This window comes from Gymnogyps californianus, chromosome 4 (genome assembly GCF_018139145.2).
Source record: "Gymnogyps californianus isolate 813 chromosome 4, ASM1813914v2, whole genome shotgun sequence".
Classification (NCBI taxonomy): Eukaryota; Metazoa; Chordata; class Aves; order Accipitriformes; family Cathartidae; genus Gymnogyps; species Gymnogyps californianus.
Genome location: NC_059474.1, coordinates 22,589,580 through 22,661,668, shown reverse-complemented (window position 1 = coordinate 22,661,668; position 72,089 = coordinate 22,589,580).

Here is a 72,089-nt window from a genome sequence, read left to right as displayed (position 1 = left end):
AGCTCAGTTTAATAATCACAGAAAATGGCTGTGCTAATGCAGGTGTTTTGTCCTTTCTTTTTTGGTGCATGTGATCAAGGTAACTGCTTCAGTATCAATTGCTGTCTCATAATTATTAATAATTTGTGCAATTTAAAGGTAGTATTCTTTGATTTGCCTAACATTTTTAGGGACAATTCTTTCAGTTTTTTTGGAGGGAAAAGCTTTATTCTTTGTCATGCCTTTTGTAAATAAAATAGTTCTGTGTCAGTCTGCATTAGAATTTTTAGGATTCTAATCACAGACCCCACAGAGCCATCCAGAATATTAACTCAGGAAGTGTCCTCTGTAGATGTGGGACTTCTCTAATGTTTTGATTATAAAATTCATTGCCTGCCCTAAGGTGTAGTAAGTCTTGGTGTATAACACTGCAAAATAAAATGACTAGGTAACCGGTCTCTTTCTGCTTCTGTGCTACTTTTGCTCTGTAGCACTTCAAAGAACTCCACTGAGGTGCTCTTTTAAACAAATTGGTATAAATGGAGTGTACCCAGAAGTCATGCAATTATGCTATTCCTTGGCTACTTTTGCAAATGTATAACTTCCTTCTCTGACTCACGTAATTCTATATCACACAGAGTTCTCAAAGTAGCAAAAACACCCAAAAGGAAAATCACCAGATATCTCCAGTTGTTCCATATCAGTCAGCTATAAGCAACAATAGAACTATTTGTGTTTTGAAGGCTGCCATCTTGACTAATACACTTGATACCAGGATCTTCAGTGTTAAAACATTGCATTAGTTTAGTTGAGCTCTCTGAATTCTTAAACTGAGTCTTTAGGTGAAGCAGAAAGCTAAATTAATTTCAAATTTTTTTTGAGTAATAGCTATTGAAAAATGGCTATTAATGGTAGCCCACAGAGACTGGTTAGGATCCATGTACATACCTCTGCGGTAAACTACATAGTATTTGTTCCATGTTTTATAATCTAAATAAAATCAGATGTAATGAAAGACACAAATTTAAAATATGGGATGGAGTATAACAATGACAGTGCTAAGAATAGGATCATGAAAGCTAGCACTTTTCATACTTATAAAATACTTTTTTTTTTCCTAAATTAAGAAAATAAAAAGTGAAAAGCCTCTTGTGTCCATTCTGCAAACTCTGCAGTAAGACAAATTCCTGAGGCTCATCTGGTGGTTCTTCATTCATAAGGAGACTGAAATACTCTTTCATTCTTCTACAGCAAATTGTGGGGGAACGCATCTGTCATTCTGGGTACCAGAGGACTGCTAGTTCTAGTATTTGATCAACATAACCTGTATCATCACTGCAAAGGGCTTGTCCACTGTCCCAAAGGAAAGCTTCACATATACCTGAACTTACAACATCATCTGAGTAAGCAACTTCATTCTGAAAGTATCACTCCGTTTCTTCTGCTACCTTTCAAAGTGATCAGCCTTGCAAAAACATCAGCCGGTCCTCTCAGCACCCTTGGATGCAGCCTGTTGGGTCCCAGAGCAGGCTTATATCATATGTATTTATCATATTACATTACTATTACATTGTGATATTGCCTCACTGGCAACAGAACTTATGAACCATTCTGTCCGAAGTGATACTTGGATGTTGCTGATCAAGTCATACTCAAGCACAAGGCGCAAGAAGCTAAGGTGAAATTGTGTCTTATTCAAAGGCTGTATCTTTTCAGACTTTCTCACATTTTTATCTAATACTTTACTTCTGATTTGGATCACATCATAAAATGTAGAACATTCAAGCAATGTGACATCAATGATTTTTTCCCTTCAGGTGGAAAGCTATTCCTAGCTGTATTCCAGGAGAAAACTGAAATTTCTTCATACTGAAGAGACAAGCTTTCTTCTAGCTAAAGTAAAATTCTTGTAACTGTGTAACACTGAGAGCTGGTAGGGTTTTTTTATCTGGTCGGACAGACCTTTCTGAAGGATGCTACACACTAGGAAGTGAAAGGTTGGAACTTCTCCCCCTGCCCCCCAAATTCTGTCATCCTACTTTTTTTTCTTGAGTATATCAACATTTTAGTTTATGTATTCATGGGACGATAAGGAAGAGTAGGATCTTGATCTCTGTGCCATGGCATCAATTATCTCATATAGTTTTGTAGAGTGTTAGACAGTATTGGAAATTTTCTCCTTTTGCAGGTTTTAAAAAAAATTGAAGAGACTTCTGTTCATAGAACGTGCTGTTTTTCTTTGTGGCTACAGCACTTGGGATAAAGGTCTTATCAACACAGTTCATTTGAAAAGAAATGAAACTGAGAGCCCTTTTGCCAAGACACATCTGACTTCTGATTACAGTATGATAAATAGTGCAGGTCTGATAGTGAAACTCTAGCAAAGCCCATTATTGGTTTGCTAACACTGTGGAACTATCTTGCGTAACAGCCAATTCAAAGACCAAAATAATGGCATTTGATACAAAACTATCACTGTTTGGTTTTTTTTTTTATTTGCCTGAAACTTTTTCTGTTCCTGTAGACCTCCCTGTGGTGATACTTTCATGGACACTTGATTCCAGGACTTCTGACTTAACAAAATCTTATGTTTCATTCTGGTAGTTTTTACAGCTACTGTCAGGGCCCTGAGTACACTGGCAGGATCTGCAATGTTTTTCTTCCTCACCTAGGGGGTTAGCTGCTTGTGCTCAAGACCAGACCTGATATTATGCATCTGTGTAACCTTGGATCAGGCTGGTGAGGAAGGATCCATGTGGAAAAACAGCTCTGAGAGGCTTTGTCAGGCCTTCCCCACTGCACGTGGGAACTACGTTTAAGCTCACACCCTTGGCCTTGGTCCTTGTGTGACCTGTGCTGTAGGTATAGGTGTGCCTGGCCACATACCTTCCTGATCTGCTGACCTGACTTCGTGGTTGATCTTAGACATCACTATGGACTTGTCTGATGAACCTGAATTTTGGCTGAACCTGGTTACTGTCACTGGACCTGCTCTGCTCTTCTTGTTTGGATACTGTGGGACTGTGCCTCTTGTTGGTGAGGGTATTGTCTGCCTACCTTGCTTTGCCCCCACCTCCTGGCTCACAGTCTTTGTGGTGCAGCCCACTCTTGCTGCTCCTTGACAACTGCTACCATAAACCAATATTTTAAAAGGACAGTTCTGTGCATCTTTCACATTTGATTTGTTGAGGCATTATGAAATTAATGTCTTGCCCTGAAAAAGTGCCCACTCAAACCCAGCCCATGTTCTTGATAGTTTTTTAGTGTCATCATCTGGTAAGTATGACTGCCAAAATCAAGGCCTTCTTACTTCTAAACTCCAATGACTCGCCTGAGGAACTAATTTTTACAATGTTTTGGACACCTGCTCTTGCTCTCCGCTACTTGGCACCAAAATACTGTCCTCAAGACTGGGTATATCTGTTTCATATGCAGTGGACTGACTCATAGTGCAATCTGGCCATCCATGTCAGATCAGAAATTCTACTACCAACACCTGTGCTATACCTGCAAGGGCTGAAGAAAATGACACAATGAACATTTTATGTGAATATACGTCTGCCTAAATTGGAGAAAATATTTAAACCTTCTTGTCTGGCCAAGAGAAGAATTCAAGCCTTTCTGATTTTATATGAAATTTCAACATTCTCCATCATCTTCAATTTGTCTTCTCAATGGCATCCTGCAGAATTAAAAAATGGTCCCAGTTACCAATGACTAAATATCATTATATTTGAAAGTGCATAGTTTGGCAGTTATGCTTTGTTCTTCTCCCTTGTGCTTCTCCTCTATCAAGATTTGTGCTCTGTCAGCAGACACAGATGGAAAGGTTTGGAATGATCTGAATTACAGCTATCAGTTCTGATTTATATTTTAAAAGATTATTTCTCAGGTCAACTTTTGCTTTTTAATTTATTTATTAGTTGCTGAATCTTCATTCAATTAAGTAACACGTGTTAAACTATTCAGGGAGCAGAATCTACATTAATGAAAAACTATCCTAAGAAATCTCTGTTATGATCCTCCTAAAGGCAGTCAGAAACCCTAAGACTGTTTTGAAAAGCAGGTAAAAAAGAAGTCGTCTTCAGATCTTCACTGAGATTTTGAAAATGACTTTGGGTGACTTGTGAAACACAAATCCTTTCTGTCTTTGTTTTTCCTGTCAAAGTTATGGTCCTAAACTACTTAGGAAGCTGCAACTCTTGCTCATGCTAAACCACTGTACAGTCAATATTAATTTAGTTGACTAGTGAAATCTGAGGGAACTATTTGACATCTGCATTACAGATCACTGTTGAGGTACAATATTACCTTAATTATTCTAACAATATAAGGTTTACAGTTCCCAAACCTAGTATGACAATCTTTAGAAATTTTAACATTCTGTGAAGATTTCTATAAACTGGGGAAAATTTCAGTTTATTTGTTATTTTTAAAACAGGCAGATTTCTATCAAGCACAAAGATGTTGTAGGGGAAGTAAAACCACATAAATCTCTAGGCTTGAAGAAATTGTTAAAAGCTCTTCCTGGGACACTCCCACCCCTACTGTGAGATCGAATCTGCCAGCAACAGGTACAGTGTTGCCCTCCTAGAATCTCCTGTCTAGCAGGGCAGGCTGCCAGCTGGAGAGAGATTGTGGGAAACCCCTGGTGAGCAAGTGCAGTATTTTATAATATCCTTCCAGCTGGCAGCTTGCCGAGGATGGTATTTCTGTGCACTCTTCAAAACACTTTAAGAAGTTTATTAAGATTGCAGGCAGCAACCATGGTAACTGGTAGGAACTACATTTCTCAAGTGCACCAGAAAAGCATATATACAAATAAATAAGTGTGTATTGTGGGAAGATACTGGCCAATCCAATACTCTATTGTAATTTCAATATATATTGAATAAGGTGGCAGCTGGAGTCTGAGCACTACAGCCTAATCCAGGTGGGAAGGCTACTGGAACAAAGACTTACACTTATATTTTTGTACTTGTTTGTGTGTATCCGTTGATGTTTTTCCTCATGCTGAAACATACTGTTACCTTCCTAGTCATACATACGAACTGCAGGAGGGTCAGTTAACACTTAGTGATGAACCATACCATAAAGGATTACTTAATGGAGTACTATTAGCATGTGAATAATTTTCTATTTACTAAAGACTAACTAAGAGCTCAGATAAACTAGGTCTGTTGATGGATCTTGTTATCAGCACCCTGCTCTGTGTGCTGTAGTCAGACCCTGTAGGGCTGTGCCCTCCTAGTGAGAACAGTGCCCGTGCTGTGTTCACCTTTGGCTCGTGGCTCATCCTTCTTTGTGGAGCAGCCCTGCTCTTGCTGCTCCCTAACACACCCAAAACCCATGCTAACAGTCATGTTAGGAAAAACTAAGTAAACAGCAAAAGCAAACTCAAATAATGACCAAAAGAAAAGAGTTGAAGTAAAAGGGAGAAAATGAAAGTATGGCCAAGTATAAACAAATAAACAAACAAACCAAAGAAAGCAAAACAGGGATAAAGAGTGGTAAGGATATATAGGTTCATTTTTTAAATTTATTTTTTATTTTCAGTGACATTCATAGAAAAAAATCTTTAGCAAAAACCAAATCAAACCAAAAATCTAACCAAACCCAAGCAAAGGAAATGGAAAGAAAGAACAGTCCAGTTTAAACATGTAAAAATAGAAAAAAAACTTTTCTCACGTAAATCACAACTTTTAAATTAGTATTTTCTACCATTTTTCTGCCAGTGATTTTAACCATCACAATTTTAAAAGCTTGTCTATTGGAAAAAAAATCCGTTTTCAGTAGTCAGTAGCCTGGCCAATGCTGTTTATTTACAAACTTTTTCTGGATAAGCTAGAGAAAAAGGGAATGAGTCAATTTGAGGTAATGTGATTGTGGTCCCATTCTTAAAGGTGATCCACTTCTTGAAGAATTAAGTTTTCATTTTTATATTTTGCATAATATTTGTAGTACACTGGCAAATAAGTAGCCCTTATACAAGCAGTGAAGAATTTGTTCTAAGATTTTACCACTCCCCTCACCACATTAGAAAACTTCACTCTCATTTGCTTTATTCATGATCTAGAGAAGGGGGGAGTTAAGGCCAAGGAAGTATAATTTTAACTACAGTCAGATGTAATTAGACTGAGAAATTCTAGGACTACCCATATCCTAGTATAGACTCAGATTAAGTGCAAAACAGCATTAGCATTTTCTCCAATTCATTCACTGCCTTACATATCCTTGGAAACAAGGGTACAGTGCTTTACATCATAGCCACACCCTGAGTGTTAGGGCAACACCATATCCAAATGTTTTATCCTGATTGGAAAGTTCAAAGCTGAATACTTACCTTTTGTTCTCAAAAAGCCATTTCTACCTGTGCATATTTCTTCTGGACTGTTTATACTCTGTAGACTGTCAGAGTAGGGAAAAACGTCTCTGTACAAGGAGACTTAGGCTCCAAGTATTGTATATGAGAAACACCAAATGATTTAAATCTATTTTAAACATCTTGCTTCCAAGAAAATAAATGTTCCATTTCCCCCTTTAAGTAGTCTTAGTACAGGAAAAACTATTCTAGAACACTCAGAAAATAAATGGCTGCCCTATGATAGATGGCCTAGAATTGAAAAAGTAATGCTTTTGAGACTTCTTAAGTACAAAGCCTGCTACCTGTTTCCTGCAAATAATTAAAAAAAAAAAAAAAAAGCCAAAATATTTCTGTAACACCAAAGTGATGGCTGTATTTGGAGTGTGCTTGGGAATATGTTTGTGTTTTAATTAATAAGTATTGTTTATAATATAGAGTAAGCATTGACAAAAACAAGTGAACTAAAAGCAGGTGATATTAGCTCTATTAAAAAAATCAACAAAAACAGTCAAGCAATAAAAGAGCAACTGAGTTTAACAAGTAAAAATTTTAACAGTAGCAAGCGCATTACATAGGGCAATAGTTTCTGGCCTTTTTCTTGGATTGTTTGCTAAAGCTTAGAGACAACATTCTGTTCTTAGGTATGGCTATGTAACTCATTGGCTTCTGTCCCTGTGACTCCCACATGAGTTTTAGTTCCATCAGCATTTCTGATAATGATCTTACAGTCTTATTGCATCTGAAGCAAATATCACTTGAGGCCAGATTACTCATTACTTTGGCTTGTGTACTCATTTATAACATTGCAAAATGGGTTAAAAATGTTACTTCTCTGATTTGTTGGGTAATGATGAAGTGGGTGTCTTACGGTTATTAGAATCAGGGGAGAGGAGGGAAAGGGAGAAAACTTGTGTAAGATGTTGTATAGGTAAGCATTTCAGAAAACTTTCTCCATTTTTATTTTTCTAGTAGATTCTAACAACCCATTAAGAAAATAATTTTACTTCTGCTTATATGTTTATGAATATTAATCAAGTTTTACAGAAGTTTTGCTAGCCTTAATATAATAACATTGAACTCTTGCTTGTAGCTGTGTGGTAAAACCACTCTGAGCTTCTAAAAGAAAGAAAGAATATCCATCCAGGCAGTAGGAACAAGTGTAGGGAGAACTAATTGTTGAAAAACATATCCTTTGTAGTCTTGCATAAAAGATTTATTTGATATCAGAACTTCTACAATAAAGTTATACTTCGTTATGCAGAAGAGAGACAGATGATGACTAACTAAAATTAAAGAAAAAAAAAAAAAGGAGAAATTACCAACCTAGAGTTTTAAAAGTAACACATTACAAAAAATGGTATACAAAGATATTCAGAAATCTTGAAGACATGGGAATGACTTTAGCTTTGCTAGATTCCTCATCTGTGGACAAATATTCTGTATCTTGCACAGGTGGACAGGATGAAGCATGCAGTAACTGAGTTACTCATGCAAGTTCATGCAAGGAAAGTATGATCAAGCAAGAAAAGGATCCAGATTTTCTATGATGTAGGCAATAAACAGCCTTCCTGCTGGCTGAAAATGAAGAAAGCTTCATCCAGCAACTTGTTGCTTCTTTAGACTTTTCCTTTCCACAAGTTTCTCCTACTTATCTGATTGGGGCCTCAATAAAAACAGTTCTGTGAAAGGAAGGAAAATACAGGAAGGGAGTTATATGGAATATATTCCTCTTGTCCGATTCTTAAATTAATACCTTGGACCTTATGTGAGTCAGCTCCCTGTTCAGACCTGGCAGAAGCTTGTTCTGCATGTCACAGTGCTGTTGAAGCAACTGAAATTTAGCAATTTAGATTTCCTCTCAGGAATTCATGAGACTCAGGGACATCCCCAGCTAAACATTTAGCCAACATTTGATGTTAGTTCCCAGTCCTTCTGAATATGTTTGTGATTATAGCCAAGCTGATATTCAATACTAGGGGCTGGAATGTGCCAGCTGGGCGTTATTAATACCATTGCTTCGCTTGGTGCTAAAAAGCTGAAGTAAAAAAAACAAATGATGGGATTAATCTAGAGAAAGAAAGTCTACAGGTCTCAAGTATAAGGAAATGTAACTGTAAAAAAGTTCCTTACTTTTTGCTCTGTAGTCTGTGGAACAATAAGCTGGTAAAATTCAATGAACCATTTAAAGCAGTGCTAGCAAAAAGTCATTGAAAATGGTGTAAAAAACCATGTCTAGCTGTCTATAGGACAAGAAAAACTGCAAAAAATAGATTGATGTGTGTGCCCTACTAGCACAGAGACCAGACAGAATGGCATTGACTCCATACATAGTTAATACAACTGCATGAAGAACAGAGGTTCTGTCAGTAGAGTTGACACCAGGCCATGAGCAGAGGGTAAAACAAAAAATTGTTCTCACCCATGCATAGCCTTGGGACCATTCCAGCACTCTGAATTCACCTGCACTGACCAATCTGAGGTCCCTAGAGACATAATTCTAAAGTTGGATCTGCTTTCCAGAGAATCACTTCCTCCTTCTCCCAAACTGCATACATACCCAGATCAGAAAATTCAAAAATGCCATGTCTATAAATCAGTTAAATCTATCTAGCCTGCTGAGTTCAGAATTAATGTTTTTTACTTTTGGAAATAAGATATCCCCAGCTTTCTGATAGATATAATTATCTAGAAAAGGACTAACATTTAATGTTAAAACATGACTTTTTAAATTACCATAAACATACATTAAGTACATTTATACTCATAGTAGTCATGGCATATGGAGTAACGTATATTTTGAAGGGTTTTAATGATTCTGCATAACATTTTTAAAGTGTTTCTTCTAGATTGTGACATGAAGTTGCATCAACATGAGTTTGGTGAACCAGACATACAGAGGATAGAATTGCTAATGAAGAATGTGCTTCACAGTAAGTAAATGCCAGCTTTTTCAGAAGGATTTTCATATATGCAAACATATGTTCTTGAGCACATATAATGTCTGGCTACATCCAATTACACAAATAATTCCTTCTAGCAAGTCTTATAACAGATTGCTGGTGTTCTAAACCTGCAAAATGTACACAGTAACATGAAATTCAAGCTGATCCTTTCCCTCCCCCCCCACCCCCCTGCTCTACAATCACTTTTTCATCTGTATAGTTTTTAGAAGAAAAAAAATTCAGTGCAAAGGAATACATTTCCTAAGAAAATGACCATAACCCAAACTTCAAGCTCTCTCTCCTCCTCTTCAGGATTGTTAAACTCTTGAACATTTTTTCCTAATCTTTTTTGTATTGTGATCTGTGATGAGAATAGAACTTGGACACGTTCATGTAAAAACTGCTGGAAACAATACAGTGCAATGTGTTCTAACTAACTGCAATTACAATTATGTTACTTATATGAAAAATCCTATGCTTTTGTGGTTGTTTACTCTGATTTTTTTTTTCATTATAAGAATAATCAAATGATCATTTTCTTCCTTTTAAAACCATGGTTGGGCTGTAGAAAGCTATTGTGTGGACATTTGGAGACCATTAAGGATTTTTTGAGCCTAGAATTTATTTAGCTAGTATGCTAAAGGCAATCATCAGAGCTGAGTGTTTCCATCTTAAACACATAAAGACCTTTCTTCACACTTACATGTAGAAAAATACATTTTATTTAGTTCTATAAAGTACATAAGACTTGTGGAAAGGAAGGGGAATTTTTAAAAGAAGTTATATGTTTGGTAAATTCAGTTACTTATGCAAAACTTTTAAATGTCTGAAGCACTCTGTAATTACAAGTTATCGCTGTAGTCATTCTGCTGTTATCTATGTGCTTTTTTAATTCTGTATTTAGGGCAAAACTTCCCTCTTTCACCTTCCCTTCTCATCCCCCCTCCTCTCTGCTCCCCTTTTTTGATGGAATAAGACCTATGATAGATTAGAAATGAAACACTCTGTAGCATCAGTACAACCATGAGCATGAAAGATTATGGCTTACTAAAATCTGAACTGTTGCATAAAATGAATGGATAAATATTTTTAGGCCAATCTTTGAAACCTAACCTGACCAATTCACATGTATGATTCTGTATTCAGTTTCCTAAGTTTAACTTTAAGGTAACTATCTATGTTGATCCTGAATAGCTTAATGTCCTGGTTTCAGCTAGGACAGAGTTAATTTTCTTCCTAGTAGCTGGTATAGTGCTGTGTTTTGGATTTAGTAGGAAAATAATGTTGATAACACACTGATGATTTTAGTTGTTGCTAAGTAGTGTTTATACTAAGTCAAGGATTTTTCAGCTTCTCATGGCCAGCCAGCAAGAAGGCTGGAGGGGCACAAGAAGTTGGGAGGGGACACAGCCAGGACAGCTGACCCCAACTGGCCAAAGAGCTATTCCATACCACATGATGTCATGCGCAGTGTATAAACTGGGGGGAGCTGGCTAGGAGGGGCAGACTGCTGCTCGGGAACTAACTGGGCATCGGTCAGCAAGTGGTGAGCAATTGCATTGTGCATCACTTGCTTTGTATATTCCAATTCTTTTAGTATTATTATTGTCATATTATTATTATTATTTTCTTCCTTACTGTCCTATTAAACTGTCTTCATCTCAACTCATGAATTTTACTTTTTTTTTCCGATTCTCTCCCCCATCCCACTGGGTGGGGGGAGTGAGTGAGCAGCTGCATGGTGCTTAGCTGGCAGCTGGCGTTAAACCATGACACTTACATCAGAATTTGGCCATCTGAATTTGTATAATCTTTATATAAGTTAGTGGAAGATGATTGGAGCTACAGCGATGAAATCTGCTGTTTACTATTATTTTTTCTTTGATTTGATGACCTTCAGAGAATACTACAAGATTTGATTATCATTAATAAGTAAGGAAAGTAGTTGGAGATGATAGGAAGAAACAGGCTGTAGCTTGCTTTACTGGTTCAGACTCCCTTCTGTGTTCCTTTGTGCTTGGAGGGATTTTTGTACATATTTATAATTAATTGTTCAGTATGTCATGTACTAGATGATAAGCATTTCTATAAGAAGACACACAAAATAAAATAAATACCAGGTTAATAGTTGGGCCCCAACTAAGCTAGATGGGAAAGTCACCTAAATGGAAGATTTACCCTACTGTATATTTTTCTGAACATCAAGCAACAACAGCTTATATTTTTTTAGATACGTTACACTGAATGTTTAAATGTGATTTTTTGTGATAATTAACTACTTTGGGTACTTATCAGCAATGACAGTTCATCAGCTAATCCTTTAAGGTACTTAATTGGTGTCAGGATAAAAACAGCAATGCTTAGACCGACCTTTATTTTAACTAAAAACTGTTTCCATGAGCTTTATACTGTGCAGTTACATATGTTACAGCATGAGGCGTTCTGATGCATTTAATGCATTAGAACTTGATGTAGTTCAGAATTGCTTGGGCATAATGCACATATGTTCTTTCAAAACTTTTCCCAGGAGAAAATAACAATTAAAAAATGAACTAAAATTTAAAGAATATGTGCATAATTTCACTTTTTATTAAAAAAAAATCATACTGAAGTGTTTAAAATAGAGGGATTCTTATAATTTTGGATTAAAATTCCAATATTTGATTTGTTGATGTCTAAAAATCCAGCATTCTTTCAAGAAAAATGTGAAATTGAGTCACCTCCTTTGGCAGTGGTGTGCCCACAATTTTTTACTGCAGCTTTGTTAATTCTTGATTTTACTGTTCAGTTTATAGCCAGAACTTTTTAAAATCAGCTACTCTCTCCCTTTTAGAAGATCTCTATAAGTGAAAGCAATTTGCCTACTTTGCTTTTTTCCCCATAAAACTAGCAAATGGTAATGTAAGTAGACACCTACCACCAGAAATAGAAAACAGAAAAAAGGGCATTCAGCTCCAAAAAATGCTACAAAAATAATAATATATATATAAAATTAAAATCAGTAAATGCTTACCTCTGTACTGTTTCCATTCATTTAGACTTTTACTTTTCTTTATGACTGCATCATGCACTGTATTTAAATTGTAAGAGCACTGTGATATGCACATGTTACCCAACTACATGTCTTTTACTTTTCGGACAGCATATCCTTTACTATCAGAATGACGTGATACCTGGATAGAATAAGAAGGCGACTCAAAAGGAGTAAAAAACTAAAAAGTGATGAAGGATAAAAAGAGGATTCATTTTAAGAAAGTTGTCAATACTGCCTCACTATTGATCTAGGACATCTAATCACAGATCATTAAGTTAGTAAAACACCTCAGGGTCACCCTTGTCTTATTCTTTATCCACCTACAATTTCCTTTTGTATTAAGGAATTTAAAAGGGACATATGACAGGCTAATAGAGCAAGGCAACAGATAACTGGGTTAATCGGAGCAGAAGGCCTGAGAAGCTAAAGAGCTTTTTAGAGGTATGAGGTATTAGCAGGTGACTGACAGCAAGCCAGGCCTTTTCTTAAAGTTTGGAGATTCATACAGGACCAGTATGCTTAGACTGCCTTTTCCAGATGTGTTTGCTAGTTTGAGTGGATTTGATGCTGAGTATGAATCATACTTTTCTTTAACAAATATGAGAGACCTTACTTGACAGAAATCTTTAGTGAAGCAGCAGTTAAGTTGGACAACAAGAGAAAGTGCTGAGGTTTCCAAAAGACTGTAGATACAGTCCTCTTTTCTTGGAGTCTATTTTCAACTTTCCAGAAAAATGCTGTGACACAGAAATTCTATTGCAGATAAGAAGTGGAATTTTTCTAATTTGCTATACAGATGGTGATAACACAAGCTCTCCAGAATGTTATTATATGCTGTTTAAGATGATCTGTGTTCTCTAAGAAAATATGGATTTCACCCAACTATACTAGAAAATAATCAGATAAATCCTGATATCACACAAAAATGTCCCAGAAAAATGTCTATGACACGTTAAATAGGCCAAAAAGCGTAAAGAATGCTCAGATTATTTGTGTCTGCTCTGGAAAGTGGTTTTCTATTTATCATTTGACTAATTTTACTAAGCTGTATACTTGCACCCAAAGTCTAACTTGCAAAGATATGTTTTGTTCTCTCCTTGTCAAAGACATTACAGTAACCTGAATATTTCATATTCAGTAAAGAATATTAATTTTCTAAGATGATACAGTTGACATTTTATATTTTTCTGGAGTTTTAAACTCTTTTCCTCTAAGAACTGACTGAACCAGTGCCATTTCTGCTGAAACACTGAGGCAGGGAAGGGGAAAAATCAAAGTTAAACTTTTTAAGTCCCTTATCCAAAAGGACATGTAGAGCTTTTTGTTAAGCGCCAAAAAGAGCGTCATATATTTCCTAGGTTTCTGGGTTGTTTGATGACCAATATACAGCATTTCAAGATAACACAGATTTTCCCTTAAAGAAGACCACCTTCTTGTAGGAAATGGGGTGAGTCAGGGCTCACCTATAGCCTGTTCCACCTCAGAAACTGTTAAGTTTGAGTAAAACTTTCAATCATAAAATATTAAAATCATGAAGTGTAAGGGTGACATAAGCCTATCTGGTGTGAGAATAAGGTGTAGATCAAGTGGTCTATGATAGTTTTGTGTTTCAATGAAGAGATTAGTTCACAGGCAATTTGAGACTCTTACAGGCTGGTTAACTGCTGCAAAGAAAACACAAGAAAGTCCTGTAGAAATAGATTTCTGTTGCTATCAATATTGTTGTGGGGATGACAATTACACTGTGTTCATCAACATAGGCCTTAAGGTCTAGAGGACACAGTGAGCTGGAGTGGGATAGAAATACTAAACAAAGGCTCCTCATCTGTCTCAGCTTTCACTTGAGTGAGCACCAGTTATAATGTAGAAGGTAATAAAATAAGTTAAAATTTAAACATAAAGCATAAACAAAACATAAGCAAAAGGTTGTACCAGAAACAAACAGCATTTACTGAGACAATTTCAAAGTGCTGGCATTCTATTTTAAACTAACAAGGCCAGGCCAGATTCAGTGCATTAAGAGCTTGTACAAACATGGAAGTAGCTGTGCTAAACTGGAACATGGGATATGGTTTCTGGATTTCTGTCAGCTGGGCCTAGAAATGAAGTAACCCAAGTCTTTATTAAATGTATGAAATCTCTGAAGCTTGTTTGGTAGGATGAGGTAAGATTCCATTCTTTGGCAGGATGCTCAAGTCATTAGGTTTCATCATCAGGCACAACAACTAGAACAGGATACTGGTGTAGGACTCAAGAACCTGAAGTAGTATTGGAGAAAGAAGCAAAGACAGAATGTGTTAGGAGCTAAAAGAGGAATGTAAAAAGAAACTAAGAGCTGAGGCAAGTTATGAAATTGCTTCTTTCAGTGCTATGTCAATGAATGGTGATGTGCACATGGACCCCCAACCCGCACCTGGCTATAAAATTTCTCACTATGAAATATTAAATGTGATGGTTTAAGTACCGATACAGGAAATCTTCTTGAATAAACTCTGAAGTGAAATCACTTAAGCCATTCTTTACCCAGTTGGAGGAACAGAAACATGGATAGATTTGTTTCTGATGAATGACTGTGATCTCACGAGTTGCACAATTGTCAAGTGAGGAGACTGAAAATGTTGCTTCACGGATTATTTATGTTTATTTTTTGCAAAAAATGATGTGATTCCTAGGATAGCAAAGACATAATAAAGAAAAAGCTACTTTGTTGTTGTTGTTGTTGTTGTTGTTGTTGTAACTGAAACTAGTTCTTGTAAAACTCCACCAATAAAAATTATGAACAATTTGCTTTTCTAAAGTTTTTCCCAGTATAACATCTAGTTATTGGTATATAGCTGACTGTAGTTACAATAAAGCTATCTAAATTTCCAAAGTTTTTACTACACTTATTTCCTATAATACTGCATATGCAGTAACCTTTTGCTGGTCTTGCAATGTGACCTGACTTGTGAATTACTATTCATACAATATGAGACTGTTTGTATGATCCTTTTCTCTCAAAAATGTAATCTCATTAGTGGTTGAGGCAAATTTCAGGTACAGTATTAGTCCCAAAAGTATGCTTTCTGATAGCTTGTTTTCAGATAATATGGTATCTAATTGATTTAGAGGATTCCATCATGTTTAAGAGCAACCTCTTTGCCAAGGTCTTCTAAATGATGTATTTTTAATTCACTAATTCTTTGTTTGCAAAACTCTTGCACTGGCATATAAGATATTTTGAGTTTTTTAATTATTTATTTTAGATCACTTGAAGTAGTTTAATACTTCAGCCCTTCTTGTAGATTAAGATCTAAATATTAACATCAGCTCATTTCAAGGTATTCATCACTGTATGAATGATATGAACACTATCAGTCCAATAAATATTCTTAATCTTTTTTTTTTTCTTTTAAAACTTGATGGACCATTGGAGCAAAGCTGATAAAGCATGAGGTGAGAAGAATCAAAGCAGATAACGTTAATTTTGAATGTGTTATTTGCTTCCATGTGCATATTTCTTTATACTATTCTTAAAAATGGTATGATTTTAAGCTCTTATCATGGCAATCAAAGCCTTTCTGTGAACAAATTAGTATGATGATAAAAATTTAAAGAACCATTAGCCATCTGAAAAGGTTATACTGATAAAATAGGTAAAATGAAATATCAAATATTGGCTACAATGAAACCTAAAGTTAATAGAACAAAAATGTTCAGTAGAGGTACATCAACTAAGGTGTAGAAATTGATGGAACTAAATCAGTTTACTCTAATAATCAGGTTGTCCTTATATAACTATGAATGGAATTAAATGTATACATTCCAATAAGAAATCTGATGTTAATCTTTTTGTGTTAATTTTTGAAACATATCTTTTCAAAAGCAGTTTGTCTCCAATGTTTCCTTCTAACCAAAGTTATCTTAAAGGCAATGATTTCTATCATTGATGTAAATACTTGGTTAGGCCAAAACTGAGCACTTCTGGAAAGTCTTGCCCTAACATTAACATATTAAATTACCATACAAATGTGTGTATTGTAGGATAAAAGCAATTTTATATTGCAATTGCAATTGGATGTTTTTGTTTGCTCTCATGTTGCTATCTCTTAAGTACTCGATATACAACTAACATTAGTTAAATATTTATGGTTCTTTCTAATCTATTGTGTTTTAAGAATGCATCTACTGAATATAAAAATGACATTTTCTTAAAAGGTAGATGTTTCATTAAATGCTAAAACTTTTTTTTTTCCTCTTATAAGCATATTTAAATCTTGAATCTATTAAACATTTTCTTGAAATTGTCTATGGAAGACACAGAACAAATAAAGACTAATCAAGCTGTCATATTTATTAAATGTTTGACAGTGGTTGCTGAGTGCCTAAATTTTAATTAACTGCACATGTTTTGAAAGCTTTGCTATGGTTTTTTTTCTTACTCAAGAGCTATTCTTCTGCAATAGAGTAGGTTGTTTGTAATATCTAATTGAGAAATACAGAATTCAAGCTGTGTGTAGGTGATACATGAATTTTTCACCCCCGCTGACAACCACATTGGCTTCCGTGTAATTCTTTAAACTGATTGAATCAAACTCATGCTGTTTATGCTTTTAATTGATTGAATTAAAACATCATTTTAAACACTTAATCATTCCATTAGGCAGGATTGTGTTTGCCTATTCTATGCTCAATCCAGCACAAAATAAGCACAGATTTCTTATCCACAAGGGATGAGAAAACTGGTTCCTCAGTCTCTCAGTCTCTCTGGTTTGGTAGCCTCATGTAAGCACCTTGCAAAGGAGCTCTCCTCTCCTTTCTTGCAAAGGAGACTGAAGAGGTGCTCTAGGAGAAGTGTATCTGTCAAAGACTATGAAGACTATTTTTTTTTTTTTTTTTTGGAAAACTGGGTGTGACCGTTGACCTATGAATTCAGAATGAACTGGCTAATAAGACTTATACACTGCTGCTTCCTAAACGGACCCATAACATGAAGTTCCATTCCTTTGGGTTTCCCTGTGGAAGCTTTCAGAAGAGTGCTGTCAGCCTGGAAGACATAATGTTTTCACAATATGTCATCTTTACATTTTTTCTTTACCTAACAGAGTAAGAAGTACATACAGTCACATTCTTACATCAAGAATTCTTTGAGCATGCTGACTATTAAGTCCTGAAGCCTACAAACCTTGGTAGCACCTATAAATTTTTTAAAAAAGGTAACAACATGAGATGTCTAAACCACCATTTGAAAGCTGTTGAGAAAGAAAGTTCTCTGACGAATTTCAATTACCTTCACAACTCCTGACTAGAATTCATAGTAAAGTAGGATTTTTCAGCCTATATTTACTGAGTAGATTTACTATTAGTAATACATTTACCAACAATGGAGAAAAAGTAGACTGTTCTCTCTCTTCTTCCATTATATTTTCACTCTTACTATTTGCTGTCTTCCAACTTAACTGCCTTTATCTGTGGCTCCTTCACAAAGCTGAGTTTTTGCCATCGTTGTTGTATTTTAGCAAATAACCTGATTACGATTTTATAATGCTGCTTTTTGCATCTTTCTATATATTATATTATCCATAAATCTCTTCATGTCTCTAAAGTGGTTCCATAAACATATGTTAAAATACTGACTACGTAGATGGAGATAAAGATCTTTCGATAAGTTGCAGAGATATATGACAAAAATAATTTTGTGGGAGGCAATATGAATGTGCCACATGCATGGTTCACCCATATACCTTCCCTTAATCCCTCATCATTGCTGCTTATTTCAAACTTCTCAGAAGCTTAAAATATTATCCATGCACAAATAAGACTATTTAATATAAAATTCTTCTGGTTTTTCTCCAAATATGGATACTATTTGTCTGAATGAAATTTTTATTGACTTAGGAGAAGGAATATTCTGTTCTGAGATGGTAAGGAACTTTGAATATATCCTTGATCTAAAGAGTCACTGTCTCATGAGTTCTATGCTTGATACCTCTCAATGATATCAAATGTGCGTACTTACAATGTTGTTATATTTATTTCTAATTTCACTCCTGAAATCACAACCTGAGCTGTCAGGCTCAAGCTGTGTTCTCTTTGTATCTGTCATCACTGCTAATAAGGATTTGCATGCCAAATTAGGCCCTTGGTTACAGATGAAATTCCATTACTTTCAAATTATGTCCTCAGTGATAACTATGTAATTTCATAACCTTCATTTTGGCGGTACACCTGTAACTAAATAGATTTTAAGCCTGATCCAAAGGTTATTGAAAACAATGAGTGTCTTTATACCGACTTCAATTAGCTTTAAATAAGGCCTTTACTTAACAAATTTGTTAATGAATTCCAAGAAGGATTAATACCCCTCTCATTCTGTCTTAGCTATGTTGGCTAGTAACAACAATCAAAAGTATTACTGATTCTTTTTTAAGAAGGCAAATTTTAAACAACTATCTGAATATATACATGAAAATAACAGTGTCTTATAAATTTACCCTTAAGAGCAATGGAGTAGAGAGGTACACAGATCAGTCACTATTTTGCAAAAATCACTGGTTTTGAGTAATCAGAGTGTGTAGCAAAGTTGTACTTTAGGTTTCAATAAGACTTCTTCAGTGTAGGAATGGATGTCTTTAACACTAAAAAGAGAATAAAATTTCATTAGCACATATTTTTGAAAGAAAAAAAATTGAGAAAATTATCCATCTGATAAATATAGAATGTACATGAATGTTTGAAAACAACTCTAAAATACTTATTTATTACGGTGCACTAAGGTGAATCTTAAACTGAAAGTGGTTTTTGGTATGAGCACTTGTAACACTCTGCAATAGGAACATGCTTTCTGGAAATACAGACAAGAGTAATATAAATTTTAAAGTGCTCTTAAGTTGGTTAGTAGCCTACATATACATAAAATGCTTTGGAATACTTCAGCGTATTCTTAATTTGGATTTTATCTGACTTTCGATAAACACATGTCCTTTATATAAAAAGAAGTTGGCTTTATATTTTTGTAAAGCTTAAGGTCAGGAGGAAAAAAAACCCTCTATGAACTGCTTTTATTCTAAAAAAATACTGTTGCTATGACTACTTGAGTAGCTTTTAAGGTGATGTCCTTTTTATTTAATGTATTTTTAGAACTTTAGTTACCCTAACAACAGGATACACTTAAAACAGCAACTTCTAATAAGTTAGTACTTGTTTGCAAAGAAAATCTCTTGTCTTTCTTTCCTAATGAAGAACTTCTAGTCATTAAATGATGGAAAGGATGAAAGAAACAAAGCTTCAAAAACATGTTTCACATACTTATGTCCCCATAGCAGGTTTAGTCCAAGCAGCAGCAGGTAATTTATATTGATAATTTCACTGGATTTTTACTATGAGCAGATCAGATGATCAAGATGGAAGAGTATGACAAATATTTTTGGCTGTCATGCCATAGTGACTTGTTATTGTATTTCAGTAGATAAATATTTTTAAAATAGGCTGTATTTCCTATGTAACCTGCCTTGCTTCAGTTAATAATAAGGAGCAATACATTGCCAGGCTCCATTCCTATAAGAAAAAATGTTTACTTTTTCTTACTCAAACCAATGTCTTTAGAAGACATGAATAACATAGAGTGCTAGAACAAGCATCCATCTCACTCACCATCTATGGTCAATAGCACATTTCGATGGAAGAATATAAGACCTGGCTTGGTCATTTTTTTCTGCTACACTTTTCCACTTTACAGTGGTATGTAGCACAGGTACTCTGCTGAGCAGAAATGGTAGCTCTTATTTTGATGAATTTTGCATCCTTTTTAAATTTTTTATATTTTTTTTATTTACTCCAGTGGTTTTTTTAGCATTTTGGTGAAGAGCTGTGAAGATTCTCCACTCGCTCTGAGAAGAAGTTATTCCTTATCTTTGTTCTGAATTTACCACCTGCTCCTTTCAGCTTATGAGCTCTAACAGTTACATTGGAAGACCCAGTGAATGGCTGTTCTCTATTCGCTTTCTCCATACCAGTCTTGCTTTTAAAAACCTCTATCATGTTTGTCTTCAGTTATCTCTTCCAGGCTGAAGAGTATTATTCTAGGAAATATATGCTGAACGTATGGACTGTTAGATGGATTTAAGACTGGGTAGACTGTCATCTTCAAAGGGTGATGGTTAATGGCTTGATGTCTGGTGGCTGATAAGTGGAGAATCCCTGGAGTCAATATTGGTCAACAGAAGCTTTATGAAGCTTATCATGAATAACAGTATACATGAATAACAAGTGTTAATTATGTGCAGCATGGCAAGCTGCTTACAGATGAAATAGCAATAGAAAATTTTTTACTTTTCAGAAACACTTCCCAGTGGACAAAATTTTATGAATAAAGTGTTCCAGGCAAAAAATACCACAATCTTCTAAATGCTCTTTTATCAATCTGCTCCCTTTAAGTGGGATCCCCTTGTTAATCTTTGCTTGGACTAGTTTCAGGATGAACTCTTTAAAGATTTCAGGTTAGAGTAATATGCCCCAAAACATTCCACAATCCACAGCATCTGCAGGGAGAATTAGGTCATTTTGATGAACATTCCGTTGAAAATTGATAACCTCCAGAAGTGTCATCCAACTAATATTTCTATGATTCCATAATTTCACTGCCATCATTATGGAGGCTGTTCCAGATGTTTTGTCATATGTCACCTTCTCTGAAACTTTTCTAGCTGTACTATTCCTTTTCTGCTATATCTATATTCTTTTTTTTCTTGTGAAATTTTAAATTAACTCCAAGTGTGCTATTAACTTTAGGTAATTAAATACTCAGTTTAGAAATAATGAAGCAGTACCTATCAACTTTAGTATATCTTATATTAGATCCTTAAGTTACACACGTAAAGAAGCTATTATTCATCCATATAATTTGTTCTGTATTTCCTAAATTTACATTTTGCATTGACTTAAAGAATAATATTGCATACTTTTTTTCTGCCTGTGTATATTCTGAGGATGAGATATTAAATCAGATACCATTATATGTTGCATTATTTCTTGGACTACAAACTCACTGAACCTTGACTGAAAAATTAATTTATTCATCATTTGGAAGGACAGCCGTCAAAAATAACCAACTGAACAAAAATACCCCAGACAGTTAGGAGGCTTGAGTACAGGTTTCCTCTCAAGTCCACAAATGACTCTTCTAACATGATACTTAAGCACATATCCCATTTTAAGCATATAGAAAATTTCATCAACTTGAGTGCCTAAGATTCATGCCAAAGCAATATGGTAGTTTCTTTAGAACCCATGAAACAATCCAGAGGTCATTCTTAAAGCTGCTGATTGAGAGGGCATATAGGGCAATATTGACTATTGTTATTACTAGTGTAATGCTAGTATCCCAAGCTGATGTTTGGAGTAATCTGTGAAATTTAAGGAGGTGTGATGTTTGTCCTGACAATTTTAAAATTTGTGTATGAGCTGAGACATAACTGGAGCTAATGCTACTAATGCACGTTAATGAAGAAAGTTGATTAAGGGGAAAAAAATATCCTTTTTGGCTTTAATTAACTGTTGGTTTTGTTAACTTTTAGTGTATTTTTTTGAAATATCATGTGCAGTTATCAAATGCATCAATTTAGTTACCTGACTTTTTAGTGTTAATCTTTCTTAATATTTTAATCTATCTTAATGTATATATGAACAAATGATCAAATATCAGTAAGTAATTATTGTGGTTTAAAACCATCTGGTAGCTAAGCACCACGCAGCCGCTTGCTCACTGCTCCCCGCCCCCTGGTGGGATGGGGAGGAGAATCAGAAGGAAAAGGTAAAACCTCGTGGGTTGAGATAAGGACAGTTTAATAGGACAACACAAGGAGAGAAGAAATAATAATAACAATAATACTAATAAAAGAATGTATAAGGCGAGTGTTGCACAATGCAATTGCTTACCACCCAGAACACTATGCTCAGCCCCTTCCTGAGCCACAATCCCTTCTCGCCCCGGCCTGCTCCCCCATGAGCATGTCAGATGGAATTGAATATCCCCTTGGCTAGTTCAAGTCAGCTGTCCTGGCTGTGCCCCCTCCCAGCTTCTTGTGGAAATTAACTCTAGCCCAGCCGAACCCAGGACATTATCCAGCCCTTATTCTATACCATCTACATCATGCCCAGATCCTACACTTCCCAATTAATCACCACCACTTTCCCTGTCTTTGAGAGAGAGATAGAGATACACACACAGATATCATTCCCTTAGCCTATGGGCCATCCCTCTAACATGTCCGTTGAGTTAATTTAATCCATGACTTCGGGGCTCCATCTGTTGTAAGAGTCTTTCAGGGCAGGAGAGATGGTGTGTGGTGTTGGATTGTTGCATGCTGCATCTGGAGCTTGCGGCTGGTGTATTTGGTGTGGCCCATGTCCATGATCTGTGGGTTGAAGATGTTGATCTTTAGGAAGTTGCTGGGCTCCAGTTGCTGAAGCTAGTTCAAGTTGCATCACTGCTGCACGTCGCTGTTTCATCAAAGTCCATCCTTCATTGATTTGGGTGAGTCTTATTGTAATACCATTGATACGGCATATAGCAACTGTAGTAGTGATGACATACAGTGGGGCCTCTTCAGCACGCGTCACCTCCTCCTCTGGTGATATTCCAAAATCTTTGCCTTCTGGCCAGTCCATGATCAATTCCAAAATTCCTGGGTGACTGGGGTTGCCTATGCGAGCCCAGTGTGTGATCAGTGTGACCCACTTACTCCACGTAGCATCAGTTGCATGATGTGTAGAGGGGACCCTCCCTTTGAACATCCAGCCCAGCACCAGCAGTCAGGGTGCTAAGAGGAGTTGTGCTTCAGTACCAACCACTCCCGAGGCAGCTCAAACTCCTTCATATGCTGCCAATATCTCTTTTTCAGTTGGAGTACAGCAGGCCTCGGATCCTTTGTATCCCTGACTCCAAAACCTGAGGGGTTAGCCTTGGGTCTCCCCTGGTGCTTTCTGCCAGAGACTCCAGGTAGGGCCATGCTCCCTGGCCGTGGGGTAGAGCACATTTTTAACATCTTGTTCTGCCTGGACTGGCCCGAGGGCTACTGCATGAACTATTTCCTGTTTTAATTTCTTGAAAGGCTTGTCATTGCTCAGGGCCCCATTTAAAACCGTTCTTCTTCCGAGTCACTTGATAGAGGGGGCTTACAATCAGACTGTAATTTGGAATATGCATCCTCCAAAAACCCACAACGCCTAAGAAAGCTTGTGTTTCCTTTTTTGCTAGTCAGTGGAGACATAGCTGCTATTTTGTTGATCACATCTATAGGGACCTGATGACACCCATCTTGCCATGTTATTCCTAAAAACTGGATCTCCGGTGTAGGTCCCTTCACCTTACTTTGTTTTATGGCAAAACCGGCTTTCAGAAGGATTTGGATTATTTTCTTCCCTTTCTCAAAAACAACTTCTGCTGTGTTGCCCCCTACGATGATGCCATCAATGTATTACAGGTGTTCTGGAGCTTCACCCTGTTCCAGTGCAGTCTGGATCAGTCCATGGCAAATGGTGGGGCTGTGTTTCCACCCCTGGGGCAGTCAATTCCAGGTGTGCTGGACGCCCCTCCAAGTGAAAGCAAACTGTGGCCGACACTCTGCTGCCAAAGGGATTGAGAAAAATGCATTAGCAACATCAATTGTGGTGTACCACTTGGCTGCCTTTGACTCCAGTTCATATTGAAGTTCTAGCATGTCTGGTACAGCAGCACTCAGCGGCAGTGTGACTTCATTCAGGCCACGATAGTCTACTGTTAGTCTCCACTCTCAGTTAGATTTTCGCACTGGACATATGGAACTGTTAAAGAGTGAGTGAGTCCCGCTGATCACCCCTTGGCTCTCCAGTCAATGAATCAGCTTATGGATGGGAATCAGGGAGTCTCGGTTTGTGCGATATTGCCACTGGTGCACTGTTGTGGTAGCAATTGGCACCTGTTGTTCTTCGACCCTTAGCAAGCCCACAACAGAAGGGTCCTCTGAGAGACCAGGCAAGGCAGACAGCTGTTTAATTTCCTCCATCACCAAGGCAGCTATACCGAAGGCCCACCAGTACCCTTTTGGGTCCTTGAGATACCCTCTCTTGAGGTAGTCTATGCCAAGGATGCAGAGGGCCTCTGGGCCAGTCACAATGGGGTGTTTATGCCACTCATTCCCAGTTAGACTTATTTCAGCTTCCAATACAGTTAGCTGTTGGGATCCCCCTGTCACTCCAGAAATACAGACGGGTTCTGCCCCTTTACAGCTTGATGGCACTAGGGTACATTGTGCACTGGTGTCCACCAGAGCCTTATACTCCTGTGGGTCTGATGTGCCAGGCCATTGAATCCACACAGTCCAATAAACTCAGTTGTCCCTTTCCTCCACCTGCCTGGAGTCAGGGCCCCTCTAATCCTGGTCATAGTATTTTTTGCTCACTTCTTGTAAAAATGACTTAGAAGTCCCTTCAAGAGCATCAGAAGTGAGATCAGCCCTTCTACTCTGTCTGGGGAACTGCCTGCTAGAAACTGGAGCAGCATTTTTCCAGGAAGAACCCCCTTTTGTGATTGTTTTTCCTTGCAACTCATGTACCTGTGCCTCTAGGGTTGAGGTAGATTTTCCATCCCACTTCCTCATGTCCTTTACATGGTCACGCAGGTAAAACCACAGGGTACCCCGTGGTGTGTACCTTCTATATCCTCTCTCTTGAGCAGAGGAATGCTTACTCCTAATAGCCGAGATACGGGCCTGTACAGGTGGGGAGTAGGACATATCCTCTTTGAATTGCTGGAACTCCCAGGACAGTTTCTCCACAGCTGAGACACAGGCCCGTAGGGAGGAAGAGACACTTTCTTCGTATTGCCGGAGTTGACCAGCCACTTCATCCACCGTTTGTCCCTCGCCTTCTGTCCAGGACGTTACTGCCAATGAGCTGGCATACAATGGTGGTGCACTTCGCAGAAACTTCTGCCACATGGGTCATGTGCATTGGACTTCATCTGGATCTGTGGGTAACTGCTCATTATTTGGATCATTATAAACCACCTCCAGCACAGCTAAATCCCTCAGGTACTGGATACCTCTCCATGGTGGTCCACTTGCCTGGGTGACATTAAACATCTTCCTTGAAGGGGTACCTTTCCTTCACGCCTGACAGAAGTCGCCTCCAGAGGCTGAGGGCTTGTGTCTTTTTTCCACTTGCCTTGTCAATGCCTCCTTCCCTGGACAGGGATCTCGGCTGCTTGGCTTCCCTACCCTCTAATTCCAAGCTACTGGCCTCCCCATTATCCCAGCATTGGAGCAGCCAGGTAACAATGTGCTCACCTGGATGGCGGCTTGTATTGGGTCTAGCTGCGATGGAGTTAATTTTCCCCATAGCAGCCCTCATAGTGCTGTGCTCTGTATTGGTAGCTAGAAAGGTGTTGATAACACACCAGTGTTTTGGCTACTGCTGAGCAGTGCTCGCAGACATCAAAGCTGTCTCTCCAACATTGCCCCCTCACCAGCAGGCTGGGCATGGGCAGGATCTTGGGAGGGGACATAGCCAGGACAGCTGACCCAACCTGACAAAGGGATATTCCATACCATATGACCTCTGCTCAGCAGTAAAAGCTAGGAGAAGGAGGAGGAAGTGGGGGCATTCATTATTTATGTTTGTCTTCCAGAGCAACCGCTACGCGTACTGAATCCCTGCTTCCTGGGAAGTGGCCGAACATCGCCTGCTGATGGGAAGTAGAGAATAAAATCTTTTGGTTTTCTTTGCTTTTGTGCGTGACCTTTGTTTTTGCTTTATTAAACTGTCCTTATCTCAACCCATGAGCCTTTTGTTGTATTTTCTCTCCCCTGTCCAGTTGAGGAGGGGGAGTGACAGAGCGGCTTTGGTGGGCACCTGGCATCCAGCCAGGGTCAACCCACCACACGGCTGTAATCCTTTCCCATATCTCGTAGCTCACTCAGCGATAGGGATCAGGTGGTTATCCCTGGTTCTGCATCCTCCTCCTGTTCTCATGATGACCCTGGTTCACTTTCTTCCCTCACTAAGCGAACTGATTTTTTTATGCATTCCTTCTTCTGTATAGGGGCGACTGATACCGGCACAGGTTGGTTCTCTGGTTCAGCTGCAGTGCCTGTCACTGGGGTTGAGCAGCCACAGTGCCTGTCACCGGGGTTGAGGTAGCTGCAGTGCTTGTCACGAGGGTTGGAATAGCCACAGTGCCTGTCGGTCTGTTTTCCCTCCCTTCCCCCTGAGGGTGCTGCATAATATCGAGCAGTGTTTGGTAGATACTGGCCAGGGCCCAGCACAGTGCAGTAAGTTGTGCCTCTTTGCAATAGCCACAGCATTTTCCTTTTAAATATTCTATCACTTCGTCAGGGTCCTGTAATTGTTCAAGAGTGAAGTTCCAGACCTTTGGAGGTGAGAAGTTCTCTAGATACCTGCCCATATTCTCCCACAAGCCATGCCACCCATGACTATCCAGCCTTGGGGCAGGTCTCTGGGTGGTATTCTTAAACAATTTTTGTGTAACCCTAAACAAGACCTGAGACACATTCAGGAGACATAGCAATAAGAGCAAGCTGGCTTGAACATCCCAAGGATACTCAAAATTCTCAAAAGCTGTTGTAATTAGCCTGAAGGAGAAAGGGGAGGTGAAAGAGCCAGAGAAATTATCCCACCTGTCTTCCCCATAGATTGGGTGCAATTACTAATAAATTCCAAGAGAAGGCACCCAAGGTATGGGCATGACAACAATGCCGCACACAAATACCAGCTTAACCTCATGACCAGTGATGTAATGATATCATAAGTCGACATTACCCCGCACAGCAAAATGATAGTCCTGATCCCTCTCCCAGAGGTGATAAACACCACCGCAGGAAATACATAGTGCATATAAGAACTTACATAACACCATCATGTAAACAAATGAACCAACATTGTGACCAGCAACTATTTAACTAATATAAGAAATGTGTATAACAAATTTGTTTTTACACACTCTGGTCAGATGTGTCATTATCTCAACCTTTCGCGCCCCATGTTGGGCACCAAAAAGGACTGTTGTGATTTAAGCCCAGCCGACACGTAAGCACCACGCGGCTGCTCGCTCACTCTTCCCCCCTCCCCAGTAGGATGGGGAAGAGAATCAGAAGAAAAAGGTAAAACTTCGTGGGCTGAGATCAGGACAGTTTAGTAGGACAACACAAGGAGAGAAGAAATAATAATAACAATAATACTAATAAAAGAATGCATAAAGTGAGTGATGCACAATGTAATTGCTCACTACCTGGAACCTGATACTCAGCCCCTTCCTGAGCTGCGATCCCTCCTCCCCCTGGCCAGCTTCCCCAGTTACATACTGAGCATGACATCATATGGTATCGAATATTCCCTTGGCTAGTTCAGGTCAGCTGTCCTGGCTGTGCCCCCTCCCAGCTTCTTGTGAAAATTAACTCTATCGCAGCTGAACCCAGGACAGTAATATTTGTTATTGAAGACTTAATTAATTTTCCACTAGCTCATTTTAACAGTCACTAACCTAATGGAAAAAAAGCAACATTAAATATCTCAAAGGGTGACATTTTTCATGTATTTCTGTGTGATTCACTTTGCTAAAAATGTTGAAGGAATGTGGGTTGATGTCCCGGCCTGGCCTTGGCACATCCCTGTCCCCATGGAGGTGCCCAGTGCCCCAGGGCTGGGGCTGTCTCTGGCTGTCCCCAGCCTGCCCTGCTTCCTGGCTGCGGTCTTGGGTTTCTCTGACTGGTGAGTCCCTCTCCTGCCACCCCCATGGGGAGCCCCTGCAGCTCCTTGTCCCCAGGGGGGCAGTCAGCCCCCACTGTGCCTTAACGATATTCTATTTTAAAGAAGTTTTTGTATAAATCATAACTATGTTATATTTGTTAGTTTTCCCATGGCAATGAACTGTAGTCATATGTGCACTATATGTAAGTGAATAACTGTCTGAATATAGGAGCTGCTGACAGGTCATTTACAGAATGCTGTCAGTCTGGTAGGACCCTGGAAACTAATGTAAAGAAGCTGCGGTAAGGTACTTTGAAACTTCACAATTTGTTTTCTGAAAATTAAGTAACTAGAAAACCAATTTACCACTTGATCACAAAACCCTAAATTCTTAATTTCTCATGCAATTAGCCAAATCAAGAGTTTTGACACATCAATAAACACAGTATCAGTAGAATTTCCATGATCATAGTAAAATAGCTTACCACAAAATATTCGTCAAATTTAATAAAGTACATCATGCTGAATAACCAAGCCAGAAAAATGAAGCCTTACCAATCACTCTGTTTCCATTTGTGGACAGGTGGAAAGGATGGATATATACAAGAAGAAGACCTAAGCAAAAATCAGCTGCAATGCCTGAAAACAGGTATGTTCTCATAGAAGGAAGAAAAAGAAAAAGAAATAACAAATAGAAACACAGATACAGTTGTAGTGATTTGTAAAAAATATATCATTGGGACATGACAAATTTAAATATAGAGATGCTTTCAATATCACTGAAAGTACAAGCGTTCACAGACATTGCAGTCTTAAAGGAACATTAAATGTGACAAAACAAGGGAATCCTAAAAGAAATAGTGACAAACTGGAAAATTTACTTTTTGAAAACTAAGTGCAAAGTAGGGCAAAGAAGTGGGACACTGAACAAACTAACATATTAAAAATGAAACTGTATATGTCCATAAATCAATATTTTGAGCTAACTTACGGTATACTGAGGCTGTGTGTTATTTAAATTGAACAGTTCCTGTGAATATTCTCAGGCAATGGAATGTGATAATCTATAGTAGTAAACTGTTAGAACGTGGCTTGATTTTGTCATATGCCAACTAGTCTTTTCCCCAATAATTACTGGACGGAGTTCAACACATAGGGAGATCCAGGAGTTATTCTCAGCAGGCAGTCTGAATGAAGCCATTCTGTTTTGGGAGCTGAGAGAGCTTGTGAGCATATGATGAGATTCTTCCTTGTCACCTGTCCTCAGTGCCAGAGAATGTTTTCAAAACGTTTAATGTACTACTGGAGCTAAGCTGTAATGTTATTGTGTGGATCACCAACTATATACAATAAAGAAGGCCTCCTCACACTGAGTAACCATATCTCTGACAAGATGTGAAGACAGCTTAAAAGTTAGAGAAAGATTTACAAACAAATGTTAATAGTATGTAGATGCAAAATGCTTTAAATTAAAAATTTCAGATTCATGTGTTCCAGTCTGTTCTCCATTATCTTCTTGACAGGTAAAAAAGAAAGAGCTTAATACATAGTCAAATAACAGATGGCTAAGGCATTACTTTAAAGAGAGAGGGAACTCCTAGACAGTTTGAACTAATGGTTTGCAAACATTTTGAAAGAAAAAGTGCTTTTTTTCACGAAAATGAAAATGATCATCATGAATCATCAATGGAGGGAGCTAACACACGCAAATACAAAAGCAAGAAACCTTAACTTTGGTGCTTCCATTGTCTAATTTAATATGTTGAATCTTTGCTTCTAATGCTGTCTTTTCTTTCTGCCTTTATAGGTGTCTAATTTTACTATGCATTTACATTCAACTTTGTATCCTTCTTGTCCTCAAGCTTAGTTTCTATTCCTCTTTTTTTTCCTTACCAAAAATAAATTTGCCAGAATTGCAGATAATGAATAGTGAAGAACTAGATGACACAACATATTAAGATATTTTTCAGATACTTTTTACAAAATCTTCACAAATAGCTATTTGTGAAGTTAAATTATTGCTAAATAATTTAATGTAAAAGACAAGTGTTATCATAAATCAAAAACTGACTAAAATAAAGCAAAACAAAACATGAGAATAATTATTTTGTTCTCAATGGGAAGATGATGACTGTGGCTTAGAGCAAGAACAAGTGTTATGTAGTGTGGTATTCACTGATAATCTGGAAATGGTGGAAGCAGTGATACTGGAAAACCAAATAATTTAAAATGGTGATTGAGAAGAGATCCCACTGAGGAGTTCCAAGGAGACCTAATAGAAATTAATGAATAAGAACCATAGAGAAAAATCAAAGCTAATAGAGGAAAAGTAATGCAAAGGGAATTATTTGAATACTCGTGCACAGGATCAATAATTTAGTTGTATCAGCTCAGGATATGGATGTTGGCGTTATACTGAACATGTCAAGTACAATAGCTAAGATTATAGCAAAAAAAAACTCTAAGTGAAAAACTAAATCGAAGAATAATATGGAAAAGTTGTACGCTCATATGCTCTCATCTGCAATACATGTCCATTTTTGGCCCCTTCCTAAGCAAGTTTTAGAAGACCTTCAGTGTTAAGGTATAACAATGATTAAAACTGAAAAAGCTGTTCATTTCAAGAAACTGAAAAGATTGTCAGTGTGACCCACTGGTTTACTTAGAGTGAACCAAGATGATTTGTAGGGAAAATACGTAGGCTGTACTATCTGGTCCTTTTTCCATATCTTTCACATTATCCTTTTCTCTCTTTCCTCCTCATTATATTGACATTACTAATGCACTTTCATATTTGCCAGAAAGAGTATGGAGTTGGTGAGAGTTTTCTAAACACTCATGATCAAATTTTATATCAGGCTGCACAAAATGCCCTCTTTTGGCCTGTAGAATGTAAGGAGAATATTAACTTTATTTAAGAATAAAGTTTTTGAGAGATGATGCACAAGGTTATATAAACAGAGAATATGCAGAAGCAGATGGAAGTATTTTATCTGAAAATCTAATTCTACCTCCTTTCCTTGTAATGAACATTGATTAAAAAGAATAACAATCAGCAGTGAAAGCCCCCAAAAGTGGAAAAAAAGGCTAGATACATGTGTAAACATTTTATATATGTAATCTATATTAAATGCATGTAGATACATGAATGTATTTAGTCATTGTCAACATGACTATAGCTAAACATTTATATATAAGTGCTTGTGTATACATATGAACTCAAAGATAAGTGTGGGACTCAGAAACGCATGGTAATATCATTAAATGCAGCAGGTCTAACAGGAAATTTTATTCTCCTATATTTCTATAGCCAGTTCTTTAATTACATAATCTAGTTGTATTTATCTGACATAGTTTAGCTAAGAATGTCATTAATGATACCAAATTTAATATTTTGCCAAATTGCAGATGGATTAGATCTAATATGTTTCCTTTCACTAAAATAAAAGCAATATTGTTAAAAAAAGAAATGTTTCTAGCATCATCTACTTTTTGTAAACTCATTCTGTATTTCATTCGATTTCACCTCGAGACATATATTTAGCATCTTTCATTATTTTGACTTTAGTAACACTGCTTAGCCTGGTCTTCTTCAATATATTCACAACCATTTCTTTCAGCATAATTTTTTTCCACTGAGCTATTGGCTGATGACATTTATATGTTTATTTGCTAAACCCTTACACATCTGTGGAATTTTTCATCACTAAGCTATGGCCCATATTCTGTTGTGATTTAAACTTAAAGTCCATGATCTAGAATGATTCTGAGGAATAAATGATGGTTTAGCCCTAATTATCATCCAGTTTTATTTCTGCAAAGTATCAGATGTAGCTGTCTATTATCAGCAAATATTAATTTCCATTCCAGTCAAACGGACTGGTTGTTCAATTTTGCCATAATCTCTCTGGTGTCTCTAGCGTGAACTTTTGCTGGAGCCCCTGTGATACTGGCAGCTTTTACACTTTTCTACAGCTTCCCCTAACCAGGGTTTTTAAAATTTTTTTCTTCCTATTCTATGTCAGAATATCAATTTCCTTTCCTGCTGTTAACATTTTCCTATTTATAAGTGTCATTTCTGTATTTGATATCTCATTCCCAATTCCATTGTCTGTGGTACTACTATTTTCTCTCTGTGAAGCACGAAAGTATACATTTCACAGAACTCAACTTTGGATTGAGTATGGCCACGTTTGAGTCGTCACTTCCTACCTTTCCACAGGCTATCCTCATCTTATCTTCCTTACAGGTTGTAATCTTTCATCTTTCCTAGTCTGCTGCTGAATTTATGATTTTGCTTTGCTCAGAGATAGACACTCTACCCTTGGTCAAGTAAATTAATGTTTATCTTTTCCCTTCATGTTACTATTCTGTATGCCCAAATCGTTTTTTATCTGAAATGCCACACACATATTTAGAGCATAAATGTCTTTTCTTGTTTTGGATGGTACCTGACTTTTATTTTGTATACCTGTAGTTTCAGGAGATGCCACTTATTTCTTTATGCTATGAAACTCAGTATTTAATGAATTTATATTTTCTATGCTTCCATATTTACTATTAACCATCATAATAATTAATGTTATACATGTTCTTTGTGCGGCACTTTCAGACAAATGAAGAAAAATTTTCTTGCCCAAATAACAAAATATATTGCTGCCTCCTTTATTCTGCCTACTAACGACCTTCCAATTTAGTATAATTCCAAATACCACCTAATTTAGAATTATAATCCCAATGTGGTCAGATAACTGTATGCAGACAAGGTGCAACTGCAGTTTTTGAAATAGGTACGTGAAAAATCAAAGATTTTAAAATAAGAAGAGGAGAAAGAGACTAAGGAGGCACAGGAATATGACTAAATTAATTTGGCAGATTATGATTTTTCTTTTGGTAGGTTACATGTGATTCACAGCCATCATGCACTTTAAAGTACATTTTTTATTTGGAATGTTTCTAAGTGCTGCTGGCACCTGATAAAAACCTTCCCATTCCTCTTACGAAGAGGGAATTGACAAAGAAAAAAAAGAGGAGAAAGGAAATTAATGGAACAGAGCATAAGAAAAAATGATCAGAGTATTAAGATGTAAGCTCTGGAGTGTAAGAGGGGAAGGGAGATGAAAATATGAGAATGACTGATATTTTCCAAAGTGAACGTACATCACGTGGATTAAAGAGGGATCTTCTGAGTTTAGGACTCTAGGAAGACTGCTGTCTAAACCTTTGAAATGGGAGGATCCTCAGGATTTATGAAAATAAACAAATACGTCAATATACATAAACTAGAGGAGATAATATTAAAATAATTCTAAAAATTATTGGTATTCAAAAATTATGATGTTATCAAGCTTGCCATGCATATTAGACATACATACACCAAGAAGAAATACATAGTCAGTTTATAAGTATATTTCTTACTAAATATTCCCAAGAGAAAGGAGAATCATTGAGAGATTTCTTTGTAGGAAAAACTATTTGTATGTTTTATTTCCAGCTGAGAAAAAACCAAACATATCCCATGGTCACTAATTTAATCTTCACTGCAGGTACTGAGAAACATCAACAGTCACTTCAAAGAGATTTTGTATGCATCATATTTTGTTTTCCAGTAGGCAAATAAAAATTCTGGTCTCAGTAAGACCAGCTTCACTGCTGCTTAACACCAGGGTGGCCTTCTCAAAATATGTCAGTAAAAAGATTTACAGATGTCCTGTGGTCCATTAAGCAGGTGTTAGATACAGAGATGCATTGCTATCCTGCAGGGCTGCAGAGTCACTAACGTCTTTGTACTGATCAGTCATTTAGCACAGATAGCTATCAGCATGCTATCTCATATAAGAGTTATTGCAGGGGAGCAATAGAACAGAAAGTTATCTGCAGTAGAAGTGATTTTGCTCATGTAATAATTAAGGACAAGGTTTACATGAGCCTGCATTGTCTCAAGGGTTCTAAAAAATGGTCATTGGGTTGCCAGCAGCTATAAGAACTGAAACAATTTGCAGAAGATGGGTAGTATGCTCATCTTCTTCTAAAATAAGGATCCCTGTCGCAGTTAAAATGAGAAATAATAATTTGTCCAAGTCAAGAGACTCAAAGACACATTTATGTGCTGTTGGCTTTACCACATTAATGGTGTGTTTAAATCTAAATGTGCAATTTAACACTTATCAATCTACTGGATTTGAAATGCAGTTGTATGAAATATTAAACTTATGCAAAATAGGCATTTGTCATTAAAAAAATTATTATAATCAGTTGTGCAAGCCTCTGATAGCAACTTAAAGTCTTAAGAAAAAAGACTTAGGAATGATTCACATACAGAAGATGCCTTTTCCCTTGAAATACCTTCCTAACTTCTGGCAACCAGAGGTTTAGCAGTTTTCAGAGCTGAGTATTTTCATCAGGTCCTTCTGATTTCATAGGTCTTGATGAAACTCTCTTCCATAAATGTGTTTTCTACTGGAGGCCCCCACAGTATCCTAAACTCCATGATGCAATTAGCTGGCATGTGAAAAAGTATTTCTTATTGTTTCATTTTAACCCACTGTTTGATTGTTACATTGATTGCTGCCTACTTCTTGAGTTAAGAGGAGTAACAGGTAGACTTTTCCTATTCAGCTTTTTCATATCCTGTATGGTATTTTTAGACTTCTATTACAGATTATTTTGACTATATCTTTTCCAGATTGACACGCATGGTCTATTTAGTATCCCCTACTATGGCATTATTTTCCTTTTTTCACTTCCATTTCAGGGAATCCCAGAAATCGATTTCCACTTCAGTGATCACTTTGTTACTGTTTTCTGTATCTTTTCTAGTTCATTTGGAAATGGGGAGACTAGACTTGAACACAATATTGAAGATCCAGGTGCATCAAAGATTAATATAATGGTATAATTATGTTGGATTTTGCTTCCAATTCCTTTCTAACGTTCTAGTACCACTTTCAGCTGTCACTGACAATTCCAGAACACAATCAAAAGTCTTTCTAAGGTTTGTTTCCTGACTTTTAATGACTGATTTAAGACGCATCACTATGCATGCATAATTAGAGTTGCTTTTCTAAATATGCTTTATGTTGTTTTTATCAATGCTGAATTTCCCCTGCTATTCCATTATCCAATTGCTTTTTAAAGCCAGCATTACACTGGTTAACTTGAATAATTTGGTAGCAGCATCAAACTTTGTCAATCATTTTCCCATTTCTTTTGTGAGATCATAATATCTTCGCATCAGGGTCCATAGCACAGATGTATGCTGCTGATCTTATTCCATTAGAAAAACTAATTGCTTATTCCTATCTTTGTTTCTTACCTTCAAAATATATTAACCATGAAAAGGCCATGCCTCTTGTCTTTTGTTTCTATCAAAGTCTTTGGTGAAGGGCAGTGTCCAAAAATTTTTTTGAAATCCATGTGCGCAACTGCAGCATCATCATGTTCACCTGAATGCTCTTTGACAATTTCAAAGAACTCTGAAGAGTTTGTGATGCATTATTTCCTTTATTTCCTGTATTAACGCTACCTCAGTATATGGTACACATCTATGGGATGCACCTACATTAGTATTTTAGTTCAGACAAGGATGTACTTTTCAGATCCATCTCCCATTTATCCCTAATTAAGGTCACAGAATTATTAAAATGGGAAGGGACTTGAGGAGGTCGCTGATCCGACCTCCTGCTCAAAGCAGGTTTAGCTATGAGATAGGACCAGGTTTCTCAGCACTTGATCCAGTCTGATCTTGAAAACCTTCAAGGATGGAGACATCATCATGTCTTTGGGCAACCTCTTCCAGTTCTTGATGGTGAAAAAGTTTCCCTTAACTTCAGGTGGAGCCTCTCCTGTTTCAATTAATGCCTATGGTCTCTAATTCACCTGTCATGCATGACTGTGAAAAGCCTGAATCCATCTTCTTGAAATACTCTGCATAGGTATTGGAAGGCCCCTTGAAGCGGAAGAGGTAAATGGTTGCTCTCTCTTCATGTGCAGATCTGGACATTTGATCAGAGAAGGTAATTAAATTGGTCAGGCATGGTTTATCCCTGGTTGATCCATACTGACTGTTTCCAAGAACCTTTTCTCTTTCATGAGTCTTTCCTTGCAAATCGAAGCTTGGGCTCCTGGTGTTGTAGGGTTTTTGTGAAGACCTGAATACCCTGCAGGTCTGTTAATCTTGCCTGAAGGGATGGAGTCTGCCCACCTTCTCCTGTAGCTTCTTCACCTGGTGACTCAGTCCTGCAGCCAGAGCACACCTACCACAGGTAAGGATACTGCTGCCCCCAGCCCCAGAAAGAGTTACCAGGCACTGGACAGCAGTATCTTCCCTCAGGATTTCTGCCTGGGTCAAAGCCTTTGATGCACTAGGGACAGCTGCTCCAGCCCATGTTAGAGACTGTCATCATGTGCACTCTTCACTGGGTAAAAAACTGGCTGGATGGAGAGGCCCAAAGAGTGGTGGTGAATGGAGTTAAATCCAGTTGGTGGCCGGTCACAAGTGGTGTTCCCCAGGGCTCAGTATTGGGGCCAGTTCTGTTTAATATCTTTATCAATGATCTGGATGAGGGGACTGAGTGCATCCTCAGTAAATTTGCAGACGACACCAAGTTGGGTGGGAGTCTTGATCTGCTTGAGGGTAGAAAGCCGCTACAGAGGGATCTGGACAGGCTGGATCAATAGGCGAAGGCCAGTGGTAAGAGATTCAACAAGGCTAAGTGCCACGTCCTGCACCTGGGTCATAACAACCTCATGCAATGCTACAGGCTTGGGGAAGAGTGGCTGGAAAGGTGCCCAGTGGAAAAGGACCTGGGGGTGTTGGCTGACAGCTGGCTGAATGTGAGCCAGCAGTGTGCCCAGGTGGCCAAGAAGGCCAATAGCATCCTGGCTTGTATCAGAAATAGTGTGGCCAGCAGGACTAGGGAAGTGATTGTTCCCCTGTACTCAGCACTGGTGAGGCTGCACCTCAAATACTGTGTTCAGTTTTGGGCCCCTCACTACAAGAAAGACATTGAGGTGCTGGAGCACGTCCAAAGAAGAGCAACAAAGCTGCAGAAGGGTCTAGAGCAAAAGTCTTATGAGGAGTGGCTGAGGGAACTGGGGTTGTTTAGCCTGGAGAAAAGGAGGCTCAGGGGAGACCTTATCACTCGCTACAACTACCTGAAAGGAGGTTGTAGCGAGGTGGGTGTCGGTCTCTTTTCCCAGGTAACAAGTGATAGGATGAGAGGAAATGGCCTCAAGTCGTGCCAGGGGAGGTTCAGATTGGATATTAGCAAAAATTTCTTCACCTAAAGGGTTGTCAAGCATTGGAACAGGCTGCCCAGGGAAGTGGTTGAGTCACCATCCCTGGAGGTATTTAAAAGATGTGTAGACGTGGTGCTTAGGGACATGGTTTAGCAGTGGACTTGGTAGTGTTAGGTTTACGGTTGGACTCGATGATCTTAAAGGTCTTTTCCAACCTAAATTATTCTATGATTCTATCATCATCACCAAACACATCATCACTTCAGCAGGATTCTGGGCCCATTTGTGCCCTGCTGTGACAACTGCCACTGTGTTAGCTGATCAGAAGCTGTTCTCTGGTATCTGCTTTGATTCATACCTTAAAATATTCTTGGAGGACATGAACTGGATTCCTTTTGGATAAACAAAACCATAAACCTTACTCTAGCATGCTCCTAATGCACTACAAATGCTAACAGATGTTCTATTCATGGGACCAGACTAGAGTTAGTCCAAAGTAAAAACCTTCAAAACACTTAAAATGTTGATTCAGGTATACAGGATGAACTGCTTACTCTACAGATCCACTTCTATTGTGCTGCACAGTTCGCTTTTATAAATGTAGTGTAAGTGCCTAGGGAATGTACCATTCATTATATACTCCATAATTTACCTGGCAGAAAAATAACACTTATGAATCTGTGGTTCTCTAGATCACCTTTAAGCACCTTTTTAAAAATTGCAATTGTATTGGCCACCTTCTGTCCTCCCAATACTAAGGCTAATTCAAGCAATACATTATATACCAGTTATTAGTTCAGCAGTTCTGTGTGTGAGTTCGTTTAGAGCTCCTGGATGAAAACCATCTGATCTTTGCAATGTACTGTTCTTTGCTTTTGCTAATCTGCTTTAAATTCTCTTCTACGGACTCATTGGTTTCAGAAAATTCCTCAGATGTTTCTGTTGTAAAAAGTCCCTGATATCAGTGTATCGTGTCCCCTCAGTGGTGGTCACTGAGACAAAGAATTATATTTCTCCTGTGGGATGGCTTTGTCTTTTCGGAGTGATCCTTCTACATCTTTGTTATCTGTCAGCCTCATTGACTCTCTGGAAGGTGATCCTGCTACTGATGGGATTGAAAAGTTTTTACTATTGTTTTTTATGTCCTTACCGTGTTGCTCTTCAAAGTAATTTTTTGGCTTGTCTTTTTGTGGTTTGTCACATAAAAGAATGTATGTTTCTTTCTATTTCTTTTATTTGGGTACAATCTCCAGGTTTTGAAATATATCCTTTTTATTTTGAGTCCTTAACTACTGAAACACAGTGTGACTTTTTGGTTTTGTTTCTATGTCATTTTAGAGACTTTTCTAGAGAAGTAGTATATGCTTACTTTGAGTTTTAAATATTACAACTTGAAATGATTGCTATGCTGCATGTAAACTTTCTACCCTGTCAGTGGATCTGTTTATTTTCTTTTTACAAGTTTTCTCATTTTTATGTAGCTTTACTTTATGAAGTTCTGTTACTGGAATGGACTTTTTGTAGCTTTTGGCTTTTCATTTGTATAAAATGGTCAGTTTGGACATTTTGTGATCACTGTTGTAGATTGTTTTTTCAATAGTTACATCAAGTGCCAGATACAGTTCAGTACTGAAACAGAAACAAATTCAGTTGTTTCTCAGACTAGTTGCTCCAAGTGAGATCACTTATAGCATGCAAACAATTTCCTCTCTGCATTACCTCCTGCAAATTTAATATCCAGAAACTGTCCAACCTGTATGTGGGTACTACTACTGCTTTTTTTCTGCCTTTGTGGTTTCTCTAATCTCCTATAAAATGTCTCTGTCACTGTCACCATTCTGGTATAATACTATTGACAGCTGCCCCAGGAAAGTTCTCTTCCTATAAAGGGGCTAAACTTAAATCCTCAAGTACTGTGTGTTAACACTTTAAATAAGTTAATGTCTATTATCATACTTCCTTAACATTTTGTTCCACTTCATCTACAGCAATTGGTTTTCTCCTTTATATATTATTTATTGAGATTTTCTTAGCTTCTGTCAATAATCTACAGTTCCAAATTTTCAATTCCTTTAATATCTCCCTTTAAATCAAGTTATTCTGGGTATCTTTCATAGTTTTAGTCTTGCTTAGAAGAACTTACATGGTCAGTCTTGAATTAAAACTGTTTTGAAATTTTTGACATTTGACTGAGGTTTATTTTTAGTCCTAGCACCAGCAACACTAGAACATGTCCTTCTATACTGCTTTTCCTAAACACGTGAAATTATGTTTCTTCATGAAATAAGAATGAAGGAATATTTAAAAAGGATCATGTTACCATCTGAATGTAAGGAATGGATACTTGAAATAAAAGAATCTCCTCCACTGATAATTACAGTCAACTTAGCTAAACTATGGAGTGAAACACTGAAAATGTTCTTTAAAGTTCTAGATGAAAGTATGGATCACTTGATGTCAATGTGAAGAATGTCTCCCCCATTTAATTTTAATTTATCATGTTTTCTCTTTTGTTTTTTCTCTTCACTCTTGGAAAGCAATTAATTGATCAAAACCAGATTTTTTTAACCAATCTTTTATTTCACTTTTTATTATATTTAAATGTAGGAATGTCAAGCTGCTATCTTTCATGCAGAAAAAAAAAAAATTGCTTTTATGTTACTACTGTCAAAAAGTATCTATGATTAGCCTGTTGTTGAAATAATGATGAAAAACCTGCCTATTAATCTTAGAGAAAAAAAGTTAAAACTGGTGTTGTTAAGAAATAAATTATTTGTTCTTTTTACACTTTAAAGGTGGGTGCTTTGCTGGGAATAGAACAGCTAACACCTCTTAGGAGGTTAATAAATTTTATTTTTAAATATTATACAATTTACCATTTAAAGTTATGTTTTCTGTATTGCTAAAATGGACAACAATTTATCAACTTAAAATGTTTACAGGATTTGGAGAAATTAGTGTAATTTTTTATTTTAATTCTACAAATATTGATTGTAATACTAGACCTTGAACAGAACAGTATAGCACTCCCTTCAAATTTTTTTATTTTTATTTTTTTAAAGGAACAGATGTTAGCAATTCTCTTGTCAAAATAATGATGTTAGTTGTGAGTTTCCTGGAAAAGCATTTTAAAAGCTTTTGATAGGTTGATATGAGACGTGTATTCCTTAGAGCCAAATGAAAAGAAGCAGGCTATCTGATGAATTTCATGAGAAGCAATTCTTGACAGTGGCCCTTGAGCAGAAGCTGCTGAAGAGTTTGCTTTTTAAAGAAGCTGGCAGAGAATGGACTTGAAGCTAGGTTTTGAACATGTAAGGGAGGAGAAACAGTGATCAAGAAGAGAAATGGGAAACTTTAAAGAAAATAATACAGAAGGCACAATGGTAGAATGACACCACAGGAAAGTCCATTGAGATTCAATTTTTTGCAGTAGAGCAGTGAACTTTGACAACTCTAAAACTGACGTGGCATATATAAACATATATGCAAGACATCAAATCACAAATATTTAAAATCATTTTACCCTAAAAATACAGCAATTATCAGCTAAATAAAGTTTACTGTACAGATAGACAAGACCGATGAATATAACGGAGGTTAAAGGAAAGTCTGGACTGCCCCCTCCAAATAATTGAAATAGTAGGTTTTAGGGAAAGAGTAGACTCATTGTTTGCTACCTTTAAAACTCAATCCTACAAAGACCTATGAAATATGTCCTGTACTATTTATAGAGCCACACAGTCTAGGAAGAAAATCCTGTATTTATAAAAGGTGGACTGAAGAGTTTGTCAAATCTTTACTATGGCCCTATGATTTTATTAAGAATCTGTATTCAACTGAAATGACAGAAAACAAGTAATTTTTATTATTATTGGAATCAAGTGACATCATATGCCAAATGATAAGAGTAATAGCAGAGAAGACATGCTTTCTTCAAACACTGAAATATCACATCAGTAAGAATATTCTCTAGTCCTGCTGCAGGCTGAATTTTAATGGATGCCCATGATATGCTGAGAGCTGTAAATATTTGTTCTTTATTTAAAGCATTATTTCTACCCCCATCTGTTGTAAGTGGCATTTTATAGGAACGAGTTCTTGAAAGAGGCAGTTTTACTGCTTATAGTGTGATGCAAACAGTATCACATTGCGCTCCAAATAAAATAGAGTTAAAAGATGTAAATATTTGCTTACATTTGTGCACAGCTGTCCAGTTTCCAGATACTGTTACAGTAACCCTTCAACATGCTTATGATATAAATGACTATTATGTCATTTGTATGCATGCCATTTTATAAAAGCTTTGACCTCATCTGGAGCAAACCAATAATTTATTAAGAATTATTATGTATTGACCAATATTCTTTCATTTAAGCAGTTCCCTGGAAAATAATGCATTAATTAACCAGATTGCATTTTTTTCCTCTCAGCTTTAAAGAAAGCATTTAGGCTCAACCCTTACTCAGCAAAGCACACATTATTTCATAAGTGTGCTGAGTGCATGTGTGTCTACTCATCCCCATTAAGTAGAGCACCGTCATTCACAACCTATTCACCACAGCCATTAATCATGTGTATGCAGACTATGCATTAGAACATGGCTTTTGCAGATTTGCTCTGAGTGGACTTTTTTTTTTCTTTTCTTTATTTTGAGGGTGGAGAAGGTGACGTTGATACAATTTTATTGTTCTGTGGATAGTCTTTTTAATATCTACTTCCTCATGTCTTGAAATGATGCATTCTCACAAATTTACCTGGTTTTTTTTGTCTCTCAAATTTCGTTCTGCCTGCTTTCAGAGGAATCAAATGTTATTAGAGAGAATTGAAGAAATAATAGATTTTTTTTGGTTTTAGGTTCCCTAAAACCAAAGAGGAAAATGGTGAGAGGAGGGAAAAGCTTACACTGAATCAAAACTGTTTTTCCAAGTTTTTCTCAGTCAGATGGGGATAAAATAAAACCTTTGTTCAGTATGGAACACAATGTCTCGTTTCTTGTGTCATTTAAATTTTTAAAATTGTTTTTAAAGTAAATTAGATTAATATTTAAATTAAAATACCACTTTAAAGTAGTTTATTTTGAAAATATTCTAATAAAATAATTGAGCATTTCCCAAGTGAAATATTTTAATTACACTTCACTCGTTATTTACCAATATTTACCAAATTTTTTTTCAGCTAAAGTAATGCATTATATTTGATCCTAATTCACAAAATAAAATTAACCTAGTCAATCTCAAATTTCCAGTGAATTTACTTTCCTCTTAGCTTTGCTTCTGAGGCTTATTGCTCTGCACCCCACATAATTCAGAAAACAGGACTTTAAAATGGACTGTTATATTTAAGAAACAATTTCTAACTATTTACCACATCAGACTACCCTGAAATTGTAAAATGATGGCGATGGTGCCAGCAAAAATAGTTTGTCTGATTTTTTCTGAAGATTAGAAATTAATCACAGTCCCTTACAATCAGGCAACCAACCAACTGTAGGAAGAAATGTTTCTGAGGCTGTGCTCAATGATATTAACATTTATGTGAGGTCCCTATCTTTTTTCTTTGAGCTGTCTGTACCTGTGTACACCCCTCTACTGGACCACTGGTGATTTTTCTTTATATAAGATAGAACAGCTTAACAGTTTCTGTGATATCTGTCAAGTTAAATAGGTCAGAGTGTTAAAATACTGATATCTAAAGAGATAATCCACGTCCAAAGAAAATTCTGGAGATAAATTGTTTAAACTGAATGCCTGTTTCATATATATTCAGGATATATGTGTATGTACAACTACATATGCAAACAGGAATTCTTTCTCTACTGTTCTATGCATGGGTGTATGAATCTAGACATAAAATGATTCACAGACTCACAGAATGGCTGAGGTTGGAAGGGACCTCTGGAAGTCACCTGGTCCAACAGGCCTGCTCAAGCAGGGCCACCTGGAGCAGGTTACCCAGCACCATGTTCAGGCGTCTTTTGAATATCTCCAAGAGGGAAACTGTGCTGGTGCTCAGTCACCCTCACAGTAAAAAAGTGTTTCCTTACTTTCAGACTGAACCTCCTGTGTTTCAATTTGTGCCCATTGCCTCTTGTCCTGTCACGGGGCACCACTGAAAAGAGCCTGGCCCCACCTTCTTTACACCCTCCCTTCAGATATTCATATACATTGATAAGATCCCCCGCCGAGCCTTCTCTTCTCTAGGCTAAACAGTCGCAGCTCTCTCAGCCTCTCCTTATACGAGATCCTACAGTCCCTTAATCACCTTTGTGGCCCTTTGTTGGACTCTCTCCAGTATATCCATGTCTCTCTTGTACTAAGGAGCCCAAACCTGGACACAGGACTCCAGGTGTGGCCTCACCAGTGCTGACTAGAGGGGAAGGATCACTTCTCTTTACCTGCTGGCAATACTTTGTCTAATTGTCCTGCCAAAACCAGGACACTAATACAGCCCAGGATACCATTAACCACCATTTTTTCAAGGGCACATTGCTGACTCGTGTTCAGCCTGTTGCCCACCAGGACCTCCAGGTCATTTTCTGCCAAGCTACTTTCCAGCTGGGTGACCCTCAGCATATATTGGTGCATGGGGTTGTTCCTCCCCTGGGGCAGGACTTTGCACTTCTCCTTGTTAACCTTCATGAGGTTTCTGTTAGCCCACTTCTCCAGCCTGTCAAAGTCCCTCTGGATGGCAACACGACCCTTTGGCATATCAGCCACTCCTCCCAGTTTTATGCCATCAGAAAACACTGTCCCATCATACAGATCATTAATGAAGGTGTTAATAGGATTGGAGCCAGTGTTGACCCCTGGGATACACCACTAATTACTGGCCAACAACTAGATTTTGTGCTACTGATCGCCATCCTCTGGGCCTGACCATTCAGCCACTTTTCAACCCACCTCATTGTCTGCTTATCTAGCCCATACATCAACAGTTTGTCTACAAGGATCTTACAGGAGACAGTGTCAAAGGCCTTACTGAAGTCCAGGTAGAAAACAGTCACTGCTCTCTCCTTGTCTACCAGGCCAGTCATGTCATTGTAGAAGTTTATCTAGTTGGTTTATCAAGGGACTTCCCCTTGATGAAGCCATGCTGACTACTGCTGCTGATTTTCTTGTCCTTCATGTGCCTGGAAATGGTTTCCAGGATTAGCTGCTCCATCACCTTCCCAGGGACTGAGGTGAGGCTGACCGACCTGTAGTTCCCTGGGTCCTCCTTCTTGCCCTTCTTGAAGATAGGAGTAACTTTTGCTTTCCTTCTGTCCTCGGGCACATCTCTCAATTGCCATGATCAATCAAGGATTATGGAGAGTGGCCTCACAACGACATCAGCCAGTTCCATGAGCGCTCATGGTTGCATCCCATCAGAGCCCATGGACTTACCTATATCCACTTTGCTTAAGTATTCCCTGACCTGATCCTCTTCCACCAAGGCTGTGCTTTCCTTGCTCCAGCCTTTCCCCTGATCTCCAGGGCCTGAGATTCCTGAAGACTGTTCTTACTAGTAAAGACTGAGGCAAAGAAGGCATTCGGTGCCTCAGCCTTTTCCATATCCTGTGTAACCAGGTCCCCCACCTAGTTGAGCAACGGGCCCACATTTTCCCTCGTCTTTCTTTTGTTGCCTATGTACTTATAGAAGCCCTTCTTGTTGTCTTTGACATCCCTGGCCAGATTCAACTCCATTTGGGCTTTAGCTTTCCTAACTTCATCCCTGGATGCTTGGACAATGTTTCTGTATTCCTCCCAGGTTACCCATCCTTGCTTCCACCTTCTCTATGCTTCCTTTTTGTGTTTGAGTTTGGCTAGGAGCTCTTTGTTCATCCATGCAGGCCTCCTTGCATTTTTGCCTGACTTATTTGTTGGGATGGAACTCTCTTGAGCTTGGAGGAGGTGATCCTTGAATATTAACCAGCTTTCTTGGACCCTTCTTCCCTCCAGGGACTTATTCCACAGGATTCTTCCAAGAATATCTTTGAAAAGGCCAAAGTCTGCTCTCCTGAAGACCAGGGTTGTGAGCTTGCTTTTCACCCTCCTCCCTGCCCTCGGGATCCTGACCTCCACCATCTCATGGTCACTGCAGCCAAGTCTGCCTTTGACCACATCCCCAATGAGCCCCTTGTTGCTGATAAGTATGAGGTCCAGCAGAGTACCTCTCCTCATTGACTCCGTCACTTGAAAGTTATCATCAATGCACTCCAGGAACTTCCTGGATTGCTTATGTCCTGCTGTGTTGTCCCTCCAGTAGATATTGGGGTGGTTGAAGGCCCCTATAAGGACCAGGGCCTGCAAACTTGAGGCCGCTCCCATCTGTCTGTAGAGAGCCTGATCCACTTGTTCTTCCTGGTCAGGTGGCCTGCAGCAGACACTCACTATAATGTCACCTTTAACTGTCCTCTCTTTAATCCTAACCCATAAACTCTCATTCGCCTCCTTTTCCATCCCCAAGCAGAGCTTCATGCACTCCAGCTACTCTCTCACATAAAGAGCAACTACTCCTCCTTGTCCTCCCATCCTGTCCCTCCTAAAAAGCCTGTATCCCACCACTGCAACACTCCGGTCATGGGAGCCATCCCAACACATCTCCATGATCCCAACAAGATCGTAGCCCTGCAACTGCACACAAATCTCTAACTCATTATGTTTATTCCCCATACTTAATGCACTAGTATACAGGCACTTTAGAGAAGCATGTTGAGTTTCTGGGGAGTGTTTGGGGGATTTCTCCATAATGATGCCTTGTAAGCACTTCCTTGCTTACATGCAAGTGCTGGCTGCTTAAGTCCCATTTTGTTAATTCTGCGATCCCTTCCTGTCACACAAATCCATGTCCTTTACTCAGCAATCCTGTCTGTCACTCCCTCACAGGACTGCTGGTTACTCTGTCTCATTCATAACACAACAAGGAGATTTTCAAAACATTTTTGGGAAAACCATTCTAAATTTTTTTTTAAAGTGTTTGCTCTTTTTCAGTGAATATAACATTTTTCTGGGTCTCAAGGTAGTTATCAAAACTACTGGGATTCTGATAAGTTTAAACATCTTAAAGTGAACAAGGTATCAGTCTCAGTTTCAGTTATGGGATGAGCGAAATCACAAAGTGGGAGGGCATGACTGTCCCCTTGACCCTGTCCTTTAAGATGTGAATTGCAAGGTGCAGACGCTATTCTGAATAGAAACAGGTGAAGCAGTGATGATCCTCACTTCAAATATAAAGACTTGGCACTACTGACACAGAGCACATGGAAAACTGCTGTTTGGAGGAGATTTCGTGGTTTATGAAAAAAACAGAAACTGCCAAACCTGGGTAAAAATAAAGTATGTAGGTAGCACAGAAGGACTGACAGCATGGTCTTGGTTTATGGTTTACGGTTGGAGTTGATGATCTTAAAGATCTTTTCCAACCAAAATGATTCTATGGTCAAGAATTGACAGAGAACACATAGGAGTTAGGCACTGGCAAAAAGAGGTGAGGGAATATGAATAACCACTGCTTTTCATTTGCTTTGGTATTTTGTATACTGCATATTGAGAAACTTCTGACACAATCAGAAATTTCTCTACATAGGTGTAACAACTTGAATTATTTTCTAAACATTCAAAGAAAAAAAGTATGATTCCATTTTTACTGAGATATGGCTGACACTGACTTGAATGGGACTGGCTTTTCCCCACACATTATTGTATATATATTTTTTTTAATTGAAATATCCAGTGCATTAGTATAAATTTTGTTTACTGCCGAATGAAATAAATGTGTTTAAACAAAGCTTATCATATAAGCTAAAACACAGGGGAACTTTAATTGTATAATAAGATTAATTTAATTTCAAAATGCACATATTATTTCCCATGGAAATATTTGATGACAGTTGTTCAGAAGACAACCAGGAGTGTCACAGTAGAGAGAGAAGTGACTTGAGTTAAATCTGAAGGCAGATGAGTCACATACATACCCTTCAGATTTGCCAGTGTCCAATATTCTTTGACCAGGTTCTTTCAGATATACCACACAAGGAGGGTTTAATATTTTAGTAGCAAATTTACTTATTTGAAGATATTTGATGTTACTCAGGATTTTGATTAGCAGAGTGACACAGCAATGTACTGAAATCAATACAAGCACAATATTGCGATTACAATTGGATCACAATACAAACATGATTCCCATTGCTAGTCTCTATAAGCTCACCATCACGATGCTGGGCATCCCCAGTCACCAGGAAGGAATACATGGGTTGAAGCTAGTTGAAGCCTGTTGTTCTCTTCAGAGTTCATTTTGCTGGTTGCTCACAGTGTATACTTTATGTTGGACTGAGCCAAGCCATGTATAAACATACCTGCCCCTCCCCCCGCGCTGGTCTGGCTGGCTCAAGAAGACATTCACATTTTTTGACTCAGGGAAGGCCATTTACACAACCAGTTCCCCTCAGCTGATATAGCCAGTTGATCCATTCAGCTGATACAGATAAAACAAAGGTCTCCCTCCAATCCCCTTTGAGTTGATGTAAGTTCTGTTTTCTTTACAACAGCTGTGATCACTCCTCATATTCATCCCTGAGCTTCATGAGCACATCGCCTGTGCCCATCTCCTCTGAGCCTTCTTCCATTGTTGGGGTCTGTTGACAAACAAAAAAGTGTTTTATTTTTGAAAAAAAGGCCTCTTAAATTAATAAAATGTGATGGGTTTTTTTGTTTTGTTTTGCTTGTTTTGTTTTAATGGGGTCATCTGCAAGCAAGTTATCTTTGACCCTTCACCTGAAAATCATGCGGTGAAAACTTCAAGCTGCTAAGAATATTTTTAAACAGGTTGCACATAGAAACTACAACAAAATATTGAGTCCCAAACAACCAGCCATTTCATTTAAGGAAGACATTGTCATGCTAAAGTGATTTTACCGTCTTGGGATATTGGAATATAAATAAGAACAGGCTTGTCCTAATTTAAGAATAACGCTATTTTGCTTGCATAATGCTTATCCTATAGGAATAAAAGCACTACTAGTATTGAAAGCTGTTGGAATGAGCTGCGAACCAAAAGAACCCACTCTGAAAGGAAAATAATTCATTTTAAAAGAACTTTACTGACAAAAATTTTAATAATCAATTGAATCAAAATAATGTAATAGAAACAGTGCTTGAAATCAATACATAAATGCTAAATTTTAAAAACCTAAGAGAAATATCTTCATTCTCAAAGACTTACTGATTTAAATTAATAAAAGCTCTCAGGTGGCTGGTATGTTAGGACTGATCCTTCCCAAGCTGTTATGTTGCGATGAAATGAATATCTCATTGCAAATGCAGGTGGGAACTTCATCATAAACATACAAAAGGAACAAAACTCCAGGGTAGAGCTTATCTTTTACTATATAATCATTAAAATCCAGCTCTGTGGGATGTGAAGATACTTATTTTGTCATGTTGACTTTAAGCAGACACAAGTTAACCTATAGCATAATCTTTATATTCTGTGGTTATTTAAACCAGTCTGATCTTGTTTTGTGGCTGGTTGTACACGGGCAGAGGAAAAGCTGAGGTTTTCTGGTCTTTTGCCTAATTTCATTTCCTTTGTTTCTTCTTCCTTTGACATCTTTTTTTGGCTTAATTTAAACTAAAAGCCTTAGTTTATACAGAATTATATAAAAGGCCTAGAAAGGTCTATTAGTATTACTACATACTCTATAACATTATCTGCATACTCTTTTTCCTTACTCCTTTGTATTGGAAGCAGTCTGTATTTTTACAGTGTTTAAGAAGTGTAAGAAAATTTGGAGTTCCCTGATCCTACTAAAGGTCTGTGGAACCCATTCTTGCAAGAACTGTTATACAACAGAGAAAGAACTACCAGTGCAATTCTATGATTTCTCTCAAAGACTTGCTTACACACCACCTGTCTCATGGACACGGACAGGGGCTGAATGATTTCTTTACTATTGATAATGGGTTGTATGGGTGCATGGGATTTAAGAAGTTAACAGGGGAAGCAAAACTTTGGAGACTGTAACTTTTCTTTGTTTTAGCTAAGCTGCATATAGTGCTGGAATGGACGGAAAGGGAGCAATGATAGCTTGCTTCTGATCTGCTAGTCTAGCCTTTGTTGCGAATAAGAAGCGTGCCTTAAACTTGGCTACCTGACATGGAAAAACCGGTCCAGTATTTGGAAACCTGTGGAAAATGGAGGTCCCTGAAAATTCCTACTTCAGGAAACTTTCTGTGTGAAGTATAGTTAGGACACATGCAATTCTTATTACTGGGAGGTAAAACACTTTTAGATCAATGTATGATTTTTGTATAACACATCTTTAATTAACAGATGTCAACTGTCTTTTGCCTATTGCTATTCTTTAATTAGCATTGGAAACTTCAAATAGACTTACCTCTATACTACATGACAAACATAGCTGAAAACTGATGCAGTTTATAAATCTGCAGGTTAGGATTTATAATTAAATTGCTGTGTCTGCAAAAAAAACGCGTTTCTAGTGAGTGCTAATTTAAGCAAAATGATCAAAGATGATTATTGCCAGTCTTGTATGTTTAAACTTGAACCATTTTATCAGTTACTTGTATGAAAAGAGGACCATGGAATAGAAACAAGTGATAGATGCAATTCAGACACACCTGGAAATCCTTTCACCTGTCAAAATGAAAAAGAATCAGTAGGGTAAGACAGAACATAGCAAACTTCAGACCCAGGCTGTAGCTCACTCATAGGAATATACAGAACCTAAAGAAATCACTGTGAGAGGCAAGTCAGGAATTTCCAAGTAGTATTTCTACTCCTTGCAATGTCTTCAATAGTATTTTCCATACAAATGTTACTTGTGAACATCAGTTAAACGTTCATAATACATTTTTGAAGAGAGTAAATGTCATTAATCCTGCTGAGGCTCAGTTATCACAAAGGACACAGACTCCAAAACTCAATTTGAAAAGTCACGTCTCCCAGTACGTCTTATCTAGCTATCCCTATTTGAAAGACGCAATCTCAAGTCCATCTCATGTTTGCAAAATAATGCAAATGAAAAGTGTGAAGTTCAGTCAATAATAGAAGTGGGACTAAAACTCAAGCATCATATCTCAATCCTATTGTGTATGTATCGCTGTTGTTATCATCTCTTCATTGTACATCACCTTCTCTGGGCCATAAGACTTCTATGGAATTTTAGATTAATTTCTGTACTGTTGCAGATGATTATTCTTGCTGATTTTTGTTTTTCTTTTTCTTTTTTTCTGAAAATGATTCCCAGAACTATAACTGAATCTGTCTATATAGTTTCTATTCTGACAAAGTGGTGTTGTGATGTTAGAAAACGTTCAAAGGGTCCATTTGAAGTAATTATAAAACAACTGTAGGCTGTGGCTTTTTGTAAGAAGTTGTATATAATGGCTGTTTTGTCAAATACAAAGCGGGTGCTGAGCTTTAGCTGGAGTAACATTATTGTCTGCACACAAATACAAGCATGCACAAGTAAGTTAGTTACATGGCATTTCAAAGCTAACTGACAGATTATTTTACAAAATATTAACAAAAAGATCACTGACACCAGAAGCTGGGTGTGGAAATATATGTCCTGTTATCAAGCCAGACCTTAACAGACAAAGTCAGATTTTTTTCCCCCTGTATTAGGGAGACTTAGGGAGAGCTGGATATTGTTTTATTTTGCTCCTCTTGATCTGTGCTTTTTCTTTTCTGTTTTCAAATTAAAATTGCTGATGTCTGATCATACACTATTTTTGGAGAATGCTCATTCAGATTGTTCTTTAATAGCAAAGCATAACTAACTGATTTTATTTTTAGTTGACTGCTGGTGTCAAATTAGAGTTAATGTACAATGGATTTCTGCTCTTTTTTTCTCTCTGACCAATAAAAAAAGAAATATTTATATATGAATATATATTTGTATATGTAAACTTATTTACACACAGATTTCAGGACAATGGAAACATTAGTTCAGTCCAACTGGGAATTTTCATTTTGGCTTGATAACTTTTTCATCCTTTAACAATCAAAAATCTTTATATACAAACTGAAATCTATTTTCACACTACAACTCGAAACTTTTCATTAAAATCTATACTAAATATTAAGACAACTTTCATACTGTCCCTCAGCTCTTCCCCCACCCCAGCTTTACAATATTTGACTTAAAATTTGGGAACAGATTTAATCAATAACAACAAAAAAGAAACATCTGATAAGAAGTATTGGCAAACATACAGGAAAAACTCCTGAGAAAATGCACCCAGATTTTGCTGTCAGTAAGGAGAGCTAAGGAAGCCTTCTGCACAAGATACTAAGTTTTGACATCTGCAGGATATCTCTTATCATCTCAACTGTGTGTCTTAAACATACGACCATCCTCATTTCATTTGGTGACTTTTAGTAAATTTTATGCAATTAAACTGATGCCTGCCACCATCAAATTCAAAATCAGAAAAAAGTTACATTTCATGTTTTAAAATATAAAAATAACATAAACAGCCCCCATCCCCCCCAAATAAAATTGTTAGGACTCTACAAACAGATTTCAGTAATATTTCCTAATTTTTTATCCTGAACAAGTGAAGTCAATGAAAATTTTTCACTAATTCACTGGGAGGATGATCATGCCTGGATTGAAACTGAATGCATTAAATGCTTTATTATAAGTAAAGGAGAATGCAAAACTTTTCTTTACAGTATATAATGCTGTAGAAGTAATTTCAAGTATCATGGCAAAAATTCCTTTTCTCTTCACAGTCTCAGTATAAAATGAATGTACTGTTTGACTATGGAAATAGATCGTCAGTTCCTCAAGTCTCATGCAATTACAATGTGTTCTGAAAGACTAGCTTGCTTAAGCTCCTGGAACTCTTATGCGGAAATGTTTGAGTGTAGGCTAAATGCTTAAAACTATCTAAATGACTTAAGGCTAACCCAAGTCGCATATTCAGGCATTTAGGAAGGTCAAGGTATGTAGATCTCATAAAACACTCTAAAGAACCTGTTTTTCAGAGCTACTTAAACTTGCAGAGTCTAAAATGAATGGTGGCCTCCAGTATGAACTAATTGCCTAAATTTGGATGCCTTCACGTTTTCAGAAACACATCTAAACACAGGCAAAATGATCTGATATTATGGTGTGCTTGGAGAATATCTTACATCAAAAGCATTGAATTGCACTCTATGCAGTTGAATCCAGGAGAGTAGATTAGCAACTCTGACCATTTTCATTCAATTAAAAAAAGTGCGTAACACAAAAGTCTGGTTGAAATATTCTCCAAAAAGCAGGAGATCTCATTTCACAAGATTTAAGTATATGAATCTTTCTTTTTTTTTTTTTTTTTCTTTTCCCTGGAGGAATATCCCTGTCATCAGCCTACAGATACACTCAGTCTGAATACAGATCATAGCTCACTGAAAAAACTAAGTTTAGAGATGTTTCTATACCAGAAGCCACCTGAACCAGGGCTACACCTGGGCAACACAGGCTTCAAGTCACTTAGTTCTCTCCTGAGAGTAGAGCCTAATAGCATGGTTGTTCTGTTTTAAAGAGAGTTGGAAAGGTGACCTCCTAATTTTGTACTCCAAAGTAATAATTCCTGCTAAGGAGGTGGAATAACTAGATTTAGTACTCTTCACCAAGACCACTTCTGCTTTGCTGTATGGTACCCTAAATGTCAAACATAATCTAATTTTACTGGGAATACAATAGAAAAGAGAGATCAACCTCTACTCTTTCTTTATAAAGCTTGGGCTTGTTGTAGCCAGATATGGACAAATTACAGGTTCAGAAAAAACAAGTTTACAGGTTATGGGGAGGAAAAAGGGAGCACAGCATTTGCATATTTGCTTCCAGGACTTTCAATGCACTTTGCAAATTCACTGACTAAAACTCCCAAATTATACATGCAACAGAGGTGGAACTCAAGTGCCTGCATTCCCAAATGAGTGCTGTGATGGTCAGTTGAGGGCACTCGTGATTCTTCACTTGAGTGGTCCAAGTTTAAGAACACCTTCTTCTGTCACTTCTAGAGCTTTGTTTTTTAACATTATGGAACCAATAGATGGCGGAGAAATCAAACACGTTACACTCTTCAAATAGACTGCAGCATATCAAAACTATACACAGATTCTGTAATGCAAAACAAAATACAAAATATACTTGCTTAGAACATGCAAATCATCATAGACATAATTGAAAATTTTGTTCTGTATTTTACTGTCTTCATGTATTATGCAATGATTAATGGAATACAGAATAAATGACTGTTAGGAGAAAACTATCACAATTTATACATATCTGAATAGTCTCAACACCACAACCCCCCTCTCCAATAAGTTATTGTTTCTGAGAAATATGTGGAGATTCTAGAAATAATGGGATGAATCCAAGCATGAAACATTTGTATTGAAAACTGTTTTCTGCTGAAGTCCATTAAACTACCTAATAGATTCCTTTGGGAAACTGCAAGAACCCGAGTATTTTTTTTCTTGAAATTAAAATGGCTAAAACAGTTGAAACACACCTTATGTAGCAACTCTAGCAGACTGTATGAACAATAAACTTAGTGGGACTTTCAGTTTCAACTTCTATTATTATAAAATAATTTTCTCTCAAGTAGTTAAAAGCAATGTGCAAGTATCAATAAAGTTTGTTGTGTGAGGGGAATATTGACTCATTTGTATCTAAACAGAATATATATATGTAGGCTGTTAATTCAGAAAAGGCAGGGAAAACTGGAGAAAAAGCATCAAGGAAGAGTGGGAAGAAATGTGTGTGAGTATTTTATATAACAAATGGTTGTGTTTTACCATACAGTCTATATTAATGTGTTTAACCATCCTGCTAAACCTTACAAGAATTGTTATTAGACATTTCTAGCCCAGAAGATTTTTTTCTGACCCTGGGTCCCATTTTATGGAAAAGTGGAGGATCCCACACTAGACTGATACAAGATAATTTGCACCCATATAAGCTTTCATCCTGATTTCTGCCATCTAGAGGAAGAAAAATACCTTTTTAAAATTTAAATTTTCCATTATTTTGAAAATGGAAGTATTCTTGATATCCACAGAACACTTACACTTACTGTTGAGGACCTGAGTAATTGACTCTCATTTTTGAAGTACATCTTTCAGAATAAGATGGTCCCTGAGTCAGCTTTCCCTTTTGTTTCTCAGTTCCATCATTGTGTCTGATCAAAGTAGATGACTTACACATCTGTTTCTCTGTGAAAAGATCATTCTTGCTTTAGCCTTTGAGGTACACCACCTTGACTGCTAACTTTAAAGCTAGAAATAGTGTAATTTTCCTGGTGCCTTCAAGATTTTTCTTTGAAAGCCTTGGAAAGTAACAGCATTATGTAACTGAAGAGCAGATACTTAAAAACAAAGTATGGTCTATTTTGCTAAAATCTCCACAGCAGCTGGAAATAGTTTTGAAGCAGAAATACACTTAACTGACTTACATTTGGCATTCCCTTCAGTCCCTACATAAATATGGTGTATATTGGTGTTTGAGGACCCAGTAAATGCTCATCTATTGTAAACCTTGATTCTCAATCAGTCCATGTCAGCCTCAAGAAGCTGACAGCTTCTGCCTCACTGTAGGGTCCTCCTTTTAACAGATTGCTGTCTTTTGATCTTACTTCTCTCAGTCAGAGCATGACATCCTCATTGCCAAGAACTGAGGAGTAGTGTCTTCCCAGCTTTAAACTTAGCTGTTGTTCTTGAGTGGATTTTTCTCACCAAGGCTGTTTTTCCCCCTCTTTTCTGCCTAGCTTCTCTATAATTAGGAAAAAACCTCCATTGCTATTCACTCACGCAAGGCAATGCCTCACATATAATTTTGAGAGGCATGTTACTTAAGGAAAACCAAACATATCTATCCTACACAAAGATTTGAAAAACACATTTTATTGTCTAACATGGACCTCTAAAACAGTCTAGCCTAACAAAGAAATTCAATACGTTCCACAAAGGATTTATTTTTCCCTATTAGAAATGGCATTTTACTGAAATGAAGTACTTATTGAAAATAGTGTCATAGTCCATAAAGATATATTTATATTTTGTTCTCATATTTTCTTATAGTCAAAATATCTCATGCTTTTTTTTAAGAAAGGAAGTTTTAATTTTACAATTTGTAATAGCTTTTTATTTAAAATATTTAAATTCCATATAATACCAATCTACATGTATACAAGTAGTATGATCATGTTTTAAATAAAATTTTCATAAATGCAATTATGATTTTTGTAAAAAGTGAAGAATGTGACTCATGCATAGGTTTAGCCTTAAGTACTGTCAGTAATCAAGCAAGACAAGTAGGAATCAGTATTGCATTCCCTGAAAAACAACATATGCACTAAAGTACAATAAGGTAAGATTCTTTGTTGCGGTTTGCCCAAATGTTTAGATTGCCCATATTTGCAGTAGTTGAAACATTCTCTGAAACTATTAAGCTTTTCTTCTGAAATTTGAATAACGTATCTGAGAAACAATATTTCTACATCTAAATTCCCCAAAGCTGATCTTATTTTGGGGTAGTCATTCCATCATTGCAAAATAAAAGAAATATGGGAACAGAAAAGAAAAGCCTTGTTCCACTCTCCTCTTTGAATAAAGGCCCATCCTGAGTTACCAGTTTTATGAAATTGAATCTGTAGGAGTACAGCAATACAACGTCGCCTCCCTTACAAAATTGCCATAATGACTAAGCACTAAATACAGGCAACCATGCAGCTTCACCTGATGTTTCCCTACAGGGAAAAGGTAAATTAATCCAAAACCAGATTGTTTATTTTATCATATCAGAAATATCTGGATTCAGCTGTTGTTAGGTTAATCTTAATATAATGTACTCTGGAAGACATGCATCATTTTCACTGTTAGTAGTTTACAATTTATATATTTAATCTATTTTTATTTGAAATAGTGTGCTATAGCAGCTATCCAGTGCACCAGGCAGACACTCAGGAGGATAGTTGTACCTAGATGGATTATTGGCACAGGACTGCATTTGTAAATGTGCTGGAGTACACTGTTCTCAGTTAAAGTTAGGCCATATGCCTTAATGTAGGCTTTACTGTGACTGCAAGATGAGAAATAATGTCTCCTCTGACATGCAGTTTGAGGGGTGAGAAATGATGGTAAGCAATCCAAGATAAAGCAGGCTGATACAAAAGCAGCCTGTCAACATCTAGTTAATAATCTATACAAGCAGAGAGAATTTATTCTAGATTAGCACTTTTCATCATGATGGCTTTTGGTGTTAAATTTTGAGCTTAAAGCTCATGTGAATATGTTTAATTTTTTTTTAGGAACATCTCCACAAGCATGTTTTAGTCTCTTAAGCAGGAGAAGATTTTGATGATCATTTTACTGTCCAGTCAAGGTCAACCCACCACAGTCCTTTTTGGCACCCAACGTGGGGCCTGAGGAATCTGAGATAAGGATAGTAATTGGGAGAGGCAATGGGCAAAACATGGACTGAATACAGCTAGACAGCGAAGAGCAGAATGATTGTGGGGAATTTCGGTTGTTGTGATTGTGGTGAAGGGACGACAGGTGGATCGTGTGTAAATTGTTCATTTTCATTCAGTGTTGTGATGATGTTATTTTGATTTTGCTATGGGGAATTTTTTTTGTTGATGGGAGTGAAGTTTGTGAAGTTTGTGAAGATTGTGTGATGAATGTTTATTTTAATGATAATTCTTAAATATGTGACTCACAGAGGCGAGGGGTAGAATGTATTGGGTTTGCGTGGCAAGGTTTTGGTAGCAAGGGGGGCTACAGGGGTGGCTTCTGTGAGAAACTGCTAGAAGCTTCCCCCATGTCTGACAGAGCCAATGCCAGCCGGCACCAAGACAGACCCGCCGCTGGCCAAGGCCGAGCCCATCAGCAATGGTGGTAGCACCTCTGTGATAGCATATTTAAGAAGGGGAAAAAAACCTGCTGCACAACAGCAGCTGAAGAGAGGAGTAAGAATATGTGAGAGAAACAACTCTGCAAACACCAAGGTCAGTAAGGAAGGAGGGGGAGAAGGTGCTCCAGGCGCCAGAGCAGAGATGCCCCTGCAGCCTGTGGTGAAGACCATGGTGAGGCAGGCTGTCCCCCTGCAGCCCATGGAGGTCCACAGTGGAGCAGATATCCAGCTGCAGCCCGTGGAGGATGCCACACTGAAGTAGGTGGATGTGCCTGAAGGAGGCTGTGATCCCATGGCAAGCCCATGCTGGAGCAGGCTCCTGGCAGAACCTGTGGAGCCATGGAGAGAGGAGCCCACACTGGAGCAGGTTTGCTGGCAGGACTTGTGACCCCGTGGGGGACCCATGCTGGAGCAGTCTGTTCCTGAAGGACTGCACTCCGTGGAAAGGACACATGGAAAGGACCCATGCTGGAGCAGTTTGTGAAGAGCTGCAGCCCGTGGGAAGGACTCACGCTGGAGCAGTTCGTCAAGGACTGTCTCCCATGGGATGGGCCCAATGCTGGAGCAGGGGAAGAGTGTGGGGGGAAGGAGCAGCAGAGACAACGTGTGATGAACTGACCCAAACCCCCATTCCCCATCCCCCTGCACCGCTCGGGGGGGAGGAGGTAGAGAAATCAGGAGTGAAGTTGAGCCCAGGAAGAAGGGAGGGGTGGGGGGAAGGTGTTTTAAGATTTGGTTTTACTTCTCATTACTCTGACTTTTTGATTGGCAATAAATTAAATTAATTTCCCTGAGCTGAGTCTGTTTTGCCTGTGACGGTAATTGGTGTGTGATCTCTCCCTGTCCTTATTTTGACCCACGAGACTTTCGCTATTTTTTTTTCTTCCCTGTCCAGCTGAGGAGGTGGAGTGATAGAGAGGCTTGGTTGGCACCTGGCATCCAGCCAAGGGCAAACCACCACAGTCCTTTTTGGTTAATGTAGACTAATAGCACTGTGTAAATGTTGGGGGCATTAAACATTTGTCCTTGGTGTTTGAATTCCAAACCTCATATCAAAATGTTCCGAACCCTTATTGAGGTGTTACCACAGAACAAGCAGAAAATAATGCTGATGTCTAAGCTGCAACTTGTTCCACATAGTTCCTTCCTTTCTTAAACAGAGAATTGATCTTTTAATTCTGAGGATTAAGTATCTTCTGCAATAAAATTTCAATACTTGAAAAATATTTTTAATGTGTCCATTATTATTGCTATCTGCTTCAGGTTCGTAAGCTGAAATTCCCCAATAATAAATTAAAAAAAAAAACAAACCAAAACATCAGCTGATCTTTTCTGTACGGTTAAGGTTATTTTCTTGACCAATGACATAAAGGTTGCATTCCAACTAATTTTCCAAATTTGCTTTTCAGGTGTTGTGGTGTTCTGGAGGTACTTCTACTTTTAAGGGTCTCTCTTATTAGCTAAACTTTGTGATCTAAAATATTAGAATGAATTATAATATAATGTGACAACTATTGCAAATTAATTCTCATATTCCAGGGGAATGATTTTTCTTTATTAATCTCCAAGACATTTTAGAGGCCTAGATTTGAAATAGAACTTCCAGAGTACCCTCCTGATACATAGGTCCTGAACTTAAATCCAGATATCACCAGACTGTTAAATATGTATAAATATGCTAGCTCTACCTTTTCTTGTCTTTAGATAACTACTCAGGCATAAATTAAAATGCTGAAGTTCTGAAATACAACAACTTAGCTGAGGAAAGAAATGATTACTACTGTGTTCCTGCAAAGAGCTGACAGCTCACTGAAGACTGCTGTGAAACCTCCATTTTCAGAGGTATTGAGAAAATTCAGGTGCAACCCCGGAGGTGTTCATTGGCAGCTTGCTCAATCAGGTACAAATGAATCAAGTCTTTTTTTTATTCAAGTAACCATCAATACCTAGAAAACAGAGTTCCTGTGTTCTCCAATATCTAGTAATTGTTTTGCTCTATTCTACCAATTTTTAAACTTGCTGACCAACATCCATGTTAGAAAAAAGTGGCACTTGGAGACTTTCCTGTTCCTGTTGACAGGAACTGTAAAACAAATGTATGTTGGTATAAACTGGAAAGTTATAAGATTAGAAACATGTTTCTTTCACGGACTTAAGAGAACTTCCTAGACTAATTTGCATACAATGAACAAACTAATATGCATATGTACAGGGAATAAAAACATGTTTAGGAGGGCAATTATGAGTACTTACTTAGAGTATACCCCACTCCCTTGGAGTGACTTGGAGGAAGAAATTTTAATAGTTTTTCTTTACCTGTTGTAAGGGACATTTCTCTCAGTAACAGGTGTGATCCAAAGTCATGAAACCTAACTTTATGTTCCAGCACTCTTTGTTGGCGTAGAATATCACAACCCTTTAAAAATCACTCCACCGGCGAAAAAGATGCAGGCATTCTCTACAGATTCATCTATACCTTTGGCAGGAGGAAAACTTCCAGCTTATCAGAGCTATCTCTGGAACAATCAGAGTCCAAAATCCAGCAAAACATAATTCTAGAAGCTTTGTTATCTTTTCTGCCTCATTTGCATAATCATTTTGGTAGACTGACTAATATTATAATCTGATCTTTCAGCCACATAATACATCCTTTTTTAAAAATGTCTACTCAAGTCTCTAAATCTCCATTTCAAGTAAATTTAACCTTTAATGCTAGTGCTATTGAAAATACTATTTTTGCTGAAAATCTGAAACTGAAAATACACCTTCATTTTTTAAAATACCATACATTAAGCACCAGAAAAAATTAACAATTCTTATTTTAGAATTTCTGTTGAAAAAAAATTGGATACATTTTACCAAGATGAGTTTATTACTGAAAACATAGAATCGCAGAATCATTGAGGTTGGAAGGTATCTTGAAACTTAATGATTTTATGATTCATGTTTCCATTAACAAAGCAGGATTAGTTACAAAATCAGATTGGGTTGCTCCCTGGGCTTTCTCCAGAGGGGTCTGACAACTGCAAGGATGGAGGCTGCAAAACCTCTCTGGGCAACTATATCCAACATGTAACTATTCTCATGGGGAAAACATTTATCCGTCTGGAACGACTCTCTTGTAACCTCTCCATAAGTGCTGGAGAGCTGTTGTTAGGTCCTCCCCAAACCATCTTTTCTTCAGGCTGAACAAGCCCAGTTCCCTCAGCCTCTCCTCACAGGGCAAGTGCTCCAGCCCCTGCCCAGATTGGGACCCCTCTACTGAACTCATCCTATTTTGTCAATGTTTTTCCCGTGCTGGGGGATTCAAAACTGAACACGGTATGCTAGGTGGAGTCTCATGAGTACTGGGTAAAGGCGATAATCACTCCCCTGGATCTACTGGCTATGCAAGGCTACCATTGGTTATCTCATCCCTGCCCAGTTCTTCCTTTTTTGTGACTAGCAGATCACACTGTGCATCACCATGATACTTGTACCAGGAAGATACCCCTGACACACACCAGAAATCTTCCTGATTGTTTGCATCCTGCTGTGTTGCCATTTCAGCAGATGTCAGAGCCTAAAGTCCTTCCTGAGAACTAGGGTATGTGATCCAGAGACTCCCAGTTTCAAAAACTCCTTTCACCTTCCTGCCAGCTTTCTCACCTCTGATTACTGTTTCTATCTTTAGGCATTAACTGCCTTGTTTACTGTTATCTTAGTCTCAAAATTATTTCATAAAAATACCTGAACTTCCTATTTTCATACAATTTTTAGTTCAATCAATCCTCCCTATTAAATGCAGGTAAGAGTAAACTCTTCTGTGATTAACGTTTTTACTTTGTGACCCATCTGAGTGGTCACGTAGGAATATAATGGAAAGAGATATTAATCCGTCTGTGCTTTTGTTAGACTCTCTGGGTCTAGCTTTAAAGAGACATATTTTTCTTCCCTTTTTTCTCTCTTGTGAAAGCTTCCTACTGCTCCTCCTGCTGCTGCTCATTCCCTACCTAAGTGGGAAAGAGGGTGGAAAACTCAATTGGTGTGGAGTGGCTTCCTGCCGTCCCTTTGGTTGCTCCTGTTTCTGCTGTGCAGCTCTGCTGCAAAGGGAGAACCTCAGGCCTGATCCTTCCTTGCTGACTCTCCTGTCAGTTCTCTTCAGAGACAACTCATGAAGCTTAATCAGCCAGTCACTACAGTAGGATACTATTGTAAGTTAGTTGGCTGACTACATGATTTAACAGAAAGCTGTGGATGTATTACAGTTATGGCAATGCTTGTACTGAGGTTTGCAAGCACACCTCTGGCTAAAGAAAAGTCCTTTTCCCTGAAAACAGTAAGAAAAGGTTTCCATTTCTGAACTTTCAAAACCTTGTTTCAGACAAAAGAGAAAAACGCTTCTGTCAGAATAGTAAAACACACAAATTTGGAGGGGAAGAAATATTTTTAAATGACAATTAACTGTTTAACCTAGATGGGCTTGATTTTCTAAACAAAAATGTTGGTACTTTTTACAAATTATACAGGTACTCACTAAAACCCATCCAGTAGTACCTGTACATCCATACCCACCCATGCACATACGTATACACAATAATGGTAAACGAAAAAAAAATTACTACATTGAATTAATATCTTGCTCTCCCTGTCCTAATGTGTATGCCTTTCACTTTCAAATAGTTTCTTCTTCCTGATACTGGTCTGCTTTAAACAGTATTTAAAAAGAAAAGAAAAAAAAAAAAAAAAAGCAGTATGATCCCCATGTGCACTGCAAGCTGATTAGAGAGATTTCAGCTAACCCATACTTTTATAAATATTGTCATATACTTTGACTACAAAATCTATTGCTGTTAATTCTGTATATCCACCGCTTTCAAACTTAAACATCAGGTGTTAAATGCAATATTATAGCTGGCTATATTCTTTTAACTCTAGACATTACTTGATCAAAAATAACTTGGTGAGAAATAAATTTAAAGACATGCCTTGCTGGATAAGTAGAAAGTAATCGGGAACTTTAAAGAAGTGATATTTTAAAAAATGTCTGGATGATGTTTTTTGGTGACTTTTGCTGAATCCTCACGCATGTCTAGTCATGTAATCACTTGAGAACCTGGAGTGAACTGAAGAAAAGTGTTCAGAATTGATGTATCTCCTGCAAACTCTGCTCCTGGGCAGAACAAATTCACTAGAGATGAGAAAACTCAGAGTTGATCATTGAGGCCAATTAAATGAATTACTGTAGAAGAGCAGAAGATAATTCATGAGTGACATCTAATCTATTCTAATTTAATTGCACAAAAACTTAATGTGGGTAGTTTCAGTGTCTGTAGTGTATTGTGTGATATGAGTATCACACTTTTAAAAAATATTTTCTGGGGACCTGCAGTCAGTTTAGTGCTTTGTTATAGATGTATAATATATTGTTCTCCATTAGAATGTTGTTAGAGAAGGCCCACGGAGATAAATGTCATTGTGTCATCTTTGTGTTTTGTACAGGGAGACAAAGGGTCCTTCTGACCCGTGGACATAAATTGTAATTTATTATGAAGAGTGCTCTTTTACCACAGATAAATCTGTTAGCTTTTGTCAGTTTAAGACACTATGTCACAGACAGAGAGAAAAATTGTTTATATTTTAATTCCTTTTCACTGAAGTATCTTACAGCAAGCCAGACCTTGAAAAAATAAAATGGCAGCAGTGTAAAAGATGGACATGCAGAATGGACAGAATGAATGTCTAGACAGATCTTTTACCTTGTTATAAGCCAAAGTGTGGTTTGGTTTGTGTATGTCTGCTTAGTTAAGTGGAACATAAGGTACTACTTATTGTTGACATGCCCGTTGCTTGACCTAGATAGCAAGTAAGAGTAGGAATTGTCATATGCTTCTTTACTTTTGCCTTCATTATCGGAAATGGGTAAGTAGTCTTTGACTTTTTCTACTATCTCTGTCTCACAGTACCTTAAAAAAAGTCAGTGTGTGTTATGTTGTAGAGGAAGGTAAATATAATGCAGCTAGTATAGGCACAGTAAGGCTTTGCTCTCTCTTATGCTGCCCCTTGTTCAGCATAAAACTACATTTTTTTCCTTCTTTGTTCAATCTGCCCCTTTTTATATTATGGTTAGACAGACATTAATCCTGAATGACAAGAAATCTATAATTAATGTGTCTCAAGTGAATGTCATCACTGAGGTCTCAGTCATTTTCTCCTTTATGAATCTTCATAAACCACTTAAGATGTCTGCCTTAATATCCCTTAAAATGTTATTCAGAATTGTCTTACATCTCTCCAAATTGTTACATCTAGATGATGTGTTGGTCTCTCTGGATTATGAGTATGTTTAGCTGTGACCGTAACTACAGACAAAAAATACACTGACCTAGATACACACACAGAAATGAAATGTTTTCCCTCCCCTTATGCAAAATCTTGGTGAGAATTCCTTCGATAGCATTCCTTATATAATTATTTAATGTCACCATTTCCCCTCCTACGGAATATGCTCTATGAAGTGTTAAGTCATGAATATCTCAGGCAATTCAGAAAATATAAAAAGATACAAAGGGAATAAAAAATAAAAATTCTCATTTTATTTTCAATACAGATGGAAATTACAAATAGAAACGCTATCCTTACACTTCATTTGTGAACCATACTACAAAATTAATAAAGAACAATACTTTTCAAATTCTATTTTGAAACAGACTGTTCTACTGTGTGAAGACCTCATCACATAAAAGGTGTTTGGAAACCTGCTGATTTCATCTTCAAATATAATTTAAGACTTTACCATATAGAAAAAAAGCCATGGTCATCCATGCAAAGTTTTTTTTTACAAATTCTTTTTGATTTTCTATTGGATTGAAGGCAGAAAGCCAGCAAATTATTTGTCACAGTCACAGAAATCACTGACTGGAAAAACACAGAAGCATTATATCTCCTGATCACACCACAATGCCACTACTGTAAGTAGCACTGAGAATATCATCTGAACACGGAAATGTTGCAACCTATTTTTATGCATTTAATGAAATATATCCTGCCATTAACATAAAAACAACACAGCACTCTTGACTGTGGCCTTAAGTTAAAGATATCCACCACTCAGTGTGGATACTCAATAAAGTCACTAACTTCACCACAAAAAAAAAAACCACAAAAAAACCCCATCATGTAAAATATTTTCATAACTGTTCTACATGTTCAGAACCAATCCGTGTGCCCTGCTGCCTGAAGATGAGGGAGAAGGCATGAGTAGTGGAGATATGTGATAAATAATAAAAAACCTCCCCTCCAAAACATAGCTTGATGTAGGCTACATTACATTAAATAAGGGACAAAACTACCAGAACTTGAGTAGCACCCATTGCCTTTTATCTCTAATTACATTGAAGAGGACAACAAGAGAGGATGTAATTATCCACCATTTTTATAACACTTTCATATGGGAACAAGATTATTTCTGATATAGATGTCTAAGTTTCTGACAGCTCCACTTTTTTGTATTTTCATCCTTTGACCTTAAATTGACTTAAAAGGACTTGAATGCCTCTCAAAGGAGGGGAAAAAAGTGAGAAAAATAAACTGCAAATTCTCCTCCTTTTTTTTTTTAAACCACTTTAACATACATACTATATTAAGTATGAATTCTAAAAGAAATTATACTTATCTGCTGACATTTCCCCCACAAGTATCCAGCTGTACAGGAGTTTCATATCATGATACTGAAAGCCCACACAGCTGAAGAAGATAAGATAAAGGAAGAGAAGAATTTCAGCTGAAGAAAAGAAAATAGAAATAGCATTATTTTAACTAATTTTAGTACCTGATTAAAAAGAAAACATATAACATCCATCTAGCCTTTCGAATCTTCAAAGTTTATGGAACAGCCTTTCCTATAGCTACAGTATTAGTATGTGAAAAAATTCTTATCCATTAACAGTGACCATCTTGTAGCACCTGGTTAGTTTCTTTAGAAGGAGAATCACCTCTCAGTGTTTGATCATGATGCACTGGCTGGAGTTAGTACAGAAAAGAAAATATTTTGCTTGACAATGTGTCTGAAGATCTGGGGACTGGTGATTATCTTACTATATTTGCTCATAGAAACTCTGAAGATCTCAAATATGTTAGGACCACAAGAAACCTATTGATGTGTCTACCTTGACTATGCAAGAACATTATGCTGCAAAACAGAGTTACCAAAGAACTGAGCTGCATGGATTTGATGCAGGAACAAGGTGGAAATGTGCCGAAAGTCAAAGAAGTGACAAACAAAATTAGTAGCATTTTACCCAAATGACATGTGCATACTTAATTTTTTGCAGATGTATAAGCAAAGTCTTAGTTGTCTTTTTACAGCACCAGCAGCAATGAAAATCATGTTTCAATTGCTGTACTACTAGAGGTTTTGATGCCTGACATTCTGAATCCTGAAAGACTTCCATTCCACTTTAAGATTTCAGGGTGACTTAACAGAGTCAAAAGTTAGGGAGAGGAAACAGCAATAGCATGAACCTGCTTTGGCGCTGCCTGTCTCCCCAGGGCATCATGGCCTCTGCCCAGGCTGGCTGGAGAGAGCAGTCTCTCCATCAGACACTGTGAGGAGTCTGCACAACCTCCCTGAGTGACAGTATGGGGTGCAGCACATAGGGACCCACACCTTGAGATGTGTAACTGGCATAGTGGAGTGCTTTCTCACTGGTGTGAGCATTAGCAGATTACAGGTAATGGCATAGGTATGTGTAAAGATGGAGCACTCACATCTCCAACCTACTTGTACATCCCTCCAGGCGTGTGCAGTACTACAAGCTACAAAGGGAAATGATACTAGCAAAATCAGATTTGTTTTACCCGTGATATAACAATAGTAGAATAGGACATGACTTGCGATAAGAAATATCAGGAAAAAAATCCATTCAGGCAAATTTAGTAATTCTTTACAATTTTATCTCAGTATCTTTCCTTGAAAACATGTGACAGAAATGTTTTCAACAAATCAGCAAAACATTTAAGCAGCTGCTTAAATGCACTATGCAAGCAGCACTATAACTCATTGTTCTAAATTACTTTTCTTTGTTTGTTTTATATTTATTTTCTCATTTTGTAATTATTTATATTGATATTCTCTTTATTTCTTAAGAAATTTATTTTTCCTGTTTAAGGAATCCAGAAAGGTAAAAAGGTAAAAGCCACAAAGGTAATGATATTGTAATATAAAATCAGATAAAGTTATCTGACAATGGCTTCAATCTGGTGACTTTCCAGATGAAGAAAAGAAGTCTTAAATCTTATACTCACTGCCTTCAGATCATGCAGCTCTGAGTAGGTTCATAATGAAAATTTCAGCAAATGTTTCAACTAGCCATTCTTCTTATCTTTTAAGCATTTAGCTTTAGTAGGAAAAAAAATGAAGAGAATACTAAGTAAGGATTCATAAATATTTTAAGCTTTCTGTAAACGTGGTATCTTACCTTAGAAAGAGTAGCAGAACTATTTTAAGGTACTGAAATGCAGTCTTTCCTATTTTATTAGGTGTATTTTGAAAATAATGATGTTTAAATAGTAATATCAAACTTATTTTAAAGGTAAAATGTAAAATAAACTTTCTTTTATGTGAAATAATTCCACCCAAATTAATATTTTTACAACTATCCAAAAGCGCTTTTGTTTCTTGTAAATATTTTTTTATTACGGAAACCTATTTGCAAGCTAACTATAAAGGAAAACAATGATTTCAAGATTACATACTGTACATAGTGTTCTTGTATGTTTTGTGGATCAATATTTTCTCCTTTGCTCTTCTTTTTGAAATGCAAGGGTTGCAGTATAGCTGAAATCATTCTCTGACAAGCAAATCTTTCTGTATTACCCTTATAGGAACATATTTTTATGGGATTTCTGTGGTTTTTTTATTTTTGTTTCTGGACAAAGAAACCATCATAACTGAAAGATGAACATTTCAGGTGTGACCTCAACATGTCTAGAATATTTTTGTGACAGAAAAAAAACTTTCTTGTTGCTGTTGTTATTAGTATCGGTACAGCAAATAATATATTTTTCATCATAAAAAGTTGTTACCCTAATATGAATGTTTTAAATATATTTCCCTAAAAGGAGCACTGCCTTTGTACTCACATAAAACTGAGTGGATAGACAGTGGCTGTATTTCCAGACATTCTAGATTATGTCTAAGTGTTCCACAGGAAAAAAAAAATATATAAAAGGAAAAATTATATACATCAAAAGGGAACTAAAATCTCTGTAAATGAAAATGGGATACATACTGTTAAATAGTTACTTTCGTCAATTGACCTTTTGGTTCACTGAGCTGTATGAAAGTAAGTATATGCACTAACTCAGACTTTTGGAATAGACTTTTATTATTTAACTGTATGTACATCAGCAGATGCATGATTAGTGAGGAAGTCCACATCATTGATTAGATTGGCCAGCCTGTGATTCAGCTAATCCAGATTCAGATTTTTGCTGTGTGATGGGTTTTAAAAGCAATAGCTTCCTAAAAATACAGATAGAAGATGAATGGGATTTTTGAAAGCACCACAGCATTTAAGTGCCATTGAAATCAATAAATAGTAGTAGTGAGATCCAAAAATGCACTTAGGCATCTGAAGTACAAGATAGTCATCTGAGACCCAGAGGGTGATTTAAAAGTGTTTAGATACTAAGAGTCAGAAGGTATTTTAAGTTTGCACCTGTCTCGTTGCAGTGAAGGCCCAGGAGATACTGCTGCTACTTTGGCAGAAGAGTGTATTGAGAGGTGCTTTCATTCCCCGTGGTAAGCCTAGGCTGCTGTACAATTGAGGTGGGAGTCTTATGGGGGGAGACAGGGGGACATGTGACTATGAAACTTAATATTTGACTATTTTGGAAGAAGGGCCAAAGCTTGGCTTCTCGTTTTGAGACTATTTCTGCTTTTATCCAATGTACCACACAAAATCTGGATAGCGTCCACGTCACTGCGCTGCCTTGCACTCACTGGCACAATAGTCTAGTAGCTAGAATATGCTACTGCAGCGTAACAAGGCTGACTTGAAAAGAAGTAAGGCCAGAGTTGCTGATTTTTGTGACCATAGAAAACATGTATATAAGCACTCTCCTCATCTCCTGCTTCCTGTCTTCTTCAAACAAACAAACAAACAAACAAACAAATAAACAAACAAAACCAGACAGCAATTCAGTTATCTCTAACCAAATAGGCACTTCAAGTTCACGCATCCTCAGTTCATTGTGCTGGTTGCTGTATATGTAAGATTTCCCTCCACTGGATAGAGAAGCTGTATGCTTTAGCCACTGCCAGCTTTCAAAATCTTGCCACACATGACATTGTGCTCTTGTAAACTCATTTGTCCTATTTTACATTTTTGTGTACCTAAACATTTCTCAGAGGTTTACTTTTTCTGTATCTGAGCTTTTCTATTTGTTTGATATAATAGTACTTCCCAACCTCTCTTGGGTGTTTTGAGGATAACAACATTAATGATTGCGAGGTGATTACATTTTTCTGTAAAAAGAACAATATAAATACCACATATAGATTCCCTAGTATTACATTTCAAGAAAAGACAAGCTCATTCCAGATAATTGTAGCACAGATAATCTGGGTCACCACAAGTATAACGGCTGAAGTGAGCAGTATTTCATCATTTTGTCATGAAACTTTCTGGACCATGTCCATACTTGGGCTTACTATGTCCTTTCATGAATTATGGTGCAGATGCACAGTTGTTGGACTAGAGACAGTACTTTTCAAAGTGCGGTCAAGGTCAAAATGAGCAAATTGAAACAGAAGTATGTTTCTAACGAATATCTCCTTCCAGAATAAACAAAGAAAGCCTAGTCCCTCAGCATGTTATAGCAAACTGCCAAAACTTCAGCCTTGAAAAGGAAAGAAAAAATCAGTCACATGAAAATTGTTTTCCATAGTTAGAAGAAAGGACTATCCAAAACCAAAAGATGAATTATTTCGATTTGGAGAAATATACGCCACATTAATGTCAAAATTCTGGAAGGAATTCAAGTTTGCTGATATCTTTAGCATTATTTAGAGTTCTGGTCACTACATCTCTATAAATATATAGTCCATATTCTAAAAAAAATCCAGATACACATGACAATGATGATGAAATTTACGGAATGTCTTCCAGTCAAGGATGTAGATGGTTTGGTATGGAGGAGAGATGAATGAGAAGGAATGGTGTGGGGAAGTTCAATAGAGAGTTCAGCGTTGTTCATTATGCAAAAGCTAGTGGTAGCCTAAATTAGCAAGATTAAAATTAATAAAAGGGAGTAACCTAAAGCATCGAGATTAAAACAAAAAAGGAAGTACTGTGTTCTCATACACAGAACTCATAGGCTATCTGTAAACTCTTTCCCCTGCCTTCCTTTTTCTATCTTTCCTTTTCTCTCAGTTCAGTAGCATTGTGAGTTTCATACCTGCATAAATGACAGAAGGGAAGTTTACTCCCTGTCTCCCCCTTAAAAGCTCCCCTGTACCTTTGCCTCTGCAGGCAAAGAGGTTCTGCAAATTATTGACAGGATTGGTTTTCTTTAAAGCAGTGCAAATTAGATAATAAAGCATGTAAAATATACATTCTTATATAGTATTCCATTAAATGATTGTAGATGAAAGTGTGTGTGTATATATATATGTAAATTATATACTGCATTATATATAGAAAGCATACATATAACACTTATGCAATTGGTTCAAAAAGGATATGACAGAATGCTCAAGCATTGATGACTACTAAAGAAAAAAGCTAGATATAATTTCTAGCTTTGGAAGCTATTAACCTGCTGGCTGCCAGAGGCTAGGACAGTATGCCAGGGAAAGATCATCCTATACTGCTCTTACTCATTCTTCTTTCTCTAAAATGATCTACTGGCCACTGTCAAAACAGCACTATAGAGTCACAGATTCTTAGTTTGACTTAATACTGACAGAACACTGTTATGATAGTTAACAATTTTTAGGCTTAAGATCAGACTGAGGCTCAATTCCAAAAAAGTCTATTTTCCCTGAAACTTTTTGATGGTTTATGTAATATGGTAGTAATGGTATACGGAACTGGATGGACCTTAAGATCTCATCCAGAATAACAACTTTTGGTGTCTCGATTTGACTTGAATGACATTGGTGCAGTAGTTTTTAAGGTAATATTTTTTTTGTTTGAGAAACCAAAGAAATAATGTCTTTCTAAAAGACGGAAATCAAGAAAATATTCAAAGGAATACAGACTTCTAGACTGCAGTTTCAGAGGACGAAGGAAAATAAACAAAACATAAGTGTACTCTTTGCTGGGTAAAAAACTGGCTGGATGGAGAGGCCCAAAGAGTGGTGGTGAATGGAGTTAAATCCAGTTGGTGGCCGGTCACAAGTGGTGTTCCCCAGGGCTCAGTATTGGGGCCAGTTCTGTTTAATATCTTTATCAATGATCTGGATGAGGGGACTGAGTGCATCCTCAGTAAATTTACAGACAACACCAAGTTGGGTGGGAGTCTTGATCTGCTTGAGGGTAGAAAGCCGCTACAGAGGGATCTGGACAGGCTGGATCAATGGGCGAAGGCCAGTGGTAAGAGATTCAACAAGGCTAAGTGCCGGGTCCTGCACTTGGGTCATAACAACCTCATGCAATGCTACAGGCTTGGGGAAGAGTGGCTGGAAAGGTGCCCAGTGGAAAAGGACCTGGGGGTGTTGGCTGACAGCTGGCTGAATATGAGCCAGCAGTGTGTCCAGGTGGCCAAGAAGGCCAATAGCATCCTGGCTTGTATCAGAAATAGTGTGGCCAGCAGGACTAGGGAAGTGATTGTTCCCCTGTACTCAGCACTGGTGAGGCTGCACCTCAAATACTGTGTTCAGTTTTGGGCCCCTCACTACAAGAAAGACATTGAGGTGCTGGAGCACGTCCAAAGAAGAGCAACAAAGCTGCAGAAGGGTCTAGAGCAAAAGTCTTATGAGGAGTGGCTGAGGGAACTGGGGTTGTTTAGCCTGGAGAAAAGGAGGCTCAGGGGAGACCTTATCACTCGCTACAACTACCTGAAAGGAGGTTGTAGCGAGGTGGGTGTCGGTCTCTTTTCCCAGGTAACAAGTGATAGGATGAGAGGAAATGGCCTCAAGTCGTGCCAGGGGAGGTTTAGATTGGATATTAGCAAAAATTTCTTCACCTAAAGGGTTGTCAAGCATTGGAACAGGCTGCCCAGGGAAGTGGTTGAGTCACCATCCCTGGAGGTATTTAAAAGATGTGTAGACGTGGTGCTTAGGGACATGGTTTAGCGGTGGACTTGGTACTGTTAGGTTTCAGTTGGAGTCAATGATCTTAAAGGTCTTTTCCAATCTAAATGATTCTATGATTCTATATTGTGATTTGAGTGGTTAACTCTCTTTGAATCAAGTCAGTAAAAGATTAGGTTGTTGCCCCTCTATTTTAATGAAACTGAAGGAATAAAAATACATTCTGCTAAAATTCTCTGAGTAAACCATGATTTAATTTGTTGAAAAAAATGAAGTCCTGAATGTAACATTTTGATGTTCATAAAAGGGGAAAGAAAAACAGATTTGCTACAAAATGAAAAAGATTTTAGCCCCCTGGTTTTTTGAGTTTAAATTTTCAGGGAAAAGCAGATAGTTTAAAACATCTTACTTGGTTTAAAGCAGTGCTTTCCATTGAAAAGTGTGTGTGTATTTTCAATAAACTCTAGTTTGGTGTCTTTGAAATTCTCAATATAATGACCATAGCTATGTATCTTCTGATTAAATGGTAAAAAAATTAAACAAACAAACCCCCTTTAATATCTGTTTTATCTGAGGTAAAAAAAATAGGTAGGGCAACCTAAGTAACAGAACATAGGTGAAATGTGTCTAAAAGAACTGCATTTATCAGAGAAACG